Genomic DNA, 72089 nt, shown 5'->3' with positions numbered 1-72089 from the left:
CATGTGAAATTTACAAGTAGCAGGAATACCCCAGCGGGTGGGAAGGCAATGTGAAAATAAAACATCTGGTATGTGTTTAAGGTTAGAATGACCTTGTCTGCTCTTCTGAGATAACTATGAAATATGGTTGGGTTATGTGTGTGGACATTCTTTCCTTACTGGCTTCAAAAATTTTTTTTGAAAAGGATAAGACTCTGCAGTTTTCTGTCCTTTTCTGAGGTTGCAGACTTGGCTTGGAGGGGCTTACTGGGAAGGGAGGAGAATTGGGATCCAAAGTCCCTGCTTTATGTTATACCATATGTTTGATCTGTATCTGTGTGGTTTTTGATGCAGCATGAGCTGTGAACCAAATCACTGCAGATTATTCAACAGACTATGGTTGAAGAAACCATGACTTAGTACAGAAGTGCCCACTCAGATGATCCCACGTAGACTTTGAAAGTTTTAAATGAGGCCTATAGAGCCCTCTTAAAGTTTCTATCAAATCAGATGTTCCAAATTGGAGGAAAACAGAAAAAATAATTTAAAAAGGAGAGAACAATTAGATCAACTACAGTTTATTTATTTACATTCATTTTAATTACACTTGCATTTAAATTCAATCTATATTTTTAATACTAAGTCATCTACTTTTGGAATGAGTCCCTGGCATAAAGCCAAAATACAGCCTTAAGGCTGAGAAAAGTTATCTATCCCTAACTCAATGCAGTGTTCAATCTGGCCAGTATGTAAAATATTATTTTATAACTAGCAAGAGAATAAGATGAGAAGATCTTTGGAGCTTGCTCAAGCTCTAACCTGTTTATTCAATTTCCTCATAATAAGATGATTTTCTTATTTGTGGGAATGATGCTGTCCCTTGATCTTTAATCTATTTCAGAAATTTAGTGAATTTCAAACAGGCTGACTAAAAGAGAATTCATCTAGATTATTTTTAAAGACTGCAGCAGCTGAAAACTTGTGTCCTATTCACCAAAATAAGCAGCAGAGCCCCCAGATCCTGGCTTGTCTGATTTTGAAATAAGTAAACAAATGTACAATGCCATTTTAGAAAGACCTTCCAGTAATGCAAAATGTAAAATAACCTCTTTGTGGGTTAATTATAGTGGGTGTAGCTATTCTTCTCCAGAAGATGGCTCTGAAGGTAACAGAATAACAGAGTTGGAAGGGAGCTTGGAGGTCTTCTAGTCCAGCCCCTTGCTCAGGTACGAAACTCTAGACTATTTCAGACAAATGTTGTCAATTTCTTTAAAAACCTTCAGTGTTGAAGCACCCACAACTTCTGGAGGCAAGTCATTGTACTGATTAACTATTCTGTCAGGAAATTTGTCCTTATTTGTAGGTTGGTTCTCTCCTTGATTAATTTCCATCCATTGCTTCTTTACCTGCATTCAGGTGCCTTGGAGAATAGGTTCATCCCCTCTTCTTTGTGGCTGTCCCTTAGATATTGCCATCACGTCACCCCCTAGTACTTTTCATTAAACTAGACACAATTCCTGCAGCTATTCTTCATGTCTCCAGTCCCCTAATCATCTTTCTTTGTTCTTCTCTATACTCTTTCTAGTCTTAGCATCTTTTTTATATTGTGGTAACCAACACAAGAGCTGGATGCAGTATTCCAAGTGTAGACTTGGAATTATAAAACATTATAAAGTGGTATTAATGCTTCATGTGATCTTGATTCTATCCCTCTGTTAATACAGCCTAGAACTGTGTTGGCTTTTTTGGCAGCTGCAGCACATTGCTGGATTTAAGGATTCAAGGTTCCTCTTGCAGTTACTACTATTGAACCAGGTACCACCTATACTATGAGGGGGGGGGGGGGGGGGGGGGGGGGGACGGGCCGGCGGGGGGCCTCCCCCCCCCGGGGGGTTTGCTTTGCTGGGGGCCGCAACCTTTTTTTGAAAGCTCATGACCCTGGGGGGGGGGGGGGGGGGGGGGGGGGGGGGGGGGGGGGGGGGGGGGGGGGGGGGGGGGGGGGGGGGGGGGGGGGGGGGGGGGGGGGCGGCCCAGCTATGTATGACTTTATAGAACAAAACCGGTACTTGGGAATATGTATAAGGAATCAATACTCCACTCATATAAAAGATGTTAACAATCTTGAAATAGGTGTCATTCATCAGGAAGCAGGCTACCATTCTGAAGGTGAAGTGTTAATGTTGCTGTTGCCAGAACCAGTTGCTCAAAGAAAAGCAAAATATGTTTAACAACACTGGGGCAAGAACAGAGGAACAAGAAGGACCAAAAGCTCAATCACTGACTCCTCAGCCTTGAGGATTAACAGCTGGAACCCACGTTTTAAAAAGGCATGGAACCACTGCAGAATGGTAATTATACTCCAATTCTTTCAAGCAGTTCTAAAAGATAGCATGATCAATGGTAGACTGCCCTTGAATATGACAAAAGTCACTACAATGGCCAATGCTATTTCCATTAAGTCAATCTATTTATTTTCTATAACAGGGCTGTCAAACTCCCAGGGTGCAAGTCAGATGCATTATGTGCTGGCCACACCCACACCCAGTTTAGTGAAGGGGGAAAAAGACACGTGACACCGCCATGACGATGCGAGTTTGATACCCCTGCTCTATAACTAATGTAATCTTCCCTAAACAGAACAAGTTTGCAGACCAGGAGGAAGTTCTCAAATCCTTCTGGATTAATAAAGCAATTCTTCCAAATTAATGTATTTTATTAAGACAAAAAGAACATCCCTCTTCTCCCCCCTCAAAAAATAGTTTTAATGATCTCCTGATTAAGTCACATGCATCCTCCAGGCAGTTTTGTCTTGTCTGATTCTTTGGCCTTGGTCTTTGGTTTTTCAGCTGAATGATTTAGAATTGCATATTTTTAAAAAAGTTTCTTGTTAATCCTATGGAATGTTCATAGTTTGCTTATAGTTTTTAAATTGTAGTCAGCTATTTTTCAGGGGTATACAATTAGATGCTCAATATAAACAATGAACAGCTGGAGTACAGAAATGTGTGTGGTCCTTACTGCTATATATAATTGGGTTTTAATATAAAATAATCCAGGAAAGGGAATAAAGTGAATATTTAGATATGGAGTGGATAGTATTTAATGACTGAGAACTACCCTCCTAGAAATGAACAGGATATAAATGATGTAACATAGCTGATGCCATGCCATATGTGAGGGATTTTATAATTTAGTTTAGGGTTTTTTTGGTTGTGTATGTTGACTGCCCTACCCAAAGATGTATTCTTGCACAGCCATTCACTTTTTTCTCCCAAGGTGTCCTAATATCTAAGCCAAATAATGGCTCCTTAATTCAGATGAGCGACAACCCTGCAAGGTGCCATGCCCTCACAAAAGCTGTTCTCAAAGGGAAATTATGGAGTACCCCATTTGAACTTATTTTTTGTCCCTGTGGTGATGGAATTTCTGAAATTTAACCTATGTTTTGTTATATTTCCAAGGGACTCATATCCTTATTTATGATTGTTACTATCAATGTAATTTCTGTCAGGATTCCAGCAATCACTCTAATTAAATCATGAGGTCATTTTTTTCTGAATGTGTCTGAATTTTGTTTTGCTACTTGCAAAATGCATCATATTTTGATTGCCACCAGTTTTATAATTACTGGGTTTTACTGTGTTTTTTAATTCTATTTGTTTTTTTAGGATAAGGTGGGAATAGTTAATCACCTAAAGGATTATTACTACTGTGTTCCCCCCAAATAAGATCCTGTCATATTTTTTGGCCACCAAAAATGGCATCCACTGACTAACCTCACTTGTGCGCACTGCCCCTGGCCTCCTTTTCACTGTCAGAGACCTTCAGGAACTTTTTCTGCAGCCGGCAAGGCTTTCTTGAAGGCCTCTGCAGCCGATAACAGCTCCGGATCAATCGGAGCTGTTATCAGGTACAGAAGCCAACAGGAAAGCCTTGCCAGCTGCAGAAGAAATGGGCCAGCAAGGCAGGTGTCAGGTGTGCGAGGCCTCGCTACAACTGTCCGAAGGTAAGTAGTATGGCAGCTCCACCACTCCCATCCCCACCCTAGCTTAATTTTAACCTGTGCACTCTGGAGTGGGCGGGATCTTAATTAGGGCTTATTTGGGGGATAGGGCTTATATTGGGCACACGTGTAAAAATCAAACTAGGATTTACTTTCAGGGTAGGTCGTATTTTCAGGGAAACAGTACACTGGAAGTACTGTAGTTTGCAGCTGTTTAGGGGAGTTTGCTTATTTGAAGTGTGCTGATCCTCTACCTTACCCTAAAATCTATAATCTATTTTCATATTGTACTACTTTGCAAGCCAGAGTTCATTTAAAGTGGTTTTTACAAACTTGATTTCAATTCTGCAATGAAAATCATCATAGGTAGAGAATGCAATGTCCCAGCAATTTATAGGGAACCTCATCTCTGCACTTATTTTTCTTATGTATTAATGAGGTTGCATGTTTTCAGACCAGATAAATTTGCAGATTCCATCATGCTGACATTATGCTTATGTCTTGCCTTCAGAAGAGGAAGGTAATTTAATCTAAGTCTCTCTCTTTCTCTCTCTCCCTCTCCCCCCTCCAAAAATACTCTTTTTAATACATACTTGCCTGAAATGTCTAAAAAATGAGGATATCAGTACATGTAACAGCTGCCAGCAAGGAGGCAAAAAAGTGGTTTATTACTCAAGAAAATATTTTGCAATATTTCTTCTTTTGATCACTTCCTGTAAGGAAACACTTCTTTCTGGGAGATCTGATTTTGGTTTAAGTATAGTAATTTTTTTATTTTCTGATTTACTCAACTTCCACAAGTTTCTGGGAAGAATCTTTCCTATGACAGCTAATTTTTACTTTAGAGAAATGGCCAGATGCTGAGAACTGAAGTGTGTTCGGAAACCACTTTTGGAAATCCTAGTGCCATTTGGTAAAACTAGGGGTTTTTCATCTAGCTCAACTGATAAGCAAGTGAGTTGGAAGCTTGTAATTAAGTACAAAGGTTAAAGTACAAAATTTTCATTCATTTCTTTATCTGCTAAACAAATGACAGCATTTCAAATATGAGTTTAATAGAAGAGAATATTCGTAGCTCAGGGTTGAACTGTGAAATCCTTAGTGCTTTCTGATCTTGGTGTTTTTCTTGTAGACATTTCATTTCCCAAACTAGGATAACATCATCAGTACTATTTGGTAGTTTTCTTGCAGACGTTTCATTAGCCAAACTCAGAGAGCACCAAGTATCCCAAAAATGTAAGTTTCCTGGTCTTTCACCAAGCTGAATGTAGATTACATTGTAGTGTAGACCAGGGATGTCAAACTCGATTTCGTTGAGGGCCACATCAGGGTTGTGTTTGACCTTCGGGGGACAGGTGGGCATGACCAGAGTGGGCGTGGCCAGCTTGATATCACTCATGTCAGAGGACACCTGTGGTGGCCTGGGCGGAGCTGAGGAGATCTCACCTCTGCCAGTGAAAATGGAGTCCTGTGCAGCCTCCCAAGCTCAGTTTTCGCTGGCAGAAGCACCGCAGGCTGGTCCTTTGCTATTTCCAGGGTGGCCCCGCAGGCCAGATCTAAGCACCCTGAGGGCCAGATCTAAGCACCCTGAGGGCCAGATCTGGCCCACAGGCTTTGAGTTTGATCCTATACTTTTAGAAATAAAAAGGTATAGATAACAGAGACACCAGGTTTTGTTTTGTTTTTGCATTGCACTTGAATATGCTTGTCATTCATTATTTCAAAAAATATTAACTATGTTGTGGAAGTAATTTTTAAAAGAAATATAAAAGAGCCAGTAACAAATGAAAATAATTGTTAGCCTCTTGGCATACTCTGGGATTAAGCGCATCAGATTTTGTCAAGGTCAAGTCAGGAACTTTGCACATAGATGAACATTTAAGGCAAAAAGGCAAGAAGATAAGTTCTCTTAATATTGCTTGTAGGAATGTAGGAAAATGTAAAAAAATATTTTGATTCCTAGTCACTAGAATCAGTCATGATCTTAGAATTACAACAGACTTGAAGTAAAATCCTTCAAATTAACCAGAATTGCTGTTTAAGACATTCTTAGCAACCATTACATTTAAATGCTGTTACCTGTAATGAAATATTTTTTTGAAAAAAACTGCAGCTTCCTGATAAATTTATAGGGTGGGGTATTAGCATGTGTGAATAAGCTCTGTGTGTTGCAAAGTCTCTTACAAGAGACATACTATAACACTCAATATTAAACTGTGATATGATCTAATTTGTTACTCTTTGATAACTTGGACCACGGTTGCCAACTAGAAGTCTGAGGGCTGATTAGGAAAGGGTAGATTTTTTTTTTGTGAAAATCAGTGTCATTATACAAAAACAATGCTGCCAAATTGCACAAGAGAATCTTTGTAGTTCAGGTTTGAACTATGGGGTCTTGGTTGTTCTGACCCAGCCTTCACAAGCAATGAGGAACCGCTTAGTCACAAGTAACACAAACCCTGTTTTTATTTAAGTCAGGGCAGGAACAGTCTTTGTTCACATTGGATAAACAAAATCAAAAGTAATTAGTCACAAATGAAAGCCTTTCCTTCTTCTAAAAACAGGGCAAGATCAGTCTCTGTTCACATCGGCTGAGGCAAATTCATTTCCTATCATTTCCCAGCAGAAGATTCCATTGGCACCTCAAATACAGAGCAATTAGTCCCGACAAACCTGGTTCTGGCAAAGGAATCCGAGGTGATTGATATACACTGGAAAACGAATGTTGTCTGTGACAAGTGGCCACTCCCAAGTCCTAGTATTAATTTTCCAGCCAGGGAGGGGCTGGCTAGTGTCTATATCTTCTTTTCCCTGAGAGCTGGCTTATTGCTTTCCACTGCTCTCCTTTCCTTTCCTCTCTATGCATATGTGCATCTGGAATGGGCCCCATCTGTTTCTCTCCCTCACTCAGCTCAGGCCCCAAAGACAGCTGCCTCTCCACCTGGGGGAGAATGGAAGTCCCCAGCTTTGCATCTGCCTCTGATCCTGCTCCCTCATCAGAGCCTTCCAAAGGCTCTGAAGACCCCCTCAACCTCGTCTAACTCTGCTGCTAGCTTTGCTGGCAGCCCAAGGGGCACAACATTGGTGCTCTCTGAACTTGTTTTCTTGCAGAAATTTGATTTTCCAACTAGGTAACATCTTCAGTGCTAGAAGGGAGTGGGTTTGCTCTCTGCACAATCTCCATCCGCATCAAGATTTACAGAATATTGTTTCAAAAGATAACCTTTTCTTTTTCTTGCCAGCAGTTTTGAGATAAAAAACTAAGGCAAAAAAATATAGACTTGACCATATAACTTGACACAAAATACTGTACCATTCATACATGTAACTATAGCTATAGAATTCCCATTTTTTAAAACCTAGCTTGCTTTCAAGGTAAGTTCCTATACTGCATAAAGCTGCTTACTTAATTTTGGCTTAGCATATTGTGTGAATCCAGCCATTGTGATTTGTAAACCATTATTATCCTTGTTTACCTATTCAAAAAAAGTATAGAAAGCAACCTGTATTTATAGTGTCATGCTGGCCAAAAAGAAATTCTTGTTACAACCAATATTATTTTTCTTATGTTGAATTATGTATTGGAAGATGCTCTGAAAATTGTTGTACTGAGATGTATCTAATTCATTGATAAGATTTCTACCTGGTCTGCAGTGGTACCTCAGTACTCACTGTTAATTGGTTCTGGGAGGTGCAATTAGTAGCAAAAGTAATGAGTATCAAACAATTTTTTCCCCATAAGGAATATGTAGCGAGTCACAAGGCAGCTGACACCAAGTTCTAGCTTGTGCATTGAGTACCAAGCAAACAATGAGTACCTGGATAAAATTTTTGCATCAAAATGCATCGAGTACCGGGAACTTCCGGTTTGTCGGCTTCGTGAGCGGCAGGGATTCGCGACACTGCGCGATCCCTGCTGCGCTAACCGTTCTTGGTGCTCCGATCCGGACGGGTTTGGAGCTAAGGCTGCCCTGCAGGGGCGGCTGAAGATAGGGGGGATCCGGAGAGGGGTTTGGGGGTGTTTCAGACCCCCTCCCGGCCGGCAGAACCCCCTTTTCCCAAGATGGTGCAGCGGCAGTCCGTAATGGCCGCCACAAAGAAGCCGGCAGCTGGGTAAGAATGCGGAGGAAGAGGAGAAAGCCTTTGAGAGTGAAAGTTTTTCTTGGTTGACCCAGGACTCTAAGACATATTTAACACAATTCCTGGAAATTATGGATTTTTGAATGATACTTTCCAGAAGAGAAAATAAGCGGCAATTTTGAGGTGCTGAAAGGAAAGTTTACTCTCCTTCCCTACGGAATCAACAAGTGGATACTGAGAAACCTGTCTTTTTAGGTAAAAACTGGCTTTATGTGATAAGTGGGAAGGGAGAGGACAAAGAATATATTTATATGTTAAGATTTTGTTGGAGGAGATGCCTTAAGGATTTGAAGACTGAAATGTATTGCAATGAGGCTTTAAGATACAGATTTGGACTTTCTTTTTTTGATTGATACTACCCCAGGAAGAGAAAGTGAGAACTTTGTCTTGGCTTGGATTGATTGGTGAATTTGGGATTGTTCTATTTTTTGAAATATCTTGGTTGTTGCAAGAAGAAAGAGGGGGAAAAAAAGAAAAGAAAAGATTTATAATGGCTTTTTCTGTTGAGGAACTGAGAAAAGAATACGAGCAAACAAAAAAAGATGGCAAAGATGGTGTGAAAGAAGCCTTCCTTTTTTTTAGAAATGGCGCTTGCTACCTATCAACAAACACTACAACAGATGGAGGAGGAGGAGGAGGAGGAGGAGGAGGAGGAGGAGGAGGAGGAGGAGGAGGAGGAGGAGGAGGAGGAGGAGGAGGAAGAAGAATAAGAAGAAGAAGAAGAAGAAGAAGAAGAAGAAGAAGAAGAAGAAGAAGAAGAAGAAGAAGAAGAAGAAGAAGAAGAAGAAGAAGAAGAAGAAGAAGAAGCCATCTTTAATGAATTTCAAAATTTAACTAAGAAAGAAGGAAGAAAGGAAGGAAAATGAAGGACTTAAGATTTTAAAAACACTCAAGAAAGAGAAAAATAAGGTGCAAAAACAATATAATGATAGTAAACAAAAAGAAAAAAGGAACACAACAGAGAAGGGAAGCCAGTAAGGCAGAGGCTAGGAGAAGGGGGGTAGAAAGGTCTGGTGGGAGAAGAAAGAAATGGAGAAAAGCCACAAAGTTTTGAAATCAGATGGGAAAAGAGGAATCTTTTTTAGGGACAAAGGGTAAAGTATAATTTCTTTAAAAAAGATTTTGCAAGGTACATAAGATGGTATTGTAGCATTTGTATTAGAAATAGAAAATTAGAATGGTTTAAGAGTTAATAAGAGATTAAAATGTTGAAATGTTTAGTAATGATTGATTTTAAAATCTAATAAAATATTAAAGGGAATGTTTAGAATATTGAGTTTTAATTAGAGTTTAATATGACTATGGTATTGATGTTATTATAAAATTATTATTGTAGCATTTGTCTTTGGAAAAGGCAATGGGAATGTTATAAGATTCAATATTTAGATCTATTATTTAACTATGTATTTAATCATTTTGGATTTATTATTTTTCTTTTATTAAAAAAATAGTAGATAGAATGTACCAAGCAGAATCAGATTGGGTATTAGGTGTTATTTTAAATGTTAATCTAATTATTTTAGGGGAAGATAGAAAAGCATCATACTCTGTTTAGTGATTTCAGGAGAAATTCTTTTTTTTTTAAATAAGGAATGAGACAAAGGGATAATAAAGAATGGACAAAAGATACAAATAGAATGACTCAAATTAAGATGGATTAAAAAAGATAGAATTAAGAAGAGTGAAATGTGTGGAGAAGCCAATATAGAAGACATAGAATGGTAAATAAAATAGGTAATGACATGTAAGATGAGCATGAATATAATTGAAGTCCATGTAGAGAGGTACCTGGGGCCAAGTTACTTTCCTAAAAGATTTTTATATGTTTGTGTGTTGTGTGTTTATGTTTCTGAGAGAATTAATAAAACCTTGCAGGAATATAGAATGAGAATAATGGTAACCAAGTCAGAAAGAAATAGATGAAATAATAATAGTGAAATTGAATAAGAGTAAAGAGAAGTAAAGAGAAACTGGAAAAGAGGTATTTGTATGCTCATATGGAAATGGTTTAAAATAGAATTATATTGTATAAAATAAGGTTTTATTTGACTTGTAAAATTTATAATGGAAAAAGGTTCAAGTATGTAATGGTTAATGATGATTTGTTTGTCTTTAAAATTAATAAAATTTGTTTTAAAAAAAATGCATCGAGTACCAAATTCAAGATTTTCAAAGCAGCAGTGTACCAAGGTACCACTGTAGTAAGTCCAAAGACTTTTCTCGTTTATTGTCTCCATTATACCATATTGTAAAAAAACTATATATTTCTCTGTAGTCCTCACTACAGTAAATCTGGTGTTGGTTAATAGTCATCATTTTTTACAGCAACTTGTTCAGCTGCTTACAAAAATTAGAAAATTACTTTTTAATATTTTTTCTTCTGACCAATAGGCATTTGTTTGAGCTAAGAAGTATTTCAAGCCACTTTTTTCTTTCTTCAATGCTCACACAAGCAAGATGGGTCATGGGGAAAGAGAATGTGAGCTAATATAATGATTGTGATAACCTGGCCGTTAAAAAAATAAAATTCATTCTTTGTGCATAACAATTTCTGATAATCTTCTATGGCAGGAATGCCAAAGCGCTTCAGGTTTAGAAATTCAACACCCAACAACTGCAGCTGGTATGGCCAGCAGAAAATAGAATATCTGGAAGGCCACATGTTGCGCACCCCATTTTGGGAGGTCAGGATTAGAATTAATGCTCCTAAAGTGAAAACTCAGACACAAGAAAAAAGTAAACTTGTGAAACTCAATTTTATTTTGTCCAATGAAATGTCCAATGAAAAATAAATAATCATACAATAAAACTCTGTAGTAATAGACACATTTTAGGCAGTTCAGAACAATAACCAAGTCCATGAGTTTATATTAAATAACCAATTATTAGAACAATTGGTCATCCAGTTCCATTTTAGTTTGATGTAATATGGGTACAAGCCTTACATTTCCCTCTTTTTACCTGGTTAGAAGATATCCGTTGAAGATAATGTTTTACAATATAAAAGAACATTAACAATGAATATACTTGAAAAATAAAAATAAGTGGAAATAAAAAGCAGAAAAACAAGCTTGTTTATTTTTATTTTTTTATTCTTTTCAAAGGATTTCAATTTTGTTGAGTTATTGCACAAAATCTCAAGCTTTAATGGTCAAAACATCTGTGTTTCAACTCAATATATTTTTCTTAACTTTATTTAAAGCAAATGAGAACCTAAAACACAGCTATAGGGCTTCATTAAGGTTTTAACTGCACACTGCATTTAGTAATTGTGGCAATATAGCTTTCAAATCCAGCAAAATATTTTACTGCTAAAGGACAGTTTCCCCTGAGGTAAACAGAAATAGCCTATCTGTAAACTGTATCCACTGAAAACTGTTTTCTGACACTAAGGCTATAATAACTGCTGCTATAGTTATTTTTAACAGAATTTCCATGGGTTTTCCATCTAAGCGAAATGAACTAAAACTGGGTGGAAGCAGTGCTTTGACTCTTTCATGCAGCATATCCATACCAACACCCAGATAAAATGAAATTCTATTGAAGAGACAACTCTTTCAGTTCTTATCTAGTTTTCAAAGGGAAGACAACAAGACAAAAAATATGCATGTGATTCCCCCCATTAACATTGTATTTTTGTCCATATATTGTGAAGATGAAACATGAAGAACATACCCTGGCAATAAATCAATGGGACGAAGACCATAGTCACCTTTACTGCTGCAATTAGTCTTTGAAAACTAATTCTTTCCAATGAGAAAAAGTCAATGATACCACATATCTGTAAACTCTAAGGGTTTAACATAAAAACAGCAAATCTGCTTAGTACCCAAATCAAAAAACCACAGGCATAAAAATATTATATAGTAATAATGAGCTATTTCCTATTGTAATTCTACATGAAGAACCTCAACAAAGGAAATTACATCATGAGCATTTTTAAAGTGTAAACCTATTTGTAAGTGAATCATGGCTCAAAGTTTTTTAGGGGGAGAGAAAGATGTATATTGCACCTCATTCTATATAGCCCATACATACCCACTTTGTTGTAAACCTCTACACAAGAAAGCCTGGGATTGAAAACATGTGGAACAGCACAGGTGAAACTCGAAAAACTAGAATATCGTGCAAAAGTTCATTTATGTTAGTAATGCAACTTAAAAGGTGAACCTAATATATGAGATAGACTCATTACATGCAAAGCAAGATAGTTCCAGCCGTGATTTGTCATAATTGAGATGATTATGGCTTACAGCTCATGAAAACCCCAAATCCACAATCTCAGAAAATTAGAATATTGTGAAAAGGTTCAATATTCTAGGCTCAAAGTGTCCCACTCTAATCAGCTAATTCTGCCATAACACCTGCAAAGGGTTCCTGAGCCTTTAAATGGTCTCTCAGTCTGGTTCAGTAGAAAACACAATCATGGGAAAGACTGCTGACCTGACAGTTGTGCAGAAAACTATCACTGACACCCTCCATAAGGAGGGAAAGCCTCAAAAGGTAATTGCAAAAGAAGTTGGATGTTCCCAAAGTGCTGTATCAAAGCACATTAATAGAAAGTTATGTGGAAGGGAAAAATGTGGAAATAAAAGGTGCACAAGCAGCAGGGATGACTGCGGCCTGGAGAGGATTGTAAGGAAAAGGCCATTCAAAAGTGTTGGGGACTTTCACAAGGAGTGGACTAAGGCTGGAGTCAGTGCATCAAGAGCCACCACACACAGATGGATCCTGGACATGAGCTTCAAATGTCATATTCCTCTTGTCAAGCCTCTCCTGGACAATGTCAGAAGCATCTTACCTGGGCTAAAGAAAAACAGAACTGGTCTGTTGCTCAGTGGTCCAAAGTCCTCTTTTCTGATGAGAGCAACTTTTGCATCTCACTGGAAACGAAGGACCCAGGGTCTGGAGGAAGAAGGGAGAGACACACACTGCAAGTTACTTGAAGTTCAGTGTGAAGTTTCCACAGTCTGTGTTGATTTGGGGAGCCATGTCATCTGCTGGTGTTGGTCCACGGTGCTTCATTAAGTCCAGGGTCAACGCAGCCGTTTACCAGGAGGTTTTGGAGCACTTCATGCTTCCTTCCGCAGATGAGCTGTATGGGGATGCCGACTTCATTTTCCAGCAGGACTTGGCACCTGCCCACACTGCCAAAAGCACCAAAACCTGGTTCAATGACCTGGGATTACTGTGCTTGATTGGCCAGCACACTCGCCTGACCTGAACCCCATAGAGAATCTATGGGGCATTGCCAAGAGAAAGATGAGACATGAGACCGAACAATGCAGAAGAGCCGAAGGCCGCTATTGAAGCATCCTGGTCTTCCATAACACCTCACCAGTGCCACAGGCTGATAGCTTCCATGCCACGCCGTATTGAAGCAGTAATTGCTAAAAAAGGGGCCCAAACCAAGTACTGAGTACATATGCATGCTTATACTTTTCAGAGGTCCGATATTGTTCTATGTACAATCCTTGTTTTATTGATTGCATGTAATATTCTAATTTTCTGAGATTGTGGATTTGGGGTTTTGATGAGCTGTAAGCCATAATCATCACAATTATGACAAATCACGGCTTGAACGATCTTGCTTTGCATGTAATGAGTCTATCTCATATATTAGGTTCACCTTTTAAGTTGCATTACTAACATAAATGAACTTTTGCACGATATTCTAATTTTTCGAGTTTCACCTGTATGTAGTTTCTCCCATTACATATTTCAAGTCTTCACATAATCCTTCGAAATGGAGGAATAAATTTAAACAATTCTAGAAATATCGGTGACAGATTAGCCCCAAAGAATCCAAATATTAAAACAGACGATTAGTTTGTATCCAAATGTCGCACTCAGTTTTTATACAATAGAACTAGAAATATGTGAAATCCAGACAATATTCATTAGGTTTTTTTACAACACACACCTAGTTTTCATATATTTTTTTACAAAGTATACTTAAAGTGAATTTTAACAGAAAAACATACATTGTTGATTTAATTATGGGGACTTTTAAATTTGTATTTTTCCACTAACCAATTTCATTCTATATGGTAAGCAAAATAACATTTTCATGAACTGGAACCCAATACAGATAACTCTCAGTATTCTTAAACCATTATAAATAACCTCCTGTTCTAATCTCTGCATATTAGAAGAAAATGTTCCACTGTACACAATTTTTGTCTAATTAAAATATAACCAAATTGTATTGTTTCTCAATTAAAAGGCATAGTGGGAAGCATATAATAGCACAGTCTATGCAAAATTAAAGAGTTGGAAATCCACCACTTCAGACAGAAAAAGAAGCAACAAGCACTAAATCAGGGCTGTCAAACTACCGGCCTACAGGACAGATGCATTACACACTGGCCATGGCCACACCCAGTTTAGTGAAGGTGGGGAAAAGTCCCGATATGTCAGGTGATGCTGTGACGCCGTGAGTTTGACACTTCTAAATTGTCAACTGAAACCAATGGCTTCAAAAGTGCTTAATGTTGGCTGAACAGTATTCAAAACAATTTTGTAATCATTGCCGCATTATTCAGATACAGATTAAAAATCATGTGCTAGTTTGTTGCATCACAGAAAGGAAATAAAAGCATTTTGCTATTTGCAAATAACAGTTGCTAACATGTTTCATGTTTTCAAGTTGCCTGTATAATTGGATAAAGAAAACTCATATTTAGACCTTATATATGTGGAACTTTAAATCATCATGAAATATAGATACTCATGCGGAAGAGAACAATCATCATCTCTTGAATCACAAGAAAAACACATTTCCATTGTCCACCTGAGCTTTTCCCAGTTTGGGGTCAGGTCTGCTCTGTTTTTGCAAAAACATCTATATGAACAACAGCAGATGGTCAAGAGCCAAATATTTTACAGTACTATTTCAAAGGGACTGTAAAAATGGAACTTATTGTCAAGTGACAGGTTTAGTGCATAAAACAATATTTAGAAATCCAAAGAAAATTGACATGGATTATGTCCACAAGAATAGGTAACTAGTAAGAATTGTTTACATTCTTTCCAAATAATACAACCAAGATTCCTATAACCAGGTAATTAAAAATATCCCTTCTATCATCATTCATGATAGTTAAAACAAAGGGAATATAAAAACGAACAATGGTTCAATGGAAATAGACTCCAAGTACACAATCCATTATAAACTGATACAGGGAACTTTCCCATCCCATCATACCCTCTTCCCCATTGAAAGGTATGCAAGAATGCTGATCCATTTTAGCTGACTCATGCAGGAAATGGCCATAATGGACTTTAAATGTTTTTAATTGAACTGTTGATTTACACACACAAGTAAAAGGAATAGGTCTGAACTGTAAAACAATACAATAAACGATCTATTAAGTAAAACACATTACAATCAAAATGTAATTCAATTAAAACTGAGTTCTCACTAGTTCAATAATTCAATTTTTTTGTTAAATGGTCTAAATGCATTTTGAAAAGTGAATTACCTATGTTAAGGAGGTGATTCACAAATGTAATGTTTTCTATGTGACAGCATACTCTGCACGATTAAAATATTGATATACTTTCTTTTGCACACATACAGCATTTGCCATGACCATTTTCCTTATCTGAGATTAAAAATAAAATATATACGTAGGAGGAAATTGTCAGGCATATATTTCAGTTGTTCTCTATTAGTCAGAATCATAGACAATTTCTCTTATAATTTGATCCAAAATAATTGCACAGCAACAAATAACCTCCATCTTCTGGCTAACAATGATTTCCAACTATAAATGATTTCAATGTACATAATTTCACATTGATAGCTCTTGAATATTTAAATATGTATGTAAAAAAGGCTTAGAATAATAATTTGTTTTATAGCCAAGTTCTTCCTCTATTTAGCCAAACTTCAAAAAAGTTAGAAATAAACAGAACATTATACAGGATTATAAATCCGGTTTAAAAATTTGAGGCTTCAAAATCATGGTAGTCCAAATGGATTTATAGGAAAATCTGCACATTAACAAGATAGCTCAAGAGACTGGAACAAATGAAGACAGACAAAAAATGCTGTCTTAGAATTTTACTAATCCTGCCAGTTTAAAGATGGTGATATTATCAGAAGTAACAGCATATGCTGAAAGGAAGGAAAAAAATAAAATAAAACGGAAGGAGAGATGTTTTAAGGTTGGTCCCAAGTGGTAGGACTTAGAGTTCAAGTATTTCCTATTTGATCTGAGCTCACCATAGCAAAGTGATATATAAAAAAAAGACAAAGAGAGAAAAAGAGAGGGATGAGTTATTTTACTTTTGTTCCATACATTCGATTAATATCTTCTTGATAATGTGCAGTAAGCTCTTTGCGCTTTAGTTTGAAGGCATCTGTCACCAAACCCGTTTCAGGGGTCCAAGGTTCAGGGGACAACCGAATTTTAAGGGGTATTTCAAATTTCTCCAGATTAGCTGTAACAGAAAGATAAAATTTTAGCTTATAAATTATATATTTAAAAGGTTATTATAATCCTGGAACAAATGCTATGAACTTGGAATAGATGCACAAAAAGATAAAATAGCAATAGCACTTAGACTTATATACCACTTCACAATGCTTTACAGCCCTCTCTAAGTGGTTTACGGAGTCAGCATATTACCCCCAACAATCTGGGTCCTCACCTTCTCAACTTTGGAAGGATGGAAGGCTGAGTCAACTTTGAGCCAGTGACACCCAACTTTGAGCCGGTGATCAACAGAAGTAGCCTGCAGTACTGCATTCTAACCATTGCGTCACCGTGGCTCTTATTTTAACACTAAATTTTAACACATTTGCTTATGAGAAGTATCTAAAACCTCTGGGTTATTTCACCTGGAATCAGGGATATGGCAATTACAAATATTAAGAAATGCATAGTGTGGGAAAGAACTTTTTCTCTTTTTTTGAAATAATATTAAAATTTAAGATTATAAAGAGGGCAGCAAGATTTAAGAAATACAGTGCAGTATTTGTTATTGAACTGTCTAGATCCAAAATTTAACGATGGATAGCTGTGAAGTCTTTAAAAAGCTCTTATACAAACTCAGTGAGAAAAGTCAAATTATAAAAGTTAGAATGCACTATAGTATTTGCACAATCAAGTTCAGTAGCCAGTTCAGTGGATGAATTTAACATTTTCCTATTTAAAGTATCCCTGATGGAAGGCTAGCCAGCCTCTTTTTGAACAAATCTAGCAAAGTAGTGGTATAACCATTTCCATTATTTTGATGTTGGAAAAATATATTTTGAATTATTGAATTAGAATTTACCTTCTACAAGGTGCGTTATTTGGTAGCCCACATCCTGGAATAATGGACTAAAACAGGGGTTCCCAAACCTCAGCCATGGTCTGGCACCCTTCAGCAGCCTCCCAGGAACTGGGCCATGCAAGTGAGTGATGCCCCATCTAGGCACACATAGGATCCAGGCAACATGCAAAACCATGCCCTCCTAATCAGTGGAAAAAGTGCCCTCCATGGAATCAATCCCTGGTGTTCAAAAGGTAGGGGCCAGCTGAAGTAGCAGATTTAAGCTTTTTCTAGGCAATATCTTTTCTTCCCATCCCATGATTAAAATTCCCACTACTTTCAAGATCTCTTCATGGCACCTGGTTTTTAGTCCTCTGATAATAATCATTCCATTTTTCTTAATTATTTTGAATTTATCTAAATTATTTTTAACTATAGTATCCAAATCCAACCATAAAATCTAGATATTATTTGATAAATTCAAAATAAAACGGACATTTCCATAATTTAAAATCATATTATAAATAGGCTTTTGTTTAGCTACATCTACTGGCATATATTTAGTTTGTAATATAATTATTGCCAAGGCTTTTTGGGGATGGGGAGAAGGATATCTTCAAGACATTACTGACTTCTGGATTAGCCCCTGAAGTTTTCTTGGTTATATTTTTGGAAGTAATTTGCCACTGCTTTCTTCTTAAGAATGAGAGAGAATGACTGACCGAAATCACCCAGCTGTCTCTGTTTAAGGCAGAATTGAAATTCTAAACTATTTCAAAGTATAAGTATGAGACCTATGGTTCCATAGATCTTTTGTCCATTTTAAAAACAGAGGCATTGTCTGACTATTTACTATTTTTCCAGAATTTCTTAAAGATAACATAATACAGGTAGTCCTTGATCTGTAACCATTCATTTAGTGAACAAAGTTACAATGGCACTGAAAAAAGTGACTTACAATCAGTGGTGGGTATTCAGCCGGCTCGCACTGGTTCAGGAGAACCGGCAGCAACAATTTGGCCTGGGTCGCCGAACTGGTGGCGACTTCTGTCTGGCCACGCCCCCCCCCAACCGAGTCGCCCAGTCGCTGCTCACTCGCCTCTTCTGGCTGCTCGATGCTCACTCACTTTTCCGGCTGCTTGATGCTCGCCCCGCCCAACCCCACTCTATATATGTTGCCTTCGCCATGTGGCCCAACTAATTGCCTCACCAGTTGCTTTGCTGATGCCCGGTCAGCTCAGCTCACCAAAGGTAAGCAATGCATGCTACCCGCTGACCCTTTGCCTTGGGTCGGGGCCGGGCCCCCAGGAACATGCTATTCCCTGAGACCCTGGAACCGCTGGCTGCCTTGGCTAGGTTGGAGAATGCGTGATTCCCTGGCTCCGGCCTTGCCCCGGAGTTGCTGCCCATTCGCCACCCACTCTCTCTTAAGTGCAATGTGTCACCTATTTTCCCCTCCTTCAGAAGCCCTGGCTCTTAATCTCCTCGCTTCCTCCCCTATAATCGCCTCTTTCATCCTCCGTGGCCACAAATCTTACCTTCCTCCCGCAGCTGGCTGCCAGGGAAGGCAAGCCAGGCTGAAAGCCTTTTCAGTGCAAGAAGCCTCCCAGCTGATGCCTCTTCGCGAGCCGGAACCGAGCCAGCTGGCTGGAGGTTTCTTGCACCAAAAACTACCAGCCTCCGCTTTTTGAATGCGCCAAAAAAGAGCTTTAGTCTCACCACCATCGCCACCCTGTTCTGCCTGCTGCGCCAGAGGGATTTGCCTGGGCAAGTACCTCCACTCTGGCACAGCAGGCAATCAGGTGCACCGTGGTGCGAAGAACAAGGGCTGCTGCTTTTTAGCCAGCCAGAACCGAGCCGGTAGCCCACACGCCATATCCTAGCAGAAGGTCCCAGGACCTCACACGTGCACACGTGAGGCCAGGACTTTCTGCGAGGAGACGGTGCGTGGGTGAGTCCCTGTGGCACTGTGAGATGCATTGCACATGCTCTGTGTATGCCCGAGAAGGGGAAGACTTGGGTGAACTTTTCTGCCTCCCTTCACTTTGCTCCGCTGCTGCTCGGAAGGCAGCCACCCCAGCCTGTCCCTTTAAGGTACTTCAATGCAAAGGGAGGGACCAAAAAGGAACAGGGCTGCGTTCTGACTCCTGGCCGAGTCTTGCTATCCCCCCAAGAAGCCTCCAGCTGCCACCTCTTTACTGGCAGGAGAATCCTCCAACCGCCGCTCCTGGCTCGGTTCCAGCCAGCAAAGAAGTGACAGCTGTAGGCCCTTCACGCTTGTAAAAGTGGTGCGAGAAGCCTCCAGCCACCAACTCTTTGCTAGCAGGAGAATCCTCCAGCCGCCGCTCCCGGCTTGGTTCCGGCCAGCAAAGTGGCAAAAAGACGTGGCAGCTGTAGACTTCTTGCAGTGAAAATTACCAACCTCTGGCTTTGCTCTGGTTTCCCAATGCGCCACCCCCGCCATGTTCTAGGCACTGGCCATGCAAGTTCACTCTATTGCCTGCGGCACCACTCTGCTCGGACTTGCTTGGGCAAGTCTCTTTGGTGCAGCGGGCTCAATGGGGTGGACTTGAGTGGCCGGCGCCTAGAATGCAGCGGTGGTGATGCGTTGGAGAAGCGGAGCGGTAATTTTCGCTGCAAGAAGCCTATAGCCACATCTTTTTTTCAGTGTGGCTGGAGTCCAGCCTTGCCGAAAAAACACACAGCAGCTGCAGGCATCTTGTGACAAGGGCTAGATGTAGGCTGGCAGGGAGCTCAGCCACAACAATGGCTCAACCCTGGCTTGCCTTCCCTGACAGCTAGCTGCGGGAAGAAGGTAAAGTCACGGCCGTGGGACGACGAAAGAGGCAGTCATGGGGGTGGAAATAGGGAGATTAAGGGCCGGGCCTCTGAAAGTGGGGAAACGGGGTGACGCATGTGACTGGTGGGAGAGTGGGCAGCATGCAGGATTAGGCCAGGCCTTTCACAGATTAGGTCAGGCCTGCCTGGGCAGAAAATAGGTAGATAGGTAGAAATTCATTTTTTTCCTACAGGGTTCTGTGGGCGTGGCTTGGTGGGGGTCATGTGACTGAGTGGGCGTGGGCAAGTGACGGCAAGTTGGACATGCCTACTCAGTCACATGACCCTTCCCCACCAAGCCACACCCACAGAACCAGTAGGGGAAAAAATTGAATACCACCACTGCTTACAACCAGTCCTCACGCTTACTATCACTGCAGCATCCCTGGGGTCTTATGATTAAAATTTGGGTGCTTGGCAATGGCATACATTTATGATAGTTGCAGTGTTCTGGGGTCGTGTGACGGCTATTTGCAACTTTCACAGTAGCTTCTAAACAAGTATATGGGAATATGCAGATTCACTTAACAACTGCAGTGATTTGCTTAATTGCTCTGGCAAAAAAATGTCGCAAAATCAGGCACAACTCACTTTACAATTGCCTTGTTTAGCAATGAAAATTCTGGTCCCAATTGTGGTCATAAATCAAGAATTACCTGTATATTAAACTTTCTTCAATAGAATGCAATTCATCTGGCCTTGTAAACAGTTATCATAGTGACTATTTCTTATTTCAAAGAAAATCTGCATCTGAGTAAATAATAGTAACAGAAGGATGGCACTGAAAAATACGTTGTACGTGCACTATCTTGTGCACAGAAATATTGTTTATGTATAATTGAAAAGGCTGTTTTGATATGTTATTCTAGAAACTTGATTGTTCCAGATTGAGATATTTTCAGTGTTCTGTTTTAGTTGCTCAGATTGGAAGTTATTTAATATTTTTTAAGCACTGGTTGTTATATTTTGCATTCTTCTGTGTACAGCAGTAAAGCAGGAAGAAATAATTATATCCCGACTGTTCCTGACATAGATTGAAGTAGGGGCAGAGGTATCTGTTAATCTGGGTAGAATTATGAAGTGAACCATCAGGCATTTAAAAAGCATGTGCTACAAAGCAGCTGTTCTGGATCTGGTTGTTAAAAGACTTATTAGAGAAAGAGCCCAAAAGGAAGAAACAACCTTGGACTCAATGCTGAATAGATGCTTCAGCTGGAATAATGGGGACTGGTATTAAGGGTTCTGGTTGCCTCTGACTTTGAGGCAACTTTTATAGGTACTTTAGATCCCTGCGAGTAGAAATTTATAGGCAAGCAATTTCTGCTCTTCAAGCTTTCTTTATGAAGAACCTTTACAATATGTAGACAGCCACAATAAGCCGTTTTGTTTTTTTTCTTCTTCTTAGAAATATCCTTGGGTGAACTCCAGGGGAAATTGGCAGGCCAGACTGTAAAATCATGCAGTGGCTGAACATTTGGGTTTGAGAAGTATTTGCATTTTCTAGCCTTTGTGACCAAGAGTGAAAGGGATGACAAGTCCACACTGGCCATTTCCCTGGTAGACAGGGCTCCTGGTTGCAGAAATGGCAACCACAGGAAGATCAAAATTTATTTTTGCCAGCATGTCTCCTCTCAAAAAAAAAAAAAAAAAAGAATCTGCTTAAAGGGTTATGTGTAGTGAGAGTTCAGAATTCGGATTTATTTCTCTCATTCCTTTCAATCTGAAACCTATCCACCCAGCGCAAGTGACTTAAAATGTAAGGAAAATTAGGAATAAGGCCACCAATCTGCATTGAAAAAATATGGATGACTGGCAGCAAAATATAACAGCTTCTACATCGCTTTCTTATTGTCCAATGGGCACACAGATTATATAAACGTGACTGATTGATAAATAAATAAATTGGAAGCCAAAGAGATTACTTCTGACTCTTGCTTTTCCCATGATCCAAACATAAAAAAAGGGTTATAATTTTTGTGTCTGCTGAATCATGGCTGATCCAGTATTTGGTAGAATTTCCAAGATTCAATATTCTGAGTTGAAAATAAAACACTTTTTATATTTTGGGCACATGGGTGCTTCTTCTGGGCTTCTTGGAATCATCTGGTTTGTCATAATGAGAAACAGGGTGTTGAGATACAAGTTTGGGCAATTCTGTGAGATTTGTTTGTCCCTATCCTGTTGTAATAATAATAAATATGAATCTTAAGAATATATTTCAGAATATCTCTAGGGGATCCTTGTGAATCCTCATTAATTTTAGTTTGTTTTACATGGTAACTTGAACAAAATTGGTAACTTACCTGTTCTAGCAGCCTCAGTTAAAAGCTTCTGTACTTCTTTCTCCACTTCAGAATTATTACAGATCTCTTCCAAAGTGCCTCTGAATCCTTTCTTTCTTGCTAACTCTTTAAGTTCTTTATGATTTGGCACAATAAATCCAATGATAAAAGAATGGAAACTAATACAAAGAGATACAATTTCATAATTAAGTTGCTCATCTGTTTTATAAAATGTTAGTAATCTTCTACACGTTCATTATATATTTTTCTAAAAACTTTCCCCCCAAATATAATGAAGTAATATTACTTTAGTCACAAAGGTTTCAATTGTGACAGCAATTTTTTCACAATTCTTAATACATTGTTTTTATATTCCTCAAAGATGCAGGAAATCCATCATATTGGTTATAAATCAGATATATTTAGTAACACAATTGCATTATAGAAGATTCTTTTAATTGCCAAAGTTGGAAGGGACTTTAGAGGTCTTCTGATCCAATCCTATGCTCAATACAGACTCCTCATACCACCCTGGAGAAATATATATCCAATATTTTATTGAAAACATTCAGTGATAGAGCATTCACAACTTCAGAAAGCAGACTGAATTGCTTAATAACTCTCTCAGTCAGGAAATTATTCCTTATTTCGTGTTTGGATTTCTTACTAAAAAGTTTCACTCATTGGTTCTTGGGTGCTCCAGAGAATAAGTCTATTTTAAATAATAATTTTATACTGCTACATAATTTCTCTAGTCATTTTATAGTATAAAATTAAGAATGTAAAACAAAAAACACATGATACAAAATTTTAAAAATATAAATAAAAATTAATGTAACTTTCTTATTATCCTAAGCATTATCGTAAGTTTTATTATTATTATTATAAGATACCTTATATACCAGGAACTTAACTGCAAGGTCTCATAGAACCAACATGACAAAACAGAATTTGGACATCAAAATAATGAAAATATGTTAAATTGGGAGAAGAGAGAAGTCTTAGACTAGTAACAATAAAATAATAGGAAAGGCAAGAAAGCATTCTAGAACTGTAGGTCATAGATATTTTTTCATCTAATGACTAGTGGATTTGAATTTATTAAACCTCTAGAGTTATTAAGGAAGAAACAAAAGAGATTGGAATTTGAGAGTTAAATGCTTTATCAACTAAAAACACAAAATGAAAAACAAACAATAAACTTAGTCAGGCAGAAACATGATCTTTTTCCTCAGGCAAAAATCTATTCTCTACTTTTCTTATTTGGAGCTCTTTATTTTTCTTAAAAAGGCAGAGAAAGGTGATGGGTGAGTCAGGGCTTCAAGTTACTCTAGGGAACCTGCCTGGTGAGATAGTTGTGGGAGGGAGAACTTCAGGATTTTAAAAAGTCTCTTTCTAGTCTAGTATACACAGCTGTAATAAGCAAACAGGCTCTAAGTTGAGGGATCATACAAAAATTCTGATTCTGGGGGCATTGGGAGAAAAAAAACCTATCAACAACTATCTTTCAGAAACAGTTAAATATGGGCATTTCTGGACAGTAATTCAACATTAACTGAAGTAACCTAACAGTGCCTAATATTGAATACAGCGAAAAGAAATATATTTTTTCTACAAAATGTGAACAGGTTTAAAAGGCAATGACTGTATTTTTCATAAAAATACACAATACCAAGAAAAGACATTTCTAGTAAATATTTGTTGCCCATGCAAAAATGAACATAAAGTTATACAGCTTTACCTGCTTGCATATACACAAATATTATCTACCAGGGGAAGATTCTTCAAAACTGCTTCAACTTTTCCAAGAGAAACATATTCACCTGCTTGAAGTTTTACAAGATCCTTTTTACGATCTATTGAATGGGAAATTAAAATGAATGTTATAATGAATAAACGACATGAAAACTATATGTAAAAAGTTAAGATTTATGATGGGCCTACTATTCATTTCTGCATTAAGATTATTTGCATTTAACAAATCTGTATAGGACAACTTTTATTAGCTTACAGCAATATGCATTTAAGTCCAAAATGTCTTAGCTTTTATGTTGAGTTTTCTAAATAAATTCACACATAATGGTAAACCATAATTAAAGTATAAACTACTGTCAAAATGAATACTGACTTGGAAATTAACCCAATATATTAAAATAACAAAGTTAATGCAATGTCTTGCCCACTGTGTATCTTCCCAGAACTCTAATCATCTCATATTTAGTCTAATAACTACATCAAAAACACTATTTAGTAAATAAAGAGGGTTGTCAAAAAAATATATCCAAAAAGACATTGTCTAAATATCCAAAAAGATATTATATTGTCCAAAAAGACAAAAAGAAAACAACAAAGATATAGACTTTTACTTCTAAATAAGCATACACAAGATTGTTCTGCAACTGAGTAGTTACCCTGATTGTAAGAATATGTAAATTTAATAAATTGTGTCTTACATTCTTCCCAATTGTGTTCAACACCCAGAACTCTTACCAATCATCACTGACTAGGAATTCTGAGAATTTAAATATATATATTTGGAAGATGCTTCAGCTAGAGAAAACTAATCTAATATTACAGGCTTATTCTAGGGAGAGCATTAATAAATCCAATAAATCAAGTGTTCTGTTTTCCTCTGTTCAATCATTTCCTTGGAGACTGCCTGGGCAAATTCCTGCATTTTTCTTGGCAAAGTTTTTCAGAAGTGATTTGCCATTATCTCCTTTCTAGGACTGAAAGTGACTGGTCCAAGGTCACCCACTAGCTCTATGCCTAAAACAGATTTAAACTCTTGGTCTACCAGTTTCTAGCATGATACCTTAATCACTGTAGTGATTGGTGTAACACCAAACTGACTCTCCAACATAATAAAAATAAATACAATTCTAAGCAAGAAATAAACTCTCAATAGAACATACATATATTTAGCATTAAATATATTCAAATAAATAATAGAGAACCAAATCTACCATGGTGAAATGATTTTGCAGCAAAAAGTATTTCAATTAAGTTCTGCACACTACACTCACCAATAATTTTTAGACACCCATCTGATTGGAATTCCCCAATATCTCCAGTGTAGAGCCATCTCTCTCCATTCTCATCAACCATAAATTCAGTCTTGGTTCGTTCTTCATTTTTGTAGTATCCCATAGTTATGTTTGGACCACCAATAACAATCTCACCTCTAGGGTATGGCTTATCTGTATTAAAGTATCCACCTATAGAACAGATATATTTCAAATTCAACACAAGTGAAGCTGTAAATGTGTTCCTGTTCCAGCCAATGATGTAGCTAGTAATTCCAATTTGCAATGTGCTAGTTTTGGTTTTTTATTATTATTTATAAACAAGAATGCTGTGTTGGTATGAAAGAAAACAAGAAAGGAAATATAAACTACAATACACGAAGGATACACTGAGAATGTGGACTGGAAGAGCTCTACAATGAAACACTTTGATGGACTAGAAAGTATGCAATCACACATACACACATACAAGTGGTTACTGTGCAAATGGCTCAACTAGACAAAGTGAACTGTGTAATACAACAATTAAAACTGCAGGTATAATTCTAAACAATGAATTGACAACTGTATTTCCAGCATCCTAGATAGAGGTGGTTGTTCTATCATTTAACACTGGTCATCTGGTTGGTTGGCTAAGAACTGAAATGAAGTTTTTATCAATCCATAAATTCTATTCAAGAAAAATAAATCCAAAAAGGGCTGACTTAGCTTGGAATCAAAATGCAATGTTCAGTTTTCTTTCTACCATTCCCAAAACATTCAAAATAAACTCAGCTTTGCAGAGTAAAAAGGTTAATTTTTTCAGTAATTATGTAGTTACAAACAAATTATGCAAACAGGCTAAGTGAAAAGGGTGTGTGTAATAGGCCCAAAAATGGCACCTATAATAAATATTTGAATTCAAAGCTTCTTTAGCTAAATCCAGTATAATCCAGTTATCACAGTTTTTAGAGTGCCAGTTCCACAGTACTAGCCTTTTATATTTATCTTATTAACAATGACTAAAATTTTCCATTGTGTGATCCAAGTATAAACCGCAAAAATAATTTATTAGAATTTTAATAAAGTCATTGCAAATATTATGGAAATAACATTTTAAGGCCAGCGAACTCTTCTGTGTATTCTCTTCACTTAATATTTATTTATCAATCATACTTAAAGTATATAATTTTAAAATGCAATATCTAGTGAAAGAACCCTAACTACTTGAAATAGAATAAACATTCAAAAAGTATTGGTAATCTCTCATCTTGCATTTAAAAAAAATGGTTCAAATGTGACAGATTACTTATTTTAAGATCTGGCTATAGGAAGTGCAACTAGAAAATATATATTAAAAAGGCATGTATCATGCATGCACTTTGCTTCTATATTACAAAAAGAACTGTATACTTCTGCAAATTTTAATGATTTCTTTATAATACTTATAAAGTTGTCAACATACACTCATTGGATGCTAATTCTCTGTCTTTCAGAAAGCCCTCAAAACACCTCTCCTGACAGCAGGAAAATCTGCACAGTAGCTACAATACATATAACATTTTGATTTTAACTCTCTCATGATCTTGGTTTTAATATTAATTGAAATGTTTTAAATGATTTTAGCACATGTGTAAATTGTTGGTTTTATTGTATGCCCCCCAAATTCACCTTGTGTCAGATAGGCAGCCATATAAATTTGATAAATAAATTAAAACTAGACAACTGATGACCTGTTTGATCATCCTACTTTCCATGTATAATATAGGGTGGCACTGTTTTCCCTCCCCTCATGTCCCTAAAGCAGAACCCTGGGTGAAGCCTTGTCCTCCTCCTTGGCTGACCTTTGAAATTGCATGCCATTTTGCTGGGAGAAGGTTTTCTAGAGGTATAGATGAAAATTACAATTTGATTGCTGCTAACCACAAAGCTATTATAGCTGTCACAACTTTGCAAATAGAACTGATGAGAAATCACTGATATTTCAATTGCATGAAAGCAATGATCCCGGTTTTGTATGCATTCTTTATATTACCAAATTTGATACCTTGTCTCAAAAATATACTATGAGGCACCATTTGAGCTAATTTAAGGTTGCAAACAGACAAACTGACAGGACAGTTTTAGTAATATATAAATAAAATATTCTCCTGAGATGACAAGATCAATGTCTGCGCCTGAGGACAGGTCACATATCAACAATAATATTAATATTTTTATACTGAAATAAAAAATCAACCTGGAAGGAAGTGTATAGTCATGCAACATGTTACTTATTCAACCAACAGTCAGAGGAATTTGCTGCTATTAATACACAAAAACTCAGGATCCCTAAATCTATGTTGCCTTATCCCATCTATGATATATCACAGGGCATGTTCCCTAGATATAAATCAAATTACGATACAAAAAGACAACTATTAATCTATATACAATCTTTCTGGGGAAAATTGAGTTCATAGATTCCCTCTTACCAAGGGGAATTATATTTTCTCTTGATATGTATGTATGTATGTATCTGTATATATTCATATATATGATGTGGGAATGACGTGGGAAAATACCCGAACAAAGCTGAATACCATATTCATATATATATATATATATATATATATATATATATATATATATATATATATATATATATATATATATATATATATACATATACATATACATATACATATACATATACATATACATATACATATACATATACATATACATATACATATACATATATATATATATATATATATATATATATATATATATATATATATATATATATATATTCTCATTCATATTCGTGTGTGTGTGTGTGTGTGTGTGTGTGTGTAAAAGAGACAGACATCCCGATCTCTGGAACTAAAAATTTATATTGTTCACTAAGCTTTCGTTAGCCTCTGCTAACATCGTCAGAGTGTAAAACTACTGTTAAGGAGATATTTGCCTTTATATAACATTAAACAATTAACTAACCAAAGCTTAGTGAACAATATAAGTTTTTAGTTCCAGAGATCGGGATGTCTCTCTTTTTTCACAGTTTTAGCTGGAACTCTAAACCTGGGTGTCCCTGCTCCTATTCCAACATCTCACTATACCACAAGGGCTCCCATACCTCAGCTGAAAGAGAACATCTATTTTCTCATTTTGTGTCAAATAAATATTTTAAATAGCAAACTTCCTAATGGCTTCATATAATGATCACAATTATCCATATGTAGAACACAGTAGCATAGAAGATGTATTACTTTTTAAAATAAAAATGACAAAAGTACAAAGTGTTTTGAAATCAAGATGGCCTCTTATAACCAGCAATCCAGCTCTTATTCTTCTCATTAGATGAAACTGCAACACAAACAGTGAGTGTCAGCATTCCAGAAAACCATCAGCTAATATGGCTTCCAACCTGACAGTAGGCACCGAGAGACTACAAATAAAAACCTGTAAGATCAGATGGACCAAACTGCAGGAGGCCAGCAGTAACAAGGGCTGGATGAATAAGTCTTCATAGCTCCTCTAAACAAAGGCAGAATGGGGGCTATCCAGATCTTGGGGGAATCTTTTTTCAGAAGACAGACATTGTTACAGGGAAGGTGCGCTTCTGAGTCTTTATAAATGACTTTGTCATAGATAACAATCAGCACATTCTCAAATGCTGAGAATGGTGATGGGTCTCTTTTTTAAAACATCTTATTAACAAAATAAGATTCCTAATTACTAGTATTTTATAATTGTATATGCTACTTTTTATGGTGACTTTTTATGGTGTATCCTGATTTTATTACTTTTTTTATTTTATGTGCTATTTCATTTTTGTTAATTGGGTAGATGGCACATAATCGATAAAACTTTTGTTTATTTATATGTCTAAGAAAATTTATTGTTCTATTATCTTACTTCTGTTCTGTTTACAACTCTTTCATTTCTTCCTTTTTATTATTGTAAGCCGTCTAGAGTAGCCTGACATTGAGACAACAAATAAATATAGTTGATATTAACAATAATATTGAAAAACAAATGTCCGTAATTCCAGAGATAATTATCAAAGCTAATGGCATCAGCATTATATGAGGTGAAAAATTCAAAATCTCTAATTTCCTATGTTGAAGGAAAAGAGAATTATTGATTTTTTCAGTCACTGCAATTTCGTAAGAGATTCAGGATATCAGCTTCCCCTTTACTTTGATGAGATAGGATTTAAGAGGCATTTCATAAGATGCTGGTGGGAACTATACAACCTAGAACAAGATAGTTTGAGGTGCTAGTCTTAAACTTAGCAGGACTGAAACAGAATCTAAAACAGGGATAGGAACAGGGCTATGGCCTGACAGAATCCTCTGGGGCTGAAACCTAAGAGCTCAGAATCATGTCCGATCAAATGTTGATAGTAAAATTATTGAAAATGTGCTTTATTTCCTAACAAACTTATATGTTTTTTTAAAAATAAAAATCTCCCAAAATTACTGAGGAAAAATACATATACACAAACACCCCAGGAAGTCACCAACATAATGCCCAGATGTCCTCCAAATGTTAGTTATTGCTTCCAACCATTAAGAAATGTTCTATCTTTGCTAAACAAAAGCAGGAACTGTGTGTCACACTCTGGGACAGTGTTGATGATGTGCACATACAGATGGAAAAGAATATGACATGTTAGACATGTCAGAATATGCATTACAGTACCCTTTACCATAAAGATTATTCCCCCCATTGGTGACTATGGACAGTTTCAGCAGGTTGGGTTTGAAGTCCAGCAAGAATTACTGAGGGAAAAAGTAACTACACGAAATGCCACTGCTTTTAAGGCACAGACATATGTACGGAAGGTGAAGGGATTGGTAGATCTAATGAGCTTCAGAGAGGCTTAGTTTAGAACTCAGAGAAACTAAATAGAGAACCTGCCCTCATTTCTGCCACTAACGATCAAGCCTTTCTGATATGTTAATGTATTCAATCTTTTCCAAAAGAACTATCATACAATCATTAAAGTTTCTTCCTACCTTCTTCCCAATTCATCAGCTTGATTTCACAACAAATTAAGGGTGCTCCCACTCTGCCTGTTGTGTAGTCCCAAACTGAAATTTAAGAAAATATAATAAAAAAAAAATCAGAAGTAGTTTCAGTAGTAATTTGTCATGTCTGTAAACAACTAACAATATGCAATGTCAGTGTTTTGAAATAATATCAACCAGTATGCTGATAACACCCAATTATATTGTTACACTCTACTGCCATGTTGATCTACAAATACTACTGACCTTCTGTTATTGTTCCAGCCCCAGAGGATTCTGTCAGGCCATAGCCCTGTCCAACAGGACAACAAAAACAGATGTTCATAAATCTCTGAGTTGCTGCAGAAAGTGGAGCTCCTCCACACAGTAAAACCCGTATCTTCCCACCTAGCAGCATCCGGACTTTCCGGAAAACAAGGCTAAAAGGGGAGGGGGGAGAAGAAAATGAAGAAGTTGTTTCTTTTACTTAACATCAGTTTAACTGGCATGGCATATACAACCAATCCAAAGATTTAACTAACTTTGCAAAATGATGTTTCAGAAAAAATGCAACTGTATCCTATACATGGCTACCAAAAAATAAATTATCCTCTTCTCAGTAGAACACACCCTAATAAGAATATATGTTATAGCCAATGGCAGATAAACAGATTTATACAATAAATTATTATTTTCTTTTAAACAGTGTACTGGAAGTAACTTTCCAAAATAACATTACTGTTTTATAAGCTTAACTTCTACTATTTCCCAAATGGGCTCTTTTTTGGAGCCTAGCATCCCTTCATAAAAATGTTCCTCTATAGAGAAAAACAAATCAACCTCTCTTACCAACCTGTCACATACTGGAGTACTGTAGCCTTTTGAAATCTGTTCCATCTTGTAATTATAAGCTAAAGTAAACAAATTGCGCTGAAAACTGGACATTTCATTAACTCGATTCATAACATTTTTGTAGATTCGATCCATGATTTCCTAGTTATAGAAATAAATTACATCAAGCAGCGATAAATTGCAGTGGGTTATACTCCATTACAGTAATCTGGTTTAACATTAGATAAAAACTTAAGATTTTCCCCAATAATTTGAACATTCAAATATATAAGAATACAATTTCAGATAAAAGGCAAAGCTTTGAAACTATTACTGCAAAAGAATGTAATCAAAAATTATTACAAAGGTCCCAATTTTTTTCCCATGCTCACATTCACATTACTTTTCAAGTACCTAAGCACTACTTTAACATAAAGCTATAATGACTATACATTTTGTATGGTTAGGAGCCTTTGAAAGCCTGGAAGACAGAGGAAACAAGAATGCACAGTGTCATAGAGCACAGAAAAGTGCTTTTTGCTTTTTTTTTTTTTTTCAAGCAATGAATTACATGATTGTCAGCTACAAAAACTATTCCAAAGATTCCAATTTATTTAGAAAGCTTTTTTACAATGTTAATTGAATTAAAATTTACATTTCTCCTTTCCCTCTCCCATCTCCTGCCAGAGGTATGCTTACCTAGAAAGGAAAAGTGTATCGCTATATATACACCTATCCTAAATGCAACTCAAATGTTTAAAAGACATAAATGCCTAAATAATCTCCATACATCAATGTCATTATCAGAACTTCTTTTAATAAAGCTGTCAAGTTTTTTCTCCCTTTTTAATTACTTTTTAACATGTTTAAAGCATTAATAATATAACAAATATGAGTCATGAAACATAATTAGAAAATAAATCACATTTTTAGTTATTCTGTAGCACCTTAAATTAATCGTATGTTATTTTCATGGGAAAAGGCACAAACAGCTGAAATGGGAATAAAAAGCAAAAAAAAAGTAAAATTTTTAAAGCTTCTTTTAATTTGTAGTTATCAAATTCTAACTAATATTACATGTTTAAAACAATGTAGTATTCGTATGTGGTACATATCCATATCATACTGCTATTATGAAGTCTGCATAGACTTCAAGTTTCTTTCTTTCTGGGTGAAATTCTAGATACTGGTTATTTCCTCTAAAGCCTTACATGGCACAAAGTCCAATTATTTGCAGGATGGTTTTGCCATTGGCAAAACTGACTACTCTGATTAAAGAAAAGAACCTAAGTGCTTGATGTGGAAAAGAATGTAACTTTGGCTTTGGGTTTTATAGGTTAGATAAGATAGATCTTTATAGAAATGACTTGTTCATATTATTATGGAAAAACAAATGGCTATGGTTTGATCCTAATGCCTTATTTTACTGCAACAGAGAAAGTCAGAAGTCAATGCTTCTTTTTCTTTTCTTTTCTTTACCTTTCCTCACTTCTATTTCCCCTCTTCCTTCCCTCCTCATTGCTCTCTTATTTACTTTTGTGTTTTATAATAATCAATAGCTTAATTAAAAAATGTCTGGAAGAAAAAATTAGTTGCAGGATGGATAAACTGTTGGATAAACTGGGCACACTCGATTCTTTTCCTTAAATATTGCATCTAGTGGGACCTAGGAAATGTGCATTTTTCCGTAGTAGCCCTTATCCTGACAAATATACTTCACCCATATTCTGTCCTGTAGAATAAAAACATCAGGCTTTTCTGTAAAACCCTTCATATATTTCAAGGGTACTATTCTCAAAAGTCAACGTTCCCAATTCAATGTTTCTTCACAAGGCTTAATTTCTGGGCCCCAATTATCCTCACTGTCATTCTCTGACCCCATTCTAATTTGTCCAAATTCTTCTTAAAATATATTCCCTAGAACTATATACAGTAACTGATTTAGATTTTGACCTATGCAAAATTTAGTGGAATAGTTAAAACCCTTGATTAGTTAGTACACACTCAATTCATGACTTTTTTTGAATATTCGATCCATGATTTCCTAGTTGTAGCAATAAATTACATCAAGTAGTGATAAACTACAATGTGCTATACATTTATTCTATCACAACAATTGTAGGAGTATTGTATGGTAATGATGCACCTAAAATTCTAACTTTTTGGACGCTCATTCCAAATTGAATGTGTTCAAGCATTTTTTTCAAATAAGTATTCTACCAAGCCAGATATGCTCAATTGGAAGCATTTTACCTGCATTTCCTAATAACTAGGCTATTTCTTGTTCCCTTCTTATGGTTTTGTCCACAGAAGGAAAAGTTGTTAAAGACTATGTTGCCTATTAGCTTTTCTTGTTTATTTGGTCAGTGAACTTGGTCCCTGAAAATTGGCTCCCTTATATTCCAGGTTTTGCTTACTCAGCGTGAAGCTATCAATCACTCTTTATTCATGCATTTTTAAGAAGGTTCTAAGCATACAATACACAAATATGAATATTTTTCTTTAAAATCATACTTTCCATAATCACATAGATCACAGACTGCTCACAAATATTTTCCACATATATTAAACAATATTTTAAAATTGCAGACATCAACTTACTGGAACAGCTGCCATTAAAGTTGGCTTCAATGTAGACACATCACCTTTACTCCCTTTCTTTATTTTAGATGACTGAAAGAAAAATAAAGTAATATGTTGCCTTTATCCAATCTGTTTTTATTTGTTCACAATGTAGCCTACACTAAAGAAAAAGATGTTTTACCATAACTTCAGAAAATAGGCCAAGAATATTTTGTCAGAAATACAAAAAAAGCACTGTTTTTTTTTTTTTAAAGACAAGCACTTCCATTTTGTATTTAGGAAATATTGTGAAATGTATGATGTCAATGTGGGGATGTTTATGTGTTGAAAAAGCTTACCTGATCACTTAGAGTTTGAGGTGATGAATAACCAATTCGGCAACCATGGGTCAAACAAACAAGTTCAGCACTTAACTCTAAAACATGAGCAAGTGGCAAGTAGCCAATGAAGGTATCTTTCTCTCTGAAAACAAATTAAGGTATTTGTCAAATTATGCCAATTCATTGCAAAGATGATAACATATTCTAAAACATATCTTGGCATACTATTGCATCAAGAAAACAAACAGAAGAAAACATAACAATATGGATAAAAGATGTATATTCTTTTATGGTACAAAGAAAAACACATATGTCCCTAAGGATGAAGCCCAAATGCATTTAAGAATATAAACTGTTTACAGTTCTATTAAATAGCTTTTCTCCTTCACTGTTCCTTGTTAACAGTAGTTAAGCACAACTGCAAAGAAATCATTCTTTCCAGTCAGATTTTCTTCTATTATTTAGTTTTCGGTTATAACCCTGATTTAATGAAAGCATTATAATTGATTATAGTATTGAAAAGAAATATAAAAGCTATTTAAATCCCTAAAGCAAATTTAATACATACCCCAAATTTGGAATCCTTTCAGCCATCCCAGTTATACTAGAAATAAGATTACAATGAGAGATCATGACACCTTTTGGGACTCCTGTAGAACCACTTGTATACATAATAACTGCAATGTCTGATGATACTGGTTTCAACTTCTGTTTGTTTGATTCTTCACAAAAATAAAAGGTAGAAACATATTCATTAGATAAAAATATTTTTATATTGTCCCCAAACATACACATACTAATACATATAACCAATTTGCTTTTCTTGACAAAGGAACAGCCAATACATCCAGAATCTTGCAAGCTTTCAGCAGTCATACTAGAATAAAAAAATGTCTATGGAGATTCTTGGTCATCTAGATCAGCGGTCGCCAACCGGTGGGCCGCAGCCCACTGGTGAGCCGTGAGAAAATTTTGGTGGGCCGCAGAGAAATCTCACCCCCAGAGCACCCCCACAAAGCAATTAATCCAGGCTGCGCAGAAACACAAGGCTGCGCCGCCCACATGGCCCGCGGGAAGCCTCCCCGCCCACTCACTCCTTACCTGGTAAACTTGCCTGCTAAATTGCTATTTTTCCTTTTTCTGACCATCATCTGTTCTGCTGTGCCAGGAGATTTAGATTAGCTAGGAAGCAGGAAATGGTTGGATTTCTTGCTTTCTACCTAGTCTTTAGATCTTCAGCTCAGCACAGCCAAACCTCCATTAGGACTCAAGGTTTGCTTGCAAGCAAATTCAGTGCAGACTCATGACAAGCAAATTTGAGAGACTGAACTAGCCGATGGCGGATAGATCACTGAATGATTCTGTGAGCAACTCAATCTGCCTGCTTTGCCTGATTTTGGGTAAAAGTTGCTCTTTTTTAAAATAAAAAATTCAATATTTACATGCATGGTGTGTTGTGAGCTAATTTTGTGAATTTTCGTGCTAGCAAATTTTATCAGTTTGCTTGCAAGCAAATTTTATGTGACAGACTGAGCTAGCCAATGGCAGATAGATAGATCTCTGAATGAATCTGTGATTCTGTGAGCAACTCAATCTGCCTGTCTGCTTTGCCTGATTTTGGGTAAAAGTTGCTCTTTTTATAAAAAATTCAATATTTATATAAATATTTATAATATTTACATACAAGCCATGGCCAGCCAGTCACATGACCAAGCCACACCCACAAACTAGGCCACACTCACAGAACCAGTTAATGGTCCCTGGGATCTAAAATTTTAAGTTTGGTAGTCCCTGAGGTCCAAAAGGTTGGCAACCCCTGATCTAGATCATGGTTGTCCCAAAGATGCTTTTTCAAAAGTCAACCGGACTTTCTTGCTTTTGTTTTTGAAGACCTTTCAGTCAGAGCTGAAGAAGCTTCTTGGATGAGAAGTGAAATATCTTCAAGTGGAAAAAAAATTCCAGTTGCCTTTTGAAATAGTATACTGAAACTAGAATGAAAAATATTTCCATGATATTCTTTAATTTATTTTTTTAAATATACTTTATTACATTTCTGAAAAAATATAAAATATAAAAAACAAGAAAAGGGAATTAAAAAGGAAAAGATAGGGAACGGGACGGTGCAAAAGTGCAAAGGAAAAAAAATAGAAAAAGGATCACTTCCAACTTTTTAAATATAAAGTATAATGTACATTTAACTTTTTGATAACATTAACTTTTTGATAACATTAAATATTATACAATTATTTCCATGATAACTGCAGCAAAACTTTTGTATGCACAGAGATGGAAATACTTATATACTCCCACTATGAACAGACAGTAAAGTTAATAGAACTGGTTTAGATGGTGACATTAATTATTTTCACTGTGAAGAAAAAGATTTTGTGTCGCTTTGTTTCTATGTGAATGCTACTTTGAATTTTTTTTTGCTAAAACTCAAAATAAATACTATATTCTTTATTTCTTTCTTGTGCTTTTTTTAAAGTTTTCCTCTCTGATATCAACAAAAAGAATTAAGCACATTTGTTTTAGGTTGACTGCACTTTTGTAGAGGAGCGTGATAAATAAGGGTTAGCCACAGGTTCTTAGAAAAAAGACACTTTAAGGAGCTGCTAACAGAAACTACATGTACGCCCAAGCATGCTCTGTTAGGGCATTGTTTTCCTTCAGACCAAACTTATCATATATCTTGACTGGTAGGCATCTATGGACCTATTTCTGAAAGGAGCCCTCAAGAAATCTGATGTCAACATTCCTATTGCTGAAGCTGAATTCCTGCCACTCCCTGTTCAAGGAACTGAATTCAAAGGATTGGCATGATATAACATTTTAAAGGATTGGCATGATATAACATTTAAAAAAAATATAAAACATAGTATAAAACAAAATATAAAACAGCCAAGTCTCCTACAACTGGCCCCAATCCATTGGGCTCACAACCTCTGGTGATCACAGAAAAAGAAGTGCAAGATCTATTACACAGACAGAAGCCAGGAAAAGCAACAGGGCCAGACAAGATAACTCCTTCTTGCTTAAAAGTCTGTGCTGACCAATTGGCCCCCATCTTCACCCGAATCTTCAATAGATCACTAGAGATGTGCTATGTTCCTTCCTGCTTCAAACGTTCTACCATCATCCCAGTGCCAAAGAAGCCCTCCATCAAGGAACTGAATGACTACAGACCAGTTGCTCTAACATCTGTAGTTATAGAAAATATTTGAAAGGCTTGTGCTGTCCCACCTGAAAACCATCACGGATCCGCTGTTAGATCCCATGCAATTTGCATACCGAGCAAATAGATCGACAGATGATGTTGTTAACATGGCTCTACATTACATCCTACAACACTTTGAATCTCCAAATACCTATGCAAGGGTCCTCTTTGTAGACTTCAGTTCAGCATTCAATACCATCATTCCAGACACTCTTCTAAGTAAATTAAACCAACCAGCTGTACCAATACTAGACACACTTATAAGTGGATCATAAGCTTCCTAACAGACAGGAAGCAGCAGGTGAAGCTAGGGGGAATCACATCCAATACCTGTACAATCAGCACAGGGGCCCCTCAAGGCTGTGTGCTTTCTCCACTTCTCTTCTCCCTATATACCAATGACTGCATCTCAAACGATCCATCTGTTAAAACACTGAAGTTTGCTGATGACACAACAGTGATTGGTCTCATTCGAGACAATGATGAATCTGCATACAGATAGCAGGTTATACAACTTGCCTCGTGGTGTAACTGGAACAATCTAGAACTGAACACACTCAAAACTGTAGAAATGGTGGTAGACTTTAGAAGAAACTCTCCTATACTACCACCTCTTACAATACTAGACAACACAGTATCAAGAGTAGACCTTCAAATTTCTAGGTTCTACTATATCACATGACCTAAAATGGACACCTAACATCAAAAACATCATCAAAAAAGCACAACAAAGAATGTTCTTTCTGCGCCAACTCAGAAAGCTCAAACTGCCCAAGGAGCTGGTGATACAGTTCTACAGAGGAATTACTGAGTCTATCATCTGCACCTCTATAACTGTCTGGTTTGGTTCTGCAACCCAACAGGACAGACACAGAGGATAATTAGGACTGCAGAAAAAACAATTACTACCCACCTGCCTTCAATTGAGGACCTGTATACTGCACGAGTCAAAAAGAGGGCTGTGAAAATATTTACAGACCCCTCACATCCCGGACATAAACTGTTTCAACTCCTTCCCTCAAAACGACGCTATAGAGCACTGCACACCAGAACTAGACACAAGAACAGTTTTTTCCCCGAAAGCCATTACTCTGCTAAACAAATAATTCCCTCAACACTGTTCAACTATTTACAAAGTGTACACTACTATTACTGTTAATCTTCTCACCACTCCTTCTCACCCATCCCCTCCCACTTGACTGTTTCCTAGTATGATTTGACTGTTGACTGCACCCTATGACTATCATTAAGTGTTGTACGTTATGATTCTTGATTCTTAATGAACCTTTTCTTTATGTATACTGAGAGTATTTACACCAAGACAAATTCCTTGTGTCTCCAATCACACTTGGCCAATAAAGTATTCTAATCTAATTCTAATCTAATCTAATCTAATGATTATTTGGATACACTCTGCAAATGAAGCTTTAGCCGAAAACATATTCATTTTAATTATTATCCTCTCTTTGTTCATCCCTCTCCCAAGGAACACACATAGCTGTTTTCCATTTTAGTCAGAACATAAGTCCTACTAGTTCAATATTGACAGCATTCAGCAGCAACAAGTTTACCAGGATTCAGATAGCTTTATTTGGAAATACGCCAAAGATTTTTTGTTCAATCTGTGTTTGCCTTTTCTATTTCATCACCATAACAAAAAAAATCAATTGATTGAACAGTACATACTATTTTCTGTTTTTTCTCCAATAGCTTGAACAGATGACATAGTTTGAACAATAACACCTTTTGGAAAATCAGACCAGGATGTTGGCTTGCCATCCACAGTAATAATGTGACGTAGTAGAGGAAGCTGAGAAACAATATACTATAGAGAAGAAACATATATAGTGCTTAGAATCTTCACAGCACATAGATTTTTAAAATTCTGCTAAATTAAACTATAATCAGCTTAAAATCAAGTAACAGACATTAAAATATATATTTATTTCACATCTACTTCAGTGCATTCTACATACTGCTGATACCTTCTTTGATAGACATCTGTAAAACATTTGGCAGCATATTATCTGTTTTGATATATAGCAGATTATTCAAAGATACATGCTGGGTATCAAATTTTTGGCCCATGAAGCTAATATTAAAAAAAGATGTTAGCAGTCCTTTTATGGGAAAATTCTCAGATATGACATGATTTTTCCATGCTTTGTTCCACTGGGTACAAACAGATAATAACCCATTTTGTCGTTTTTAAAATTTACCAGCCTTTCCCTCCTTTCCATTTTAAGTTGCTTATACTATAGGAATGATTAATGGGCATAACATAGCATTTATAAGATAGCTGCTCAAAGTTGCCTGTACTCTTCCTTTGCATGTAAGTTATATATATTATGAACATCAGGTCGATGTGGCACTTATGACGCAAAGGCAAAAAGATGCTTTGGACTACACAAAGTTGTTTATGTATAACCACTTTGCCACTCCTTAAAGTAGCTGAATCTTTTCCAGGGACCATACAGCTGCCTTCTATAATTGCAGCACAACCCTGGAAAAACAGAATTAGATTTCAGAGTTGCAGAAAGGCACTAACAATAGCAGAGCACTTTCTGCCTTCAATTCAAAAATGCTGCGCAGCTCTAGTTAATATGAAACGGCTATCAGGAATAATATATAGGTACAGTATGCTGTGTCATTCATGTAAGCTGCACTGTACCAAGCAGAAGAAATAACCCTGTTTAAAGAGATGAATATACTCATCTAGAAATGCAAAAGATGATGATCACATTGCAGTAGGCCCTTGTTTGCTCTATGATACATATTTTTTAAAAAAACACAATAAACTGGATTCATATAAATTGTTAAGCCATAAGATATAGTTTACAGGATGTTGTTGGGTTTCCATATCATGCTAAATTAAAACAAAATAACTACATTATTCTTTAGCATACATAAACACATCTAAATATCAGATTTATTTAAGCATTAACTTAGGAACCACAGAAATTATTAATCATCTTTTCCTGCATACGAGCCATCCATGTTTTTGTATTTGTGTGATTTTATAAGAAAACAAAATCTCTGGAAAGCAGAAAAGAAGGAAGATGTTATATTATTTTTTATTTAATTTTTATGGCTTCCCATTCCAAAAGACTGGATGTTTTACACAAAATTTAAAAAATTCAAAACATTTAGTAGCAAAACATAACCTGGAGTACAAAGCAATATAACAACAAAAAACACAAAACAATGGGGACTCCACAAACACTCTGACCCCACACCTAATTAAACCAGATGTAACATTTTTTCTCCACAATATTAAAGAGATAAAAGAAGTTTATATACTTGAAGGCTATATTTACCTTCAATTTTGTTTCCATCAATTCCTTGCTTGTAATAAGGGTTGTCACTTCAGTTTCATTTAATCCATGCACTATTGCAGGACCTCCCAGAGTAGCATAAAGTGTGACAACTAGTGAAAACGGAGAAAGAAACAATACATTTCCTATTGCAAATATTCAGAATATATCAAACATGTATGACATAGTGTAAAAATGAACTCAGTGTAACAGTGATTTAAATTCAATATTTTCAACTGCAAAAATGTTAGAAATTCAGGAATTGAGTCCAAAATTTCCATTGCTAAGGAAGACAGTTAAGTGAATTCTGCCCCATATTATGATCTTTCTTGCCACAGTTGCTAAATGAATCACTGCAGCTACACTTAGTAACAAGGCTGTTAAGCAATTCTGGTTTCCCCATTAACTTTGCTTGTCAGAAGATTGCCAAAAGTGATCCCATGACCCCAGGACACTGCAACCATCATAAATATATGCTAGTTGCCAAGAGTCCAAATTTTGATCATGTGACCATGCAGATGCTGCAATGCTTGCACGTGGTCACAAATCAGTTTTTCAGTGATATTATAACTTGGAATGGTCATTAAACAAATGATTAAGCTGAGGACTACCTGTAATTTGGTTTCACAAGCTACTCGTTTTCTCACTGTAATTGTCTTTCTTTAAATACTGTAATCAGAGTATCTACACTTAATCCTCAGATTATAATGGTAATTGGAATCCAAACTTCTGTCACTAAGCAATGTGATGATAAAGTGTGATGTCACATGACTGCATTGGGTGGTGTTGGTAATCCCAGAAGTCCCTACTGTCATTGTTCAGTGAAAGTGAGGAGTTGTTAAGTGAGGACCTCCTTGAGACTTCCTGCCTGTTTCCAACAAGCGGTCAATGAGGAAGTAGGTAGGAAGCCACCAAAAGGCCATCCCAGACTGAAGCGGATGCTGCTGGGGGAGGGAGGGAGGGAGGGCATGCAAACAGCTGCTGCAGCCCAGCACATAGCCCCAGCAAGCCCAGCCCACCAATGCAGCATAAACAGCTAACCCAGCACTAATGCAAACACTATATTCTGGAATGAAGGCAAATACATGTGTCCCAGGATAATGTTGCAGTGTCCAATCTGGGTCAGTCACTGAGAGCAGAGGTTTACATTCTGGAAAAGAGAAGTTCCCTGATGATGGGCTCTAAGATGAGTCGAAAAGCTCAGAAGACTAAACGTCTGGTCCTGGTGATCGACCTAGATTGGATCCTACTTACATTCTGGAGCTCTAGAGATAATGTTGGGTAGAGGAAGGAGAGCAGGCCACTCTGCTCTTTGGCCTCCCTCCCAAATTGGCATTTGCTTCCAGAACAGAGCCATGTGGCTTTCACTGGTAGGAAGGCCATGCAATGCAGTGGCTGCTTCCAGAAAGTGATCTATTGTACCCTATGACTATTAAGTGTTATGATTCTTGACAAATGTATCTTTTCTTGAGAGCATTTGCACCAAGACAAATTCCTTGTGTGTCCAATCACACTTGGCCAATAAAGAATTCTTTCTGTCTGTCTGTCTGTCTGTCTGCCTGCCTGCCTGCCTGCCTGCCTGCCTGCCTGCCTGCCTGCCACCTATCATGGTGGCAGGAAGTGGATTATTTATTGATCTTTCTTATTCCTCTATCAACTGCTTTGCCAATAGCAGTACTAATGCAGGTCACCTCCAGACAATCATTCATTCATTCTCCAAGAACACAGGTATACAGAATGTTAGAAGAAAAGTAGTTTTTAAACGTCACTTGTAGGGTAATGATAAAACTATTTACTTTGGGAACAAGGAGCTGGGGCAAAAGATATATTCTGTACAGAATACAATTCCAAATTATTGCAAAACAAATTCACATTTCTTTAATTTGGTAGGAGAAAGTACAAAAATGTTAGTTTCCATGTGCTGCTTGTGCTTATTCCAGTGACCCCTATTATGAAACATAACTTTCCTCAGCAAACTATAGCCAAAAAAAAACCACCCAATCTCTTAAGTAACTGTATAAACACTGAAAAATGGTGATGAATGAACCAAAAACAATCAGCGGATAACAAAATCAAGTCCATGGCCCAATGAAGTTATGGAACAAGAGGCAAGATAAGCTATACCAGTTGCAATCCAAATTTTTGAAGAGTCTGGTCTACTGAGTTGCTACTTAGCACTGTGCATTTTTTATGCACATGTGTCACAAATAAAAGTAACAAGGAACTCTACCTGTAAAAGCCATTACGCTAATATTTGTTGCTTTCTAGCAGTGATTCAAGTTAAAAAAAAAACTCATGGAAAAACTATGCATAGCATCAGAAGAGAGGTTCCCAGTTGTGAAAGCAAAATTTATTATGCTCAATATTGCTCTAAAGTTGGCTGCAGAAATATACAGTTAGGTTGGCCATCAACAACTGAATGATTATCAATCTTGAAATTATAAGAGTAAATAAATGTAATCTTCAACTTTCTAGCACAATAGGGACCAAAAAAATCATTGTTATAACATCATTAACTGGGACATCACATGACTATACCCGATTTTAAAATCTTTTTTACCATGGTCATAAAGAAAGCCACCTATGATCATTAAGCAAGATATTACATGACTGCTAAGTCAGTGTGGAAGCCGATAGGAGGTAGTTGCAACCTTCTGTCGGCATCCCCATTGACTTTACTTGTCGGAAGTCAGCTTGGAATGTTACAAATAGCAATCATGTCACTGCAGGACACTGCAGCTGCATAAGTGCAAACCAGCTGCCATGTGCTCAGATGACTAGTACATGGCCATGGGAACGCTGCAATAATTGTAAGTATGGAAGAGCCAGCTGTCAGACACTTTTTTCAGTACTGTCTTAACTTTGAATGGTCATTAAATATGGTCATAAGTGCAATACAACTGTACATGTTTTTAAAGGATATGAATGGAGAGTGTGGATGCTATATTTCCATTTATTATAAGGTTTAACAATTTTCCTATCTTCAAATAAAACAAATATTTTTGTATACTAACACAATTCTTAAACAAAATTTAGTATCAGGATCCAAACAGGGTTGAGACCAGAGGTTTTTCAGTGTACATAATGTGTCCATAATTCTCTCAAAATATCAAGGTAAGTTTAAAAATATGATATTATTTTTGTGCTATTTTATGCTAAAAATAAGTTAGGATTTTAAAAATTAGCAACTAACAAACAATGTAATAGCAAGTATATTTATTGTGCAAACTTAAATAAATTTTAATTCATTGTATTTCACTGGTCAACTCTGACTTTAAAAAGATGTCTACGTGAAAAGTGTACGGCAATGCTTCCATCTGCCAGCAAGTAAGTCAGCCAAGTTCATTAATTTGGGATAACCAAATGCTGCATCATGCTGTGAGCTGAAGCACGTCTCAGGAAATTCAAATGTCCAGTTAAATACTATCTCTCATTATCTTATTCGAATCATAATTGCAAACATTTCTATACCAGATGTTTCACTGTTTGTTACATTATCACACTGTAAATAGAATTTACTGAAGACAAAGAAACTTGCCAAATTTCCCTTTTAAGAAATATATATTATTAGTGAAATACTTTTATTTCTTTCAGCTGTCATTTTCTTATTACTGTAACTCTCTTGAGGATTTTCTTTATAGCTGATACTGATACAATACAGTAACTTCCAATGTAATTCACTGTAGGGTCTGCAATGTCCCTGAACAAATATACTATACTTGGCTAGTTCAAACATAATATTAATTTCCAAATAAATGGAATAATTATATGTTTCAATTCCTAACTTGTAATGGAATGTGTGGATGGCCTTGGATCAAAGAGATGCTGCCTAGGAAACAATTTAACGATCAGAGAAAGAAACTTAGGAAGGACCTAACTGACAGATCAAGCAGTTATAGGTGGAGGTGGCAAGTTTATACTTTCAGACTTACAAGATTCTGTTAATGTAGCCTTACAATAAAGTGGAATTAGTTCATCTAGTTGTATTTCTTGTCTGGTTTACCTTGTATTCACTTATAAGAAAAGGAATATGGGAGCACATATCGGATTTTATACTGTATCATCCCACGGTTATTCATTCTGTGTGGAACAGGTCAGAGTAAACAAGTCTTTTTATCTTCTGTTTGAGATTACAAGTTTACTATTATTTTCTGTCCATACTTCACAACTGACCTATTTAAATGGAGTTCTACCACAAAAATATTACTGTGGATGAGGATGTTATTCTGTACTAAGCCACATTACAATCAAACTACCTTATTCCTCTTTAATTCAACATGTAAAAAGTCCAATTTTTTTTTACTATTCAAACACTTGCATATTAAGCCAGTTTACCTAATTAAACCACTGCTGGAACTACAAGCTTCTAAATTATAAGAACCTTCATAAATGAATTAAAAATACCATATCCAGAGCTGATAATTTGCTACAGGCAAATTATAAGTGTGTGTCTTTGACTCAGTCTTGACTCCAGGTAACTAACAGACAAATCTACACAATTGTCTTGGCAATTCTTTTGGCTGAGAGAAAAACTAGCCCAAAATCACTCAGCCAGCTCCCGGGCTTTAGGAAGATCTCCCAACATGTAGTTCGGTATCTTTCACCATTATACCAAACTATTCTCACAGTGAAATTATTATATTGAATCCTTATTCCAAAGTCATCGGGATTTCGTAAATATTATTACCACAGAAATGGGCAGAAGAGAGCAGTCTTAAACCGTGTAGGACCCTGAAAAAAGAGAATGGCATTCCCGAAAGTATGTATGGGAGTAAGGGGTAAGCTATATCTGTTTCTTCATAAAGATTACCAATTTTGAACTCAAAGACTACTTTAAAGGCTTACTCTACTTTCCAGAATTCCTGATGCCATATAAGGCAGTACTGCTCCAAGCTTGTCTATCTGTTAATTAGGTAATTGAAACTTCTGTAAAAATGGAACTGGGACATTTCAATGATTATCATTCAACCAATCTCATTTCCCCCTCATTATTATGTTTTTTTCTGCTTTCTTTATATTGTGCCAGATTCTGGAAAAACACTAGATTAAAAAACAAAAAGCTCTTCATTTTTCTTTTTTGCTAAAAAAATATATCAGAATTCAGAAAAGAAATTGCAAAAAGGCTATCTAGATTTCCTGTATTTTCCTAAAAGCTTATCTTCCTAAATAATAATGATATGATTACTTGCCAGCAATGTTACAGATGACAGACCTATGCTTTTATGGTATTCTAGGTAGGTTAGAACTATAGCTACCAGAAATGCCAGATGGGTATTTCTCCAAATTGTAGATTCTATTTGAATGCCTGGATAATTAAATTAAACAAGCATACACACAGAGGCATAGAAGAAAAACACCAAAGACTGATAATGTACACATACTTACGTTGGAAATTGTTCATGAAGCAAGCTTGTGCTACAATCATCCATTCTGCTCTGGTTTCACAGAAGATGGCAATGTTGGCCTTTGGTTGTTGGCCCAGCATTATTAACCCATCACCAAATGCTTTAGCTTTTTTAAAAACATCATCATATGACAGCCAGTTATATTCTCCAAGTACAACCTGACAAAAATTATAAACATTTTAAATGTAGAAACTACACACACAAAGACACATACAAATATGTTCTGCAATTATATATCCTATACCCTATGCTCTTCTTCTTGCCTTTCAGTCATCCCCGTTTTTTTTCTTCTTTATCAAAATTTCAATCTAGGGAGTAAAATTTTCCTCTGTTGAAAATGCACGAGAAAACAACTTACATAATTAAAACTGTTCATATAATCTATCTATCTATCTATCTATCTATCTATCTATCTATCTATCTATCTAAGAACGAGATTAATTGGAGATATCCTTATTTACCTTTTTAGTGTTTGCCTTCCAATTATGAAATATGAAAATGATATATATTATCTATATGGTTTGCTTAAGAACAGCAAATATTTAATAACAATGCCATAGCCCATTGCTAAAAGTGTAGCACATTCTTCACTGACACAATCCAGGATACTATAGCTATATGATGCGTAAATTCTATTTGACTTACATAATACAACTTGTATACATTTTAAACCTATCACGTAGCCAGTCATAGTTCTCTGTGCAGTTTTTTCAGAAGATATATTATACCTAACTGCAGTAGATAAGAGATACAGAAAATCTCTACTTTTGCTATCTGTTCAGATTCTTCTAATCTAGAAACTGTATGACCCTCTCTCCATTTCAATGTTGCCGTTTCAAAGAAATAAAAAAGCATGCATTATTAATAAAAGTAATTTAGATACAAAATTAAAAGGATTGTTCAATATTGAAGATTTAAACAGGTTATTTCAAATGTAAAAACTGATTACAAATTTTTAAACCACTTCTCATTTTGGCATCATCTATTTTTCCAGATAAAGAAACTAAGGCTATTGGAGCTATTGCATAAGATAATTGCATTGCTGCTTTATATCCAGGCAGAGCCCTTATTATCTACCTTTTAAATTTATTCTTCCTTTTTTAGTATCAGAACACCAACTGAGAGAGAGGCAGCTAAGCATAACAGAGCCAATCAGCTTTTAAATGCAGTTTTTAGTATGTTGGTCTGATACATGCAAGTACATATATATACATATATAAAACAGCAATCCATATACTCTTAAGCTCTTAAAAAGGATAAAGAGATAAACTGTGCCCTCTAGTGTGTGTTACTTGCTATATCATTTAGATTAATAATAATTGCATTAAGTATCATTTAAGTAGTATTATTCATTTACAAACAATAAACTTATTTGCAGTAAGATTTACGGTCAGATCAATGTACTGGCACAAAGTCCAATTTTATTCAGATAGCTTTGTTTTTAATCCAGATCAGAAACACATTGTTTTAAAATTCCTTAACACAATTTTAACACTATTGAATCATAAACTGGACATAATATATAAACATACAGTATGATTATATGGTGCAGTCTTCCTAATGAGGCACATCTGAAGCCTACTTTATTATCCTCCTTATAGCAGAAAAATATGTTTTTATTCCTTCATAGACTTTCTCATGTATTGTTAACTTCTTAATTTTTCATCTATTCTCATATTTATTTTAATTTTAAAATTTATTTTACATTTATTTATGTTAAAACATGTTAAATATAAAGCAAGCAAAATTAGTTATTAAACTTATGTTTTATAGTTAGTTACAAGTGGTGTTATAACCAATTTATTTTATAATTTACTTGTAACTAACTATAAAACATAAATTGTTTAACTAACTTGTGCTTGCTCAGTAGGCTTAATACTGTAGGCATGAAACCTGGCTTGGTGACTTTGCACCAGTCATTCTGTCTCAGCCCAGCCCACCTCATGGGGGTGGTTTTGTGGGGAAAATAACAGGAAAGAGTATTAAGCATGTTTTCCACCTTGTTTTGTAAAAAATAAAGGCAGTATAATAAATAATTATACAAAAAAAATAAAATGTGCCCTTGTTTATATGGCTGACTTAAAGATACTTCCATTCAAAGGGAGACTCATCCTATTTCCATAGCTTATGAAATCTTTCTTGTTAAGATTATATCTCAGTTTATTTATGGTGTCCACATTTGCACATTTTAATACCTTAGAAGCTGCTGCCCAATCCAAGATTATAAGAGTTATCATTGCAGCTTCAAATTGCATCAAAAAGATACCTCACAATTAAGCACAGGTCCTGGTTTTACGAGGGCCAGAGCCTCTTTCATTAAATTCTGTTTACTCTTTTTTCCTTATGGGTCTGGCTCCACTAGTTTTCAGACTCCATATTAAATCAGACTGGTTAATTAGAGCTAATAGCAAACTCCAATCTTTAAGTTTCTCTTTTGAGAGACTCTATCCATTTGAGTTTGAAAATGTCAAGAGTCATCTTAGGCAGCCTATCTGTCATAGAGCTCTCCAAGCCAGTCTAGGCCTAATCCTAGGTTGATGGATTGTTCTCAAATATGCATGATCCACATTCTAGTTCCCTCTCAGTTTAAAACTAAAATTTCATTGGGATGAATACACTGTTCCCCCCAGTTCCGCAGGGGCATTATAAAAACATATTCAGCAGCAATCACTTGTGAGGGGATAGCTCTGTGGACTAAGACACATGCACCTGTGCTATTCTCTGTACAGAGCACCTTAGAAGAAATTCGTCTATCCCATTTTCAATCTTGAGAGTCCACACAAAAGGTAACAACACATCCAATCCAAATCACACCAAGAATTCTTCAAGAATACAAAAGTGAAATTGTTGATTTGTTAGCAAAATATATATTTCTTTCTCAAATTGGTCTTAGTGCCAACAAACTGGAGGTAAGAAATGTGACATGTTTTTAAAAAGGAATTCACTGGAAATTCAGGGAGTTGCACATTGCTCAACTTAAAATCTGTTTCAGAAATTGGTAGAAAGTTAAACAAAGAAAAAAGAATAACTAAACACAGAGAAATTAACTCTCTTGAAGGAAAATCAGTGTTGATTTGGCAAAGGTAAATCCTGCCTCACTAACCTTCTATAGTTGTTTTAGAGTTTCAACAGGCCCATAGATGTAGTTGAACTGCAAGATAATGAGCTCCCAGGTCTAGAGAATAAAACTACAAATATTTCCCTCTTTCCCATAAAAAATAAACACTATGTACCTTTTTAAACACTTTTCCAGATGGCTGGATTTCATCTTCTTCTTGTAATATTTCCCTTGTCCCCAGGAGATCCTTGTCCTTAAATTTACTTCGAGCATATCTGAAAGCTTTATCAAGGGTATCGCATCCAGGATAAAATACAGATGCTAAGCAATGCAAACTATTAACAGATCTATATGCACTTCCAGGTGTGCTCTTCACTGGTTTTGCTTTAATTTGATTTGATTTGGTTATGATATATTTTGATCCAGAAAATAAATACCACGGAAGAAAAGTTAAAAATGTGTATACCAAAACTGCGAAGTTTATAATATGAAGAAGAAGAGGATTAATATCATGCTTTAACTTCATTGTATCCATCTTTGAAGACTGTAAGTTATTCAGAAGAACCTGACAAGTCCTATGTATCACATAAAAACCAATAAAGACCTGCAATAGGAACAAAGTATAGTGTCACATAATAATAGCCCTAAGGATTTAATAAAACAAATATATTTTTATGAAGTGCAATTAAAAGGAGGATAAGGGAAAGCTGTTGTATTTTATTCCATATTTACTTACTTAAGTCAACATGTCTGATACTCAATATCTCAAGAGTTATTAGATATGATAATTGAAGATATTTACTAAACCTCAGGAGTTTGGTACTAGTTGTAAACTAGTTTACAATTCATGAATGAATTGGATAATTGGGATTATGCAGTATCTTTACCTGCTTCCATCATATTTATATTCCTTCCCACTTGTTACTAGAAGCCATTAACTAACGAACTATGATGAGCACATAGACTCCAAATAAGACCAATTTTGTTTGGAAGGAAATACTAAATGATCTTACATTATGATCTGGTTTATTATTTTTGAAATCAACCTGTATTGCTATTATTTTTACAGTCATCTAATGAAGATAACAATACGTAGACTTTATGCATTGTATAGATAGAGTGTATAATTTTTCTTCATCAATTAAATTTATATAGATTTTCTTAATGTAAATAAAGAAAAAAGTTTCTAATCCTCAGATACAAAGCAACTGTATTTTCCATTGAATGGGTTTTTTTTCTTACCACTCTTGGCATTTTCTTAAGTTTCTTATTTTTTCTCCATTAATGTTACGAGAAACTCAAGAACTTTATTTCAGATTCGGCAGATTGGAATACAAAAAGTATTTCAGTGGCTTAATTAATATATTGTTCAATCAATCATCACTGTTTTATTGAATGAGTCAAAGGCTGGGCTCATGCAAAATAGTAAGACAAAACAAATAAAGACAGTGTCCTAACATATTGTGTGAAATCACTTAATGTTATTCATCCAATAGTTAGCAAACCTTAGTTTAGCATAATGTACAAATTAAATTGTTAAGTTCACCTGAATCCTGAACAAATTACTGCCCGAGTCTATTCTGATTAAATTGTTCATCTTCTTATTACACCTAATTATCAGTCCATAATATAAGCTACACAGAATTCCATGGCTTCTTTTTTAAAAAGTCAAAATAAATGCTCAAATTTGTAACAGATTCAGTATATTTTCAAACATGACAGTGATCTTTAATTTAGAGAAATTACTATGCTACATCATTATAAATGTCATAATGTATGTTGTAAGGCAATTATAAGTGTCTTAAAGTGTGTTAGGATGTTATATGCACACATACACATTTTTAGATGGCGACCATAAAATTAAGGACAGTTAAAAAATATATGAATAAAATAAATATGCCTTCTCAGGACCATAGATCCGCAAACAATTTCTTGTCTTAAGCCAGGAAAACTTTTCATTTTTGAGAAATTATATTAATCACAAAAAACACCACACCTTACTTATTCACCATGCTTATTAAGCCATATTGTTATATCATGTATCCTTTAAACCTTGGTTAATTTCATTAGAACTTGCATTAATGTTTACTGTGATATCTGCAAGAGAGTGAAAAAATAGCACATTAGTAATTGACAATGAATATATAGAAATACATTCAACTGATGAAAAGTGAATGCTCGCTCTTCATAAATAACTGATAACATAAAAGTAGGTTAAGAAATAGTCTTAAGACCATTGTAAAAATTGTAGTTATTTGGGAATGGGTTTTCTTATTAGTAGCATACTCTCTCATACATACCAAGCCTCCAAGTAACAGATTGCCATTTTCAAAAAGCCATGTTAAGCACTTACTATGTTGTCTTTGGAGAGCTAGGCAAAGGGTCTTTTTTCCCTATCTCAGGTTTTTAAATTTCAATTAATTTAAATTGTGTCTTATTGGTCTTCCTAAACATTGGCAGGGAGGCAACCATTCTAACAAGGAGAGAGAACTGATCTGGAGTATAAGCAGCTGAGAAGACTTTTTAATGTGCACAGCTTCCTGTTTGGGGAGGGATTCTGGAAGAGAATTCTGGTTATTCTCTGCTATAAAGTAGAATATGATACCATACTGAATTATCTGCCTGCATTCTCAAATGCTTTCAACCTTGATTTATTGCTATTTGCATACAGTATTAAACAGCAGGCATGACCTCTATTACTTTCAAATATGTATTTATTAACTAAGAAATAGAAAAAATAACAATCCCAATCTTGCTGCCTTTTGCAAAGCTGTGAAGATAAGCTTGTGTACCCAGGCCTGGGATCCCAAGTGTGTTAAGAGTGCCATTTCCTAGCTGTATACCATTCATAGTAATAGTTTTACTTGGTGCCATGTATATTTAATTTGTATTGTAATTGTTTTTGTATTTTATGATGTACCCTGCAATCACTTGTTGAGATTGATGGCTACATAAATCAAATAATTAAAGGTGTTCATTTTTTCACTGGATAACTTGATGAAGGTAAATTAACCTAAAAGAAAGCACAAAGTGTCAACACAAACCTTAAATGACTTCTCATTGTTATGATTGGTATCAATAGGGAAACAATTTCCAAACACTTCAGCAGCCTCACTTGGTTTGTTCACAAATATGACTGAGCAAAATCTAAAAACAAAAAAATTAAAATGAAATAAGCAAGCAATAAATTACAGAAATAAAAATTTACCTAAATTGATACAAAATAATACCTATGTTTTCTTGACATTGTAATTACTTTGGATTCATTTACCTGATTATAAGTAACAAACACAGCAGAAAAGTTCATATTAAGATTTTAAAATTAACCTTATGAATTAAGCAAGTTATGAAACTAATTGCAAGTCAATGATGAATTCTTGGGACAAACACTAAAATCAAGGGATACATTGGTTCTCAGTCCACAGATAAAGGGTTGCAATTAAGATAATCCCTATAATAAGGAGGAAAACAATGTTCCATTCACAGTAAAATTGTACATTGCTTGCAGTTTTGGAAGTGGCAGGTATAAGGTTTTAAGCATTTTAAACCTTCGTAATCACTGAGAGTGTTCAGAAACCTGAAGCTGCAATGTCCCATTTGATGAAAGGAGAATCTAGTGTTCTAGCCAAATCTTTCCCTCTTTCAATCCTATGCCACAACTATAGAGATTCCAGAGATCAGAATTAGTTCTCAGTTTAGCTCAAATAAAAACTAATACAAACTAATACAATACAAAAAGAAAAACAAAAGAACCTGCAGAAAAAGGAAAACAAAAGAAAAAAAACACTAATAAAGTGACTTCAACCTTCGTCACCCCAACCATAAACTAATATCAGTTTTCAGCTATTTTTAAAGTTACAAATAAAAAACTCTTCTCACATAACTTAACTTTTTTCTGTACGCAGAGAAATTCCCATTTTTCAGTCCAGCAAAAAGTCCATTACAAATTTCCCAAAATATCAAATATCAAAAATACTGAAGTTTATCCCAAGTCAAATAGTCCAATTTCATATTCTTTCTTTTGTTCTATACAATCTCGACCATTAAATCATTCCTATGGCATTCCAGGATTTAATCTTTCATCACTCTTTAGCATTTAAAGGAGTCTTCAAAGACTACTTTGTAAATTCCATAAAGAGGCATTGTTCAGAATTTATTCTTGAGGTTCCACATCCAGATCCGTTCCTTAATTTGTCTTTTGAATTCGCATTTTGGTAATCTCAATTTTATTGTCTTCCATGCCTTCAAACTCTATAATATCTATGTCAGATAATAGTTTTCCTCATCATCTTCTAAAAATTTATTCTTTGAAATCTTTATTCTTTCTGCAATATTAGTTATTAATATTTCAGTCTATTTTTCAAAGAAAAAAAACCCAACATAAGCAAAAGTTATAACTGGTTTAACCATTTTAAGTCTTTTTTGCCTGATCTTTTAGCAATAGCAGTTAAGACTTATATACCACTTCACAATGCTTTTAGCCCTCTCTAAGATGTTTACAGAGTCAGCATATTGCCCCCAACAATCTGGGTCATCATTTTACCCACTTTGGCAGGATAGAAGGTTGAGTCAATGTTGAGCCTGGTTAGATTCAATCTGCCAAATTGCAGGCAGCAGCAGGCAGCAGAAGTAACCAGCAGTACTGCATTCTCAGCACTGCACCACCACGGCTCATGTTCCCTCTAGGGTCCATTTTGCAACCTGTATCAGTTCCTGATACAGTTTAGATCTTTCAATTATTTCCCACAAATGTATTATATACTTATATTATTTAATTACATTCATGTTTTTCAGACCTTTGAGCAAGAATCACCAATATTCCAAATCTCTCTGGTATCCCAATTTGTTTAAAATTTTCTTAAGTATTTTTTTTTTCTTTTTGCCAATTACATATTAAATCCTCAAGCTTCTGTGTAAAAATTCTTAAATCCGAAGAAGGTAAAACACACCAGGTGTCAAATTAAGCTTGCTGTTTTAAAGGTCCCTAACATCCATAAAGTGGTTAAATTGAATGTTTATGAATGTGATTAGAAAATGAGTTTGGCTAGCTTAGTGTCTTTATTAAAAGCTCCACCAGCTGCTGAGAGAAAAGATGCCATCTTGCTTGGGTCCTGGTACTCAAACTTGTGAAAGACTGCTGTTTTATGGTTTCCTCATGAGGAGCTGCCATTAGCGCACTTGTGGGTTATCTCCAATTCTCTCCAAAGAAACTAGAGAGATTCAATGGACCAATCTACTCATTGGTCCTTCATTTTTCATATTGGTTGCCTCCTCTCGTTTTCAGATATGTCAACCATGATAAATATCAAAGCTTTACAAACATCAATTGTAATAATTAAAGGTATAACATTTTAGTGCTTCTCATGTCTGAGGAAGATGACTTTGTAATATGCTTTTCTGTGTTCTTTCAACTCCTGTTTCAGCTACCCATATAATTTCAAGTTTAATAAGAAAATACAAACTTCTAGACAAGACCTACATCATATAAATACCTTTTTAGAAAGGCATGTGAATGTGAACTCTAATATTCCAAAAAATGAGGAGAAACCCCTCTTGAAAAAATATTTAGTGCTAAAAGGAGTTAATACAGTTGATTACTCTAACTTGGTTTATCCATCACCATAAGATGATCAAGTGACTGCTTCCTGCTGCAGAAGCTACTGGAAGTGGCGGCAATTTCCTGAATGCAAGCTCACACAATAAATAACTAGAGTTGACATGAATTTCACTGGGGATTTTTTAAAAAGCCCCTTACAAATGAATATTGGGAAACGGTATTAAATTAAAGATGTCTTTTTTTCTTGGAACATTTCTAAAATAATGGATTACTGGCCCAAAGTGGGTTGTTCTCATAAGAATTGACTTAGTGAAGCATAGTGACTTTGATCAGGAAGGCTTCAAACTGAATTCTGTGGGAACTGAAATGAAAAGGCTGAACCAAGGACCTAAGATAAAGATTTAGGAAGAAGACTGTTAAAACATTCAGTAAAAATAAACAAACAGAATATTTGCTTATTAAGTCCCTGACCTTCATTGTCTAATGTTCCCAGTATGGAAAATAAGAAAGATGAACTTAACATCTTAGTACAGAAAGGCAAACGTGACTTAAGAGAAATCCGCAGTAGGATGACTCACATGACTGTATCTTGTAATTATTGTATTCTAATGTATTAAGAGAGACTGAAGCAATAGAAAAGTAGAAGAGTTCCACTTCGTGTTAAAAATAGACATATTTGCACAAAAATGCATTTGAATAAATACCATCAGGAGCAAATGAAAAATAAAAGCAATATTGTTGGCTTTATGGGTGGTACTTTCCAGTCTTCAAGTAGTAACAGTGATTTATGTTCTTTATTATCTCAATATAGGTAGTTCTCAACTTACAACTCACAAATGAACCCAAAATTTTGGTCATAAGTCTTTATGGTGATTAAGTAAGACACTCGTGATCTATTAGCTCAAAGAATATAATTCTTGTTGGCTTCATAAACCATGCAAGAATCTGCCTTTTTTGGTGTGGCTCCTGGAGGCAGACATAAGGATCAGCACAATGCCAAATGCCTGGATTTTTATCACAATTGCAGGGATGCTGCAATGATTATACATTCAAGAAGGGTTGAACTTTTTTCATTCAGTACTATCATAATTCTGAATAGTTGCTAAACAAATATAAGTTGAGTATTACCTGTATTGGTATGACACAAATTCTACCAAGCAAAACGATCAGGAATCTGGCAGCACCAATTAACAAATTTTAATAAAAGAGAAACACTTCCATGAGCTGCAGCTTGTTTCATTGCATTCTCAACTGATGAAAAGTGTACCTTTTAATAAAATTCTTAGTTGGAAAAAATACTATAATATTCTTCTGCTTTTGCTGCTATAAACTAACAACAAACTATGTCAGGAATGATCCTTAACAAGCAATGCTCCTTTCCAGCAGTTTTTTTGCTGGCTGTTTTCAGGCAATGGAAGAAGATATAATTTGCGTACTGGATTTTAAGAAAACATATTTTAATAAAGAGCAAAAGTAATTCCATAGCAGAAGCTTATGGGAAAAGAGTTTGAGATTCAGGGGAGTTCCTTTAAAAATATATATTAAAAATACAATAGCAAAAAGAGTACCAAAGAAGGGAGAAAGGATAGCAAACAATGCAAAATGAATAAAGATCTAAAATCAACATACATATAGGAGGTGAGAAATAAGATAGCTCAGCAAGGAATAGTACTCATAATCCTAAATTATAGAGATGCTGGAACAACAGCTAAAGCTCAGAGAATGAAAAAGGGAAAAAAAGGAGGGGGGAACCCTTCTTCAGATTTCTCCAAAATAAACTAATTAGTTTTTATCTTCATGGAACAGTTATCTGTTATTTTTCAATTTATTTTGAAGATAATCTGAAAAATAGTAAGTGTGTAATGATTGAATAACTCTAATTTTCTTTAAGGGGTCAATTTGTTTTTTGTTTTTGTTTTTTTAAAAAGATAACAATTCCAATAATCAATTCTTAAAAACTGAAGAAGCAGAACTGAAAGAATTACAGCCATGGAATTTCTATTTACTTTGAATTGGTTTAATTTTTTGAAGTCAGAAAACTGAATTATGGAGTATTACAGGAAGTTGCTCATGGTTTGGCCAAATAATTGTTATCTATTATTATGTTTGAGAAATACCAGAGAGGAAATGTAGTATCAAATGATTGAAGGAGGGCATATGTTATTCCAGTTTTCAAAAAAAAAAAAAAAGTCCTGTACTCTTAAACTTTTTTGTTAAAAACAAAAGAATGAAGATGCATCTTAAATTCTAATCTATCAAATTTGCAGATGACATAAACTCAGTGAAATAATATCTCAAAGTCAGAAAACAATCTTGATAGGTTAGAGAAATGGGGAAACAATAACAGAATGAAATGTAAAAAAGATAATTATACAGTCTTTTACTTTGGAAAAAAATTAAATGCAGTTATAAGATGGAGAATATCTGTCTTGACAGCAATACTTGTGAAAGAAAGTTTGGAACAGTTATTTATCAACTAATTAAATATGAACCAGCATCAGGTTGATTTTGCAAGAAAGGAAAAGAAAAAGCAACTATTTTCAAGTATAGTTTTCAAATCAGACAAGGTAAACATTTCACCTGATAATGCATCCAACCCATGAGTATTCCATTTTGGGCCCCAATCCATAGAAAGGTTTTTAAAAATGAAATAGGTATAGAAAACAGCAACAAGAATAATCAAGGATTACAACTAAATTTAGGAAAGCTATAGTGAACATACAAAGAATGCGCAATTTTGAGAAGACCGAAGACGTCATAGAGAAAGCTAAAACCTGTTTTCTATCATCTCAGAGTATAGGACATGAATAATGGATTTAAGTAACAGGAAGCAGATTTGGACTGTTGGAAAAACAGTACGACCAGTTTTACAAATGGAACCAAATACCCAGAGAGTGGTGGACTTCTTAGCAGAGGCCGGATAAAACATGACATGGATGCTTTAGTTGATTTCCAGCACTAAGCATATAACTGTATTTGACAGCTTAAATGCCCCCTTTTAACTTTGATTCTGTGATCTAGTATGTATAATTGATGTAATTCTTTGATGTTGTATTATTTAAAATAATAAAACACTTAAGTGGTAGATTGTTAGGGAAGGTATATTGAATATGTAGTTAACTATATATCCCCAGATGGAAAAAAACAAAAAACAAAAGAAGATGAAATAGCTGACAAAAGACAGAAAATAAAACAAGAAACAGAAAAGATTGTTCAAATAAACACTGGGTTCCAGAAAATAGCAGGAAAAGGCATAATCATATTTATGTAAATGATTCAAAGACACTGAGGGAGATATGTGAGATATACTGAAGAAAGAAAATACAGGTAGTACTCATTTACTAACTGCCTCATTTAGCAACTATTCACAATTAGGACAGTGATGAAAAACAGTAATGCTATGACCAATCATTGCATTTACAATCTTCACAGGTCTGTAAAGCAAAGCAAAGCTGAAATAAGCAAAGTGACAGTTTCACTTAATGACTGCTCTGCTTAAAAACCCAATTGTTGATCCTAGCTGTGTTCACTAAATGAAGATTATCTACACAAAGAAGAGAAAATACAAATAACAGAATTGTACAAAAATGTCAAAAATCAATGAGATGTATTAAAGTTTCTGAATAATTGAAAAATTAAGTTTCTGAGGGAGATATGTGAGATATACTGGAGAAAGATAATATAGGTAGTACTCATTTCCAAAATGAGTTTTTGGGTTTCCAAATATAGCTAACATTAAAGCTGCAGAAGCTGATAAAACTCTGGCGAACTCTTTAAAACCTTACCAATGATTTAGTTAAAAGTGCTATTGCAATTTGTAAAATAAAGTCCTAAAAAGGGATAGAAAGATCAGTTTACATTCCAATACTGAACAACTGTATTTTTCTTAGACTTCCAACAATACATGGTACAAAAGCTACCAATGAACAAGCTGCACTCAATATTAAATCTCATTGCAGTCATTGGAGGCTGCTATCAAGAACAAGCACCTAAAAATGTGAATTTTTGAACCTAAATGGGTTTAAACATAAAAATGGTTAGTCTTCATTGGATAATAAAAGGGAAACATGTCCAGGGGCAGCACGCTAGTAAGTTATCAAAAGCAAAAAATAAGGGACCAGAAGAGGGATGCTTTTCTATAAACATTTCAAAATCTTCCCTATATTAAATTCCAAGGATTAACAAGAGTGAAGTCAAGAGTTAATTGGGAAAGTTTATACTGTGAATTAAAGTACATTCAGAGAAAACCACCGCCCTCTAGTGCTCTTTTTTTTAATCGCATGATTCAATCTAGTTAGCTTTCTTGAAATCTATTGTTTATATATGTGTTTCCTCAGAGCCAATGTGGTGCAAGTGGGTGAGAAGTGCCTACTATCGAGCATCTTTTAGATTCATGTCGGTTTTTTTTTAACTGCAGCTTTCTGCTTATGGGTAAACTTTACCTGAGAGTCCCCGGTGGGCGGGAGGGCGGCCAGCTTTTCCTGCCCATCTCCGTGTAGCCCTTCCCACCCTCCTTTTCCCAGGCGGGCGCCCTGCCATCTATTTCCTCTACCTTGGGGTTAAATGCAGCCTCCAAATAGGGGTTGGCGTGGAAATGGAAAATCTGCCTTGTGACACAATTCCACACTAGTAGCTTTCTCCCTGGCCTCCACTTCTGACTCACGCAAAGGCGGCCAAGTCGCAGCCCGTTCCTTGTGCAGCTTCAAATCCACACGTCTCGGCCCAAGCACTGGAAGCGCCCCCTGCGGAATATTCAGGCACTGATAACACTGATTTCAAGCGCAGCTACAGCACTTCGCTATTAAAGTAAAGGAACTTTAGTGTTGAAAAGGGATTTGTGCTGGAGTCTTTTTTTGGGTGGAGGGAATATTTTTCCTTTGAATAACTACAAATTTGGCAAAGTGTTCTGTTTTGTTTTTTTAGCAGAAAAAGCAGTGTTGCAAGTATCAGCAGTTTGGAAAACCATTATATTTAATCAACTTAGTGCCCTTCATGTTTTTTTTGTACTGCAGCTCCCATTCTCCAAACTTTTATTTATGCTGACTGATATGGTAAAGACTTTTAATCAGTTTGTTTTAAAACCTGCCTTTTCATAATTTTCTACATATTTCAAATTAAGTTTTGTAGTAATATTGGAAGCTTTTTAAATCTTTTTATTAGGCAGATACAAAGAGATATTATATAGCCTATTAAAAATATTTTCAAAGTTAGAGGAAAAAACTTCCAACTAAACAGATTAAACCCTTAATTATATTAATTATATATTCAAGCTATGTTGAAACGTCCTTAAATCATTTTCAAATGTTCTAGCCATTAAACTCACTAATCATATTATGCCATCCAAAAAAATTAAATTGCAATCCTGTGCAGTCTCATTGAAATCCATTATTCAACTATATAGTAGCTAATAATCAGTATTCTTACGGCAGACTGTAAACTTAAGAACTGAAGATGAAAATCTGGTTGTGTAATAAAATTATGGAAGATGAACTGGATGTTAACACAACTTGAGAGCATGTTTCAGATTCTTTGAAGTTTATTCTTATAAATAATGGGATGTATTAGAATAAACAAGCTGTTCTAATATTACTGTTGGGCAGGATCGAGGGGGGGAAGGATCCTTCTAATCTATCAATAGGATTTTGAAGAGATGGAAAATACGTATTCTACTTTGAAATCGAATAATGGTATTGAATAAATGCTGCCCACATAATCTGGAGGAGACTGAAATTAACAGTAACACTTTAAATTTTATTTCATTATTATAAAAAACACTTCATGGCTTTCAGTTGTGTTTTAACTTTATCAGACAATCCATATAATACAACAAATGAGTATCTTCCAGCATTTACATAATAATTTAATTTCTCAGTAAAATGAATATATCAAATGTTACTGTGGGTTTGCTTTACTGGCAATTACATTAATTGTCACACTTAACAAAAATATAAAATTGTGCTGCTGGGGTCAGGATGTTAGTGGAGCAGAATATCTGTACTGTCTGTCTTCTGGAATTTTTATATGGTGCTTCAGTTCTTATGTTGTCCTTGGAACTGTATTATTGTAATGGGACATGGATGTTCATATTGTCTTTGTATGATTCCTACTCAGAATTATGTATTCATTATTGATTACAAGTAAACTACAAAGTATATTTGCCTATTTTTCCCAGCTACTACTGCTGCAGTTCTTCCAATTATTACAACTCCAAGATTTCACTCTGTGCAATTGTTCATGAAATGTTTCAGACAAGTGGCGTTTTTTTTAAGCTCAGCATTCTGCCAGCAACAGTGGCTAACCAGCTGCAGGCTTTAATATTAGCTCTTTTTAAAACAGAATTGCAGGGAATGGGAAAGATGAAATAGTATTGCTATTAAATCTGAATTTCAAAAACTGACCACAAAAGAGCAAATGTTACCTTAATGTTCAAAAAGATCTTTGGCAATGTTTGAAGACAGATTTTTAAGCAGCATATATGAGCAAGCACTTGGAGCATTATTGTAAGGATCCAGCATAATTTTGTCAAGAACCCCAATCAGATTTTTTTTTTGATGAACTAGTTCCACTATATCTTTATAGTGAGAGAACACAACATTTCAATTTCTCATGCAATATCCTATCTCAAAATGAAATAAAGGCATTACTTAAAATCACAGGTGTCAAGCTTATGGGGAGGAGGTATATGCAATCATTGAGAGAATGTAAATATTGGTACAAGTTTCAATTTGGTTACACTAGCCCCATGGCTCAAGACCAGATTAGGAAGAAACACATCATGGGACTTGAAATATGGTCCTTAAGAATTTAGATTGCACATTCTTGAAAGGGACAATTCTTAGACTGAATTAGACTAAAGGCTGAATTCTTAGAGTAAGCACTAAATGTTCTTTAAATCATTCTTCCTACTAATCAAATGAAATGACTGCTTTTGGAGAGGTATCATGAGATGCAATTACAATGAAAAGTAATTCAAGTTTGCAACATTTAATATTTGAAGTACTTATTGATATAAGGTGATAATTCTATCGAAGTAGAAAATACTTTAAACAAATTTTCGTACTGCTGGTGGAGGAAGTTGTCTTCAGTTTGTCCATGTATTCATGGACAAGCCCAAAGTAGTCTAAGTTCCAAATAAACATTCCAACATTTTAAATATTTTTAATGACATATCCAAGTAACACATAAATCTAACTAGAACAAAATCTTACTTTATTTTGGCTCTAAAATCTAAATCTTTCATAGGTTCCTCCAATCCCAAAGCCCAAAAAACATCTGCTGAGTAATTCAATCATTTTATCTCAGTGTACCAAAATTGAGACTGGTGACTCTTGTCTCTAATGGACTTCTTTCTCTTTAGGGAAGGTATGCCTCAGTCATTTACAATTATTACTTTGGCCATTGACTAGCAAAGTGTGCCTCATATACACTATTTCTATATGCCTTAAATACTTTATTGAGGACCACCAATAGAGTAGTTCACAGAATCCACTGAGCTACACATGTATTCCTAAATGGAAAAATTGATGTTTAGTGTTTTCATAGACATAAAGATGAAAACATTGTTATAAACAATTAATCCAATTCAGAAAGCATTTGGAAGAAATTCCAATGCACTCATGGAGTTCTTCCAACAGTATTTCCATGCTAAACCCAACTGAAGGACAAATGCAGTACAAAAAAAACACACAGAGGACTATAGTCTGGGGCTAGAAATTATAATTTCTTAGAAGTATGCATGTTTTCAAAACAAACTCCCTACATGCTTTTAGTAGAAAATATGTGTGTGGATATACATACACACACACATAACCACAAGAGTATCAGATTAGGTTTACATGTATTCCTAATTCATTATCAGCTTTGTTTTAATGTTATATGTTACACATATCCAACCACTTCTGGTTTGTTATATGTTTGGGCCCAGTGTTTGCCTGTCTGAAAAAGATATCATTGAAATGCATTTCACTACCATTGCTGACAACTAACATATCTACAACTGCTGGCTGAGTAGAAGGGATTTTGTAATTTAATTTAAAGCTATTAGAGGATAAACCTACCATACTGTATATACTTGTAAATAAAACAAGAATTTTAGGTGCCAAAATATACCCCCAAAGTTATACATAGATAAGATTATCCATGAGTACATACGTTAATACCTTTAAAAGTTCCTATATAACTTGTATATACTAGTGAGTATGCCCAACTGAAGATAAACTGACACATTTTAATCAAAATACATGAAAAATAGAAACCCATGGATTAACCAATAGTAAAAACTAAAGAATACAAAAACCTTAAGTCAGGTTACCCTTGGGTGACACATTTTTTCACAATATTTTGGTCAAAAATTCAAGGGTTGGTTTATATACTGATGAGCTTATAAACATGTATGTATGGTAGTTTACCTATTTCTGATACGAATTCACATACAAAAGACCTGTTTGCAATGCGTATCTCTTATAACTAGGATAATTATCAATTTTCTCATACTGTTTAATTTCTTGCTTTAGAAAATTCAAAATATATAGTGAAGTACTATAATTATACTATTAGGATTAAATATGTAGTTTAAAAAAGCTGCAATACTTATTGCACTTATATCTTATTTACTTAATTCCGGTTCAATGTGTGAAGGGTGAAGGCTGTATGTGTTTATTTTCATGGTCATGGTCTGGATGTGCACGGAAGATGGTGTTTGAGTTCGTTGTACGAGGTGCAATGACAATAAAGTAAACTAAATGGGTATCTGTAGAAAAGTCCTAGTGATAACCTGAGTATTTATTATATTTGAGCATGCTTATTCTGTCCAGGGTGGGGCAGAAACCATCAGAGAGATGGTTCTTCAGATAGTCAGGCCTATGCCATGAAAGTCTTTATGGGTGGTAACCAACACTTTGTACCTGGATGCTAGAAGGCAACTAGTACAGGTCATGGAGCAGAGGCATCATATGGGCATAACATGATATGCCCCATCATGGGCCACACATTCTGGACCAACACATTTCTAAGTGGTCTTCAGCAGCAGCCCCATGTAGAACATATTGTATCAGCCCATATGGAAAGTGATAAAGTGACTGTCTGCAAAGCCCCCCGTCTAGGAATTGCAACTGTTAACTGCAAAAGGCTTTTTTTGCATATAAGAATCTTAACACACATATCAGAGCAGCTGGATGAGGTAGATTTACATCATTACTTTTCTGCTTTTATTATGGCCATCCAGTAAAAGAATCTGTGTACTGATAATATAAATTTAGAAGGTGTTTTTTTTTAAAAATTGAACCTTGTTCTCTTAAAAATAAGCATTTTTAATAAATAAAAATATATTTCATTAATATGAATAGCATTTTAAAAAGTGAATAATTAGATCAGTGGCATCCAATTTCCGCAGAGTTTTTTTCTGCGGACTAGAGGAGGGCGTGGTTTTCCATTCTGCCTGCATACTGGGGATGGGGCTTCACTTGTTTGTGCTACCCAGTTCCTGGCATGGTGATCCACAGACTGGGGGTTGGGGACCCCTGAGTTAGATAATACACCAAGAAAAAAATCAGGAAGGAAAATCCTAATCAAATGAAAAAATTAAGAGAATTAGACTGTAAAAACCATGCCTTCAAAGATGAGTTAATATTAAAAGACTCATTTGAGATCAGAAATAGCAATCACTTATTTATATGTAGAATTAATTCTTGAGCATATGAAAGATGCTAATATAAGAGAGATGTGGCTAAATTGTAAACAAACATTAGTGCATACCTTCTGATTACAGTATCTCAATTATGGCAAAGTGATCCCAGAGGTTGTTCATTTTGAATTCAGATGACATGAATCTGAAACTCTGAAAATAATGCAGCAATTCAGGAACAGAGCCTCAGGTTTTATATATCTTAATGCTGAAGATTTCTTCTTCATCACAGAATGCTAAGATGGCCATGAAGAACACAGATGAAGCTAAACAACCATGTTGGAAATGCAACATATATTTAGATTGGCATTGGTGATACAGTTCAAATGCATATGTTGTTGTACAATTGTGAAAAAGGTAAGGCTCTGCTGGCCATATGTTGCATATTCTTGATGTAAAGAATCTATGGATTGATGACCCCCAATTGATGGTAAACTTTTTAAAGAAACTTGTCTGACAAGTAATTTGCAAGATGGTTAGAATCATCTAATCAAGTGGGTATTTGGAAAATTCTTTATACCTTAGTAGCCGCTGCTGAAAGTTACAAGTGATTACCTAATTAAATATTTCCAAAAATAGTTTACTATCAGTATTTTCAGCTACATAATATTGATTTTATTATACTGACAAGAGAAAATTATCCATTATTAGTTGTTCCCCCTAGAAGTCTCTTTGTGTAAAATCATACAGAGGCACTAAAAAAACCAATGAGAAAATCACACAGTTCCCAATTCATAAGTTCATATTGATTTTATGAATGTTTATAACTAGTCACAGCAAAAATAATTAATATGACCCTCTACATTTTCTGGCTGTAAAAATGTACTGGAGTCTCAAAGTTGAGTTTTGTGGTAAAAATAAAGTCCCAAGTATGCTTACTTTCAACTTTCCATAAATTCAATAAACATATTAAAAATTAGACCATATTCCAGATATCATCACAATTTCTATTAATGAAAATGCATAGAGCTTTGGATAAGTAAGGATTATAGTAGGTGAAAGTTGCTCTCTTATACATGAAAGGCAATTTAACATACTGATACCTGTACACAGCAAAAATAGTCTAGAAGTAAAAAAATAACAAAGTAAAAAGCAAAGTAAAGGAAAAAAAGTTCTTACTCTTCTGAAATATTTTATATATCTACTGCAGTGATACCATTTACCACCATATTATATCATAAATTAATTTAACAGTTTCTCCTAACTACTCTAAAGCAGTTCTGAATTCTGGCCACACAACCCTATTTATAGAAACACATGTGTGCTCCTATCAGTGATGCTAGTTTGCAGTAGTGGTAGTAAGAATAGAATTGGCACAAGTGCATAAATGCTCATAAACTTTGGATGATTAGAGCAAATCCTCCTTCTATATTCACAATTGCTAATATAAATAGAAACGAACAATCACATAGGAATGCAGAGAGTTAAAAGTTGCAGAATTCTTTACTCAACTTATGCATAAAAACTGTGAAATTGTATTAGGTAATTGGCAGTGTGACCTTAAGCCTCCTTTCTACTACTACCAAGGAAAGTCTAGCAGATATAATGGAGCTTACTTTGAATCCATATGCACAGGATGACACTTCAAGGGTCAACTCAAGAAAGCATCAGCGTGAGCGAATAATTCTTAAAACTTGCACATGTGGCAAGAACTACCATTTATCATACGCAACTATGAACATTCTTGAGGCATTTTACGACAAGGTAAGAAGTGGATACACAAGGCAGCCAGAAACATTTACTGAAAAACGAGCTCGCCCCCACTTCGCCGCGTATCCGACTTACTCGCTGGTAAGCTTACACGGAGTTGCAGCCTTCACCGGCCTAAGCCGGGTAGAGGGAAACGGAATTGCATACGACTTTCTTGGTATAAAATCGTGCAGGATTAAACCTTATTAATAAATTCTGGATCTATGCAGCAGGCCTCTCGGGTCTGATGCTGAGCTCCAAAGCCTTTCGCCTGCTTCCCACAGGCACCTCCGGGTGTCTTCCTCAAGAGCCCGTGCTGAGTCTGTCCTGATCCCGTTCCTCTTAAGAAACGACCGCCCTGCTTCCTTCCTGCCTCGCTTGCTCTGTCACAGCCTGGGAGACTCCCAACGCGATCCGAAAAGGGGCCCTCGCCCTCCAAACCCATCCGCTCTTCACTCCGTCCCCTTTCCCGGTTCCCGAACTCACCACTGCGGCCAGAGGGGAAGCTGGTAAAGCGACGCTCCTCGTGTGTGCCGGGAGCCCCCTCTGCGGGCAATACGTTAACTCCAGCCTTGGGCGGACCAGCCCCGCCGAGCCAATGAACAAGGCCCAAGTCTCCGTGGTGAGCCTCCCCCTCCCCCTCCTTCCGCCTCGAGCTGGCGCACCTCACAATCGCCGGCGCGGACCATGCTCATTCCGTATGCCGCGGCAGCGACTCCTCATTGGTTCGCGCAGGGTGGCGCGCGAGGGGCTGGCTCTATTACGTTCTAAAACGGTTGTGTCGGTGAGAGGTGGGGGAAGCACGCGCGCGGGAGAGAAGAGCGCAAAGGTTACTCTCGGTCACTTTTTGCTTAGGGTCACGGTCGCTGGAGGAAAGCGGCTGCTGGCGGGGGTGGTGACACAATAGACCCGTTGAATAGCTACAGCAGCAGAGGCTAAATGAAAGCAAAGGATGCTGCCTGGAAATACCGTGTAATGCTTTGCAAATTAAACGCCAGCGTGTCCATTGCTCAGGCACTGCCCAATTTGTAGAATTATTGTTGCCACCGTTCTTAGCCTCGTCAACGTTGCACGGTCTTGCTCTCAGTGTGATCTGATAATGTAAAGGCCATTTATTATGCAGATCCATATGGGCTTTAGTAATTTAACTTCCTAGGCTAAACAAAGATTAAAAATACAGGTACTGGGCTTCCTGGTCTCATGTTCGTGTTGCCGCTGTAGGGCGAAATCATGAATGACGTAGGGAGAACTCAACGTTTGAATTTGGCCGATTTGAAGTAGTGTTAAATCGGAAAACATTTGTCTCCTGCTTTTGACTGCTTGTTGCAAATTTGATATGCAAATTTGATTTAAATAAACCTTGCGGTATACGGTATAGCAAACGAAAGATTTAAAATGGAACTTTCTAAGGTAGTATGTATGACTGGAAGTTCACCTGTGCTCTTGATCCCTGCTCTTCTTGCCTCCTTTAGGGTACAGAAGATAGGTGAAAGAAGGTGCGGTTAGTTAGGTCCAGGAAATTATCATTGCCTCTTTATGACAAGGGTGATGCTTGCAATCTCAAAACAGACTGTGTTGTGTCCAGTCTAGCCATATTTGATAACTATTGTACAGCTTTCCCTTTTTGGACATGATTGTGGAGATGGGAGTAGGCATTTAAGTACGTGATACTAAGAAAAATCAATTGTTGGAACCATTTCAGGTACAGATGAATATTAAATTATTCCTGTGTTTCTGTCCCTCCCCATATTGCTTACCAATAACCCAATTTGGTGTTAACTTATAAAGCCCCAAGTCCATCTTCTACTAACTCATCTGGCCCAACAGCTTATTCTTGGAAAGAGAAGCTTTTAACCATATTGTGAAGTTAGGGCAAGTGAGGCCAGGGGTTCTGTTTCTCAGCTGCTGAGAAATACTTTCCATTAGAATTAATATTTGCACATTCCTTTGGAGGTTTCATAAGCTGCTTATGCAGAACTTTTCCAAATATCTGAAATAATTTGTCATTGCCACTTTTAATCTATTTTTCTGTTAACTTGTTATTTTATTTGGTTTTGTTACATTTTATTTGTGTTGATTATGATTATGATATTATGGTTGGGCACGCATTCAGCCAGATGTTTAGACTGGATTTGGCATTTTTATCCACCTGCTGAGCCCTTCTCAAGGACCTGAGATTGGTAGGCATTGTTGTTTGATGGCGTTACAATTATCATCACAGGATGTAAATTATATAAGCTGACTTATACAATTGACTGATGATGATTTTATCATATCACTTTCCTGAAGTCATGTGATCTCCATTTGTAACTTACCCAGTCAGTCACAAAGTGGGGAAGCCACATCTGTTTAATGACCACATGATTCATTTAATAAGTGCAGTAATTTGCTGAAATGTGGAGAGAAAAAGTTTAAAATGAGTCACTTAACTGCCTTGCTCAAGAATGGAAATTTAGTTTCAATTGTAATTGTAAATTGAGGACTACCTGCATGTGGAAATATGACTGCTTTCTTTATCTCTTTTGATACAATCTTTAGTGAGATTTTAAGAATCATCAGAACTGAAATACTTAAGGAAAGCCTGAACTTCAGTCAGGGAACTTGCAATTGCAAGATTTTCTATTGTACAAGCAATTAAAATGGATCACTTTCCTTTCTATTTCTATGATTGTTAAGAGCATTCCATTCTTGTTTTTATTATTAGTTTTTTCCTTTGGAGTAGGGGAGGAAATATTGCAGCGGCATCAGTAACCAAGAAAAGTGTTAATGTGTGACAGCAATCAGGGTAAAATCAGCAGATAGGAAAGAAATGAACAATAGGGTAAAGTCAACAGGTCAAGGAAGTCTTAATTGAGGCCATTCTGATAATACTATTAATCACCATTACCAATAGTTTGTGTACATGTAAAGCAGCTACTGGAGAAGTCATCTGTTTGCCCAGGAACCTGCCCAACAGAAATGCCATTGCAATCTTGACATTAAGAGGATATATAGTAGAATGCCTTCTAAAATGGACTGGTTGCAATTTTTAATGCAAATGTTTTACAAATGTGATATAGTCACAAGGAAAGAAAATACAAACTAAATCGGTAAATACATGACTTCGGTTTGCAAGCTGGCGGCGGCAGGATTCGCGACCGTGCGATCCCTGCTGGGTCGTCGCTAAGGTTCCCCCGATCCATTTGGATCTGGGGGATATAGCTGCCCCGTAGAGGCAGCTGAAGACAGGGGGGATCCGGCAAGGGGTTTGGGGTGCCGCAAACCCCCTCCCCAGCCGGCTAAACCCCTTTTCCCGAGGCGGAGGAACGGCGGTCAGCAATGGCACGCCACGAAGAAAGCTGCAGCCGGGAAGCAGGTGCAGGAGAGAGAAAGCTGGAAGAGCAGTGAAAGTTGCTTCTAACCGGGACAAGACGGGAGAAAGTGACCTGGAACCTTGAAGGCTGCTAAGTATATATTATTCCTTGTGAGAGTTACAAGCTGCGAATACTCTAAAGGGGAAAGTTTTTCTTTGTTCTACTCTCCTTCCTAAAGTGACAGCAGGAAAAAAAAAACTTTTTGGCTGTGAGTGGGAAGGGAGAGTGAAAAAAATTAGAGCAAAAATTGAAAATAAGGAGAAGATTGCCTAGAATTGCAAAGAGTTCTTAAACACTAAAAACTTCCAAAAATATATATATATTTGAAAAGGATTTGTGATTACTTTAACCCCAGAAAGAGAAAGTGAAGAAGAAGAAGGTATCTAAAAGAAATAGTCTGTTTGGATTGTTTGGTGATTTTGGAACCCTTGGAAATTACTTCTGATTAAAACATCTGGGTGGTTGTTTGGAAAAACTTTTTCTCTACACAATGGCATCATCTATGGATGGATTGAAACTTATATATCAAAAATATGAAAGAGAAAAAACAAGGAGGGGAAGATGGTCTTGACACTATTTTTCAATACTTAGAAATGGCGGTTTATACTTATGTGAAGCAGAATGAGGATGATGGGGACAAAGAAGAAGAAGCCATCTTTGATGAACAAATGACTTTGACTGGAGAAGGGAAAAAGCAAGAGAAAAAGGAAAAAAGGTCTTTAAGATCTGGAAAAACAGCCCAAAAAGAGAAGAATAAGGTGAAAAGGGGACATTATGTTAAGAAACAACAGAAAGGGGGAAAGCAGAATAAAAGGGAGGTGGAGAGACAAGGGGTTAAAGAGGACAAGGAGAAGAAGAAGCAAGAGAGAAAGGAAGGGATGAGAAGCCCTAATGGTGGGGAGCAAGATGTTAAGAAGCAAAAGCTTTTTAGAGATAATGGATAAATCTTATTGTTAAAGGGATTCTAGAAAGGTACATAAGACTGCATTTTTATACCTGTATTTAGAAGTAATCATAGAAAATTAGAAACAATATGTAACTTAAAATGTGATAAAATATTTAATATAAATTAGTGAAATTTTTGGTTAAGAAAAGGGAGTACTGTAATGAAATATGATTCAAGATTGTGATGTGTGGGGGGTAATAATTTTTGAAAGCATAAGTGTTCCCACAAAGGCATGATATTTAATTGAAATGGATAAAATGTTTAAGATATAAATGATTGTTAATATTAATGATCAGAATATGGTATATTAGTGAAATTCTTTGTGAAATGAGATTTGAAGTAGAAGAAGGAGGAACATTTTAATGAAATATCGAGCTATAATATGTGATGTGGCGGGGGAATAATTATGGAAAATAGGGCTCCCACTAAAGTATGTGATTTAATTGAAAAGCAATGAGTTAAATGTTTAAGATATGAATGAATATCAATATTAATGAATAGATTTGTATTACTTTTGATAATATAGTATAATTTTAGAATGTACCAGACAGAATCCCAATGTATGTCATGTGTTTTATATTAAGTGGGAAAGAGATAAAGGCATCATACTCCATATAGTGTACAGGAGAAGTCTTTCTTCTTTCTTTAAAGAAGAAAATAAATGGTTGGCTGGAATAGAACAGACAAAGAATAATAAATATTATGATATGAATTGAGAGGAGATAAATAAAATAAAATAAAATTGAGAAAATTTAAAGGAGAGGAGAAGTCATATAGAAAATTGAAAAATGTTAATAAGATATGAAATGGTATGTAAAATGAATATGAATTTGAATTTGTGTCTGTACCAAGAGTTTTAACCCGGGACTAAGCAACTTTCAGAAAAGAGATTTTTATGTTATTATGTTTTTGTGTTTATGTATATTTATGTATTGTTTGTCTTGAAAATAAAATTTGTTTAAAAAAAAAAAAAAGTTCCCATGAAGAGCAGTTTTGAATAGCAACTTCTATAATCCTGGATTACTAGTTATATCAATGAGGGGCAAATGGAGGTCATGGTTGGCTAGCCTTTGAAGCAGGAGTCAGTAGCAAGTAGCCCAGCAAAACTGCAAATACCATCAATTCTCACGATTGGCCATGTAGGGCTAATGGGAATGATGTTTTAAATAACAACAGTGGAATCGCATTGAATTTCCATAAGGGGTTAGACTAGGATTAGGGAAACCTTTGCTCAGCCAGACAGCTTTTAGAACTGAGGAACTATTATTTCTTTGTCTCAGAGGGTTCTGAGAATGATTCTTTCACAAACTACAGGTAATCCTACCACCATGATGGCAAATCTATGGCACTTGTGCCGGAAGTGGCATGCAGAGACATTTCTGCTGGCATGCGAGAGGTCACCCATAACAAACCCACTGTGTATGCAAGCATGCCTTTCGCCAGCCAGCTGATTGTCTGGTATCTGCCGCACATGCATGGGAGATGTGCGCACATGCACAGAGGGGGTAGGGCGTATGCAGGGGGTTGCGTGCGCATGAGCAGAGACACACAGTGCACATGCAGAGGGTCATGCGTGCATGTGCAGGGGGCGGGGGGTTGCACACGCATTGCATTATGAGTGCA

The 72089-nt window shown here is 35.9% G+C and overlaps 1 protein-coding gene across 3 annotated transcripts; it reads right to left on the bottom strand.

The window, feature by feature from the left end:
* Positions 1 to 15400: 15400 nt before the first annotated feature.
* Positions 15401 to 66699, bottom strand: ACSL3 (acyl-CoA synthetase long chain family member 3). Of its 3 annotated transcripts, none has more exons than XM_026664180.2 (18): positions 66654 to 66699; positions 64550 to 64744; positions 52284 to 52386; positions 51236 to 51336; positions 49415 to 49843; positions 46162 to 46339; positions 40780 to 40889; positions 39149 to 39287; positions 34814 to 34967; positions 34264 to 34387; positions 33944 to 34015; positions 31365 to 31504; positions 30779 to 30951; positions 30521 to 30595; positions 25533 to 25724; positions 24248 to 24362; positions 22528 to 22685; positions 15401 to 16570 (listed from the first exon to the last, which is right to left on the bottom strand). In XM_026664180.2, the coding sequence occupies exons 5-18, from the start codon at positions 49772 to 49774 to the stop codon at positions 16407 to 16409; spliced, it is 2154 nt and encodes a 717-aa protein (XP_026519965.1). In that variant the 5' UTR covers positions 49775 to 49843; positions 51236 to 51336; positions 52284 to 52386; positions 64550 to 64744; positions 66654 to 66699; the 3' UTR covers positions 15401 to 16406. The 3 variants fall into 3 exon arrangements, with proteins under 3 accessions (XP_026519965.1, XP_087821152.1, XP_026519956.1); XM_087965026.1 differs by having other exon boundaries at positions 64550 to 64631; XM_026664171.2 differs by lacking the exon at positions 64550 to 64744.
* Positions 66700 to 72089: the final 5390 nt, after the last annotated feature.

Source organism: Notechis scutatus, chromosome 4 (assembly GCF_049901735.1).
Source record: "Notechis scutatus isolate UNSWTSFEM ecotype Mainland chromosome 4, rNotScu1.2, whole genome shotgun sequence".
NCBI lineage: Eukaryota > Metazoa > Chordata > Lepidosauria > Squamata > Elapidae > Notechis > Notechis scutatus.
This window is presented reverse-complemented; position numbering and strand designations above follow the sequence as displayed.

Bases quoted from the DNA above. Each gene is read 5' to 3' on its own strand.
- ACSL3 (XM_026664180.2), bottom strand. From the start codon at position 49,774: ATGGATACAATGAAGTTAAAGCATGATATTAATCCTCTTCTTCTTCAT. The intron at 34,016-34,263 runs GTAAGCTTTTTC...TTTTTCTTTCAG, and splicing joins CTCAAACTCTAAGTGATCAG to TCATCTAAAATAAAGAAAGG. The intron at 30,952-31,364 runs GTTGGTAAGAGA...CTCCCCTTTTAG, and splicing joins AGTACTCCAGTATGTGACAG to CCTTGTTTTCCGGAAAGTCC.